Below are 60,948 nucleotides of genomic sequence, written 5' to 3'. Positions count from 1 at the left end.
GGGGAAGGCTGTGATTCCACAGAGTTACTCGGAGATGTATTCAGGGATGAGGGCAGCATCTTCCTGGGGCATATTTCTGAGGAGAATCATTGCGGAGGCCTCAGTTTTGAAGGCAGCCTTGCCTTACAGAAGTTTCTCACATGGTCTAGTGCACATCTGTCCCCAATAAGCAATGATGAATGTGAATCCTAGTTTTGCCCTCTTGTAATATTGAAGAGTTTCAATGGGATCAAAGGGAAAACTGAGCACAGAAGCAAATCACTGCAAATGTCTAATTAGAGAAACTTAAATCAAGCTAGCAAATCAACCAGTGATGCTGGAAGGAAAGGAGACATAAATAAATCAACATATCAGGTTAAGAGCACATATGTAACAAAACCCAGAGAGATAGCAGTGGTGGTACCCAATGCGAGCTCATCAAGAAGGAGAGCAGTTCTCACCTCTCCTGCATTTCAGTAAGACATAAACTTCTCAGATCAACGTTGCAGTGCTTGGAATTCTTTTGTCCTATAAATAATTGTGGAATCTGTGACATAAAAGAAGCCGCAAAAGAAGTTTACTATAAGGATGGCATGAGAATTTACAGCCAGGTGTTTCTAGAATTATGCAGAGTTTCCTGATTTCCTGCCCATCCTTGGCCACCAGGTTCATCCTCCACTACATATCCAACATTGGACTTCCTGCCGGATTTTATTAACATTTATACTATGTTCACATCATACTAGCTCAGCCAACTTGATTGGGCATATATTTTTCCTGCAAAACAAGGGGAATAATTCCCATCTCACAGGGTGGTTGTGAAGAATAAAAAGCAGGCGCATGGAAAAGACCTCACCCAGTGTTTGGCACATAGGAAGATATCGATATGTTTTTAGTGACTGTTATTGCCTTTTTAATATGTTTTGCTCTTCATCCTCCTTTTCCCCCATTACTCTAGAGATGCTTGCTGTTTGATCCATGGAACATTCAACTTCATTATTTTTTGTGTCTACGTTTGATTATCATGGTACTTACTTAAGTCCATGGTACTGAATTTCCTCTCCTTTAATTTTTCTGTGTTTTGTGGAAGATTTGGAGGATGGGGAACAATGATGTCAGCTTCTTCTCTCTCTCTGTCTACTTGACTCTAGATACACCTTCATCATTTCATAAAAATAATCATTTTGTTTATGAGGATAAAACTAGTAAATCAAAAGTGAGTAAAAGATTGTCTTTGGCGTTAAACTACCTTTGTTCATGTGCTGGCGTCACCACTTACACTCTGGATATCCTTTCGCAAGTTATTTAATCTCTCTGGACCTCTGTTTTCTCAGTGGTAAGATGCAGACAATAAGGAGGTGAAGACTAAAGGCATAAAAACGTGAAAAGTGCTTATGACAGAATTGACACCTAGTGAATACTCAGTGAATTCTTAGCTGTGACTGTCACCATTTATATCATTATACTCCTATGGCTCTGAATGGTCTGCCTTGCTGGACCACTCACTTCTCACTATTTTTACTTGGTATCAGTACTTCGTTAAAATAAAAATTTAATTATATAACCCTGAATTGTGTCTCCCCAAATTTGTATGTTGAGCTCTCAACCCCTAATGCCCCAGAATATAACCATATTTGAAGATAAAGACTTTAAAGAGATGAATAAGTTAAAATGAGACCGTTTGAGTGGGGCCTTAATCCCATATTATGGGTGTCCTTAGAAGAAGAGGAAGAGTCACCAGGTATGTGCACACACAGAGGAAGGTCATGTAAGGACACAGTGAGAAGATGGCCATCTTGCAAGCCAAGGGGACAGGCCTCAGAAGAAACCAAAGGTGCCAACACCTTGATCTTGAACATCTAGCCTCCAGAACTGTGAGGAAGGAAAGTTCTGTTGTTTGAGCCACCCAGCATGTGGTATTTTGTTATGGTAGCCCTAGCAAACTGAGACATACTCCTTTCTAAAATTTTACAGTAACATTCAATAATTCCTTAAATTTCATCTTTGGAATTTCTCTGACAAAGTCATTTCCTGAAAGGGAATCTCTATGGGCTGCACAGGAATCCGCATTCTAAGATGTTCCACAGGTGCTGAATTTCAAATTCAAGGATAAGAAACTCAAGTATGCAGAATAAATTCTAAACGTTATTTTTGTCAACCTACCTTCTCCCATTATTACCTTCTATATTCTTTAGCGTCTAGCTTTTGATTATCCTGTAGGTGCACAAATATTACTTACCCTTTTACTATAATTGTGTACTTATTAGTCTCTTGGTCAGAAATTGACTTTTTTCCCTTTCTTCACCTGCTGCTTCAGAGTCTCAAGAATCTTCCTTTAAGAGCAGGTAAAAGTCCGTTTCTACAAGGATCACTTCCCAACCCCGTGAAATCTCTCCAGGAATCATTAACATTTTCTCTTTAATTCTGCCATAGCACATTGTGTATCTTCCTTATGGTTATCTTTTGACATTGCAGTGTAATTATTTATGCATCTGTCTCTTATTAACTGGATTTTGAGACCTTGAAACACTGACCTCACATTTTATTTGTAAATTTATAAATAAATATATAATATACAAATATATGTAAATACATAACACCGTTTACTTATAGCAGCAGCAGAGAAAGTCTGAAATGCTACCTGAATGGCTCAATAAATCTGGTAAAATAAATGGTTACAGAAAAATACTATTTCCCCCTCCTTTTCAAAATTTCGTTATTTCAAAAATCTTAAGTTCACTGTCACTGGTATGATTCGAACTGAAGCAGAACTTCAGTCACCAAAAATTAGTGTTTGTGAACAGCATTCCATTTTGCTTTAATTTAACTAAGCATTTTTTCCTTTAACTTTTAATCAAAAATCAGTCCTAACCAAGAAAAGCCCTGCCCTCTTCTCTTTGCACCAGAAGATCACAAAGCAGTTTACTTTTGAGTCTCCAAACATCTCTTTTCTGAAAATAATAGCAGATCATTGGACAGGTGTATTTAAGGATGTGTGGAGAACAGGTGTATTTAAGGATGTGTGGAGAACAGGTGTATTTCTGCCTAAAGTACAGTTGACTTCTCAGGAGCCTCTAAGATCAGGGTCATGCAGTGAGTAGTCTTTTAAGCAGGTTTACTTGTCAACAGCTGAAGTCTTTTTGCCAAATAATTAAATCTGTGACTTTATTGAAACTGTCTAGCTGCCTAACCTCAAAAGACTTGGGGACAACTTCTCCCACTGCTCTTCAGTAGTGGTGAGGCGGGGCCACTGAGGAGAAAGTCATGTCAGGATCGACACGGACTTGGTGTGACAGTGAAAGGAAATATTTTCTCTCTTTGAACTTGTCCCTGTGAAGTCGTTGTGCCTCCTCTTGGGGATCACCTGTTCAGCCTTGATGGCCTTTCAGGACCTCCTGGATCAAGTCGGAAGCCTGGGGAGATTCCAGATCCTTCAGACAGCTTTCTTTTGTATCTGCATCCTCATAGCATACCCTCATATGCTATTGGAGAACTTCACTGCAGCCGTCCCTGGTCACCGCTGCTGGGTCCACATCCTTGACAATGACACTGTCTCAGCTAATGGCACTGAAATCCTCAGCCAAGAAACCCTTCTGAGAATCTCCATCCCACTGGACTCAAACTTGAGGCCAGAGAAGTGTCGTCGCTTCATCCATCCCCAGTGGCAGTTCCTTGACCTAAATGGGACCTTCCCTAACATGAGTGAGCCAGACACGGAGCCCTGTGTGGACGGCTGGGTGTATGACCGAAGCTCCTTCTCCTCCACCATCGTGACTGAGGTAAGAGGCCCCATGTAAAAAGTGTTTAGACCTAACACAAAAGATGGGCTTGCTTTATACATTTAGTCCCCAAGGGAATACCATAATCAGCCTGTTCTTCATTCCTTCAGCAGATAATGTTACTTGTCTACACTATGGCAGTCAAGAGTATTAGTATTGAGGTTAGTGAATTGAATAAACCAAACATGAACCTGTCACTATATCCTTTACTCTAGTGAGAGAGATCTATAATTTAAAAAGTAATGTTATGCTCAGTCATTGATTCTCAATACTCAAAGAAAACTTATGCCCAGTGTAAGTAAATTAGAACCTCTGGTCAAAGGATCCAGGAATGAGTATTTTGAAGTTTTTCGAGTGGTTTGATCTGTAGCCAGAGATGAAGGTTACTGTAGCAGCTGAATATTGACTGCTAAGTGAATTCAAAGGCAGGGCCATTATGTTAACTGTAGGATGAGGAACAGTTTCTTGGAAAAATGATGTTTGAAATAATATCTGAAGACTGTGTGTAAGTTAATGCAATAAAAGGAATTGGTGGTCTAGGAGGAAAATGAAGAAAGATATATAGACACGAGGATACAGACTATTTAAAGGATCTGAGAGAACAGAGAGTGATGAGCTAGCTGCATTTGAAGTATTGAGAAAAGTTCACTGTTTTTAGAGTGTGGGATCTTAGGGGAGAAGGGTTAGGAAAGGGAGGCAGGACCCACATAGCAGGAGGTTGTGTACATCATACGTAGGAGTATGAAGTCAGTTCCCACTAAAGGATTTAAACCCTTCTAAAAGTGCTGTGCGCCTTCCTTCCCTTCCAGTGGGACCTAGTGTGTGAATCGCAGTCCCTAATATCAGTGGCTCAATCCCTGTTTATGGTTGCCCAGCTGCTGGGAGGTCTGATATTTGGCCATATTTCAGACAGGTGAGTGTCACCTCACTTTCTTCTGGGCTATTTATCAGCTGCTGTTTTCAACCCTTTATTTTAGAACTCCTTCCTGAGCTCTAACTGTGTGCTTTTCATTGTGCTGTGTGCTGACCTTTGTCTCTGACTCCAGAGAGCTACCACCTAATAAGAGTGTTTGACACAGGAACTGGAAATTATACTCTGGGGTGATTAACCTGTCCTTGTGCTGCATGAAGGAAGACAGAGAAGGATATCTAAATGAGACTCAAGGAAATTTCAGGGAGGGATTTTTAGAGTAGATGCCAGTATTTGAGGTTTATGACTAGGAGTTAGTTCAATGCAGGGAAGGGAATAGGTTTTGAGGCAGAAAGTACCTACATATTCGAAAGCACAAATTTGTGAAACGGGATTATTGGCCTTGGCAATGCTCTGAACCACTTAGTCCCTGTTAGATAAATGATTATGGACGCTTCTAGACTGGTCGTCCTTGCATACCCACCATGTAGGCACACATGTGCAATGGATAATCATTATTATCAAAGCTGTGGCTTGCATAGCAATGTGACACTGATGGTATGGTAGCACATTGCACCTGTAGTCTGGATGCTGATCCTTGTGAAATGGCTTTAACAGGTAACATTTGTAACCATGTAAAGTAAATCATAATAAGAACCTAGGATGACATGGCTTAGGGGATGAGAAGTTTGGGGCTTCCTGTGTCCTGGCAGAGCTCTTTCTGAAGGAGGCAGTCAACCATTGCTGTCATCCAACCATGTCTCCCATTTGGGTACTGAGGGACTTTGTATGTCACTGGACACTCCCAGTTCAACTAAAAGTCATGACCTTTGAGTTTTTCATAGTTAAATATTACCTATATAAGTATTTGTACCAGAGTTTTCATTTCCCCCAGTGTTCAGACTCAGGCCTCTATACTATTAATTCAAATAGCATAATGAGTGAATGAATGAATGTATAATGAATTAACGAATGAAGCAATCTAATGAAAAATTATGGATAAATAAGTTTTCTTGGAGCATAGGTACAAGTTAATACCCATCAAGAGTAGGATGAAAAAGTAAACTGTAGTAGATTCATATAAACTTATATTCAGCAATAAGAACAAACAATAGCCACATACAACCAACCACATGGAAAAACATTATATGACATGAGGATTATGTCATAGACGATATGATTATGTCATACATTGTATTTCATATACTGTATGTCACATATTGTATGATTCCAATTTTTACAAAGGTCAAATGCAGGCAAACTAATCTATGGTATTAAAAGTCGTGATATTGGATATCTTTGGTAGGAGCAGCGATTAGGATGAGGCACAAGATGGGCTTCTTGTGTGATAGCGGTGTTTTATTTTTACCCCCGACTGCTTAAATGGGTACATTTACTTTGACAGAATTAACAAACTTGTGTGCATTTGATATGTGCATTTTTTTGCACATAACATAAACTTCAGGGAAATGCTTAATAATAGATATAAGAATGATGGGGATGTGACAGTTGGGTTGGGGGGCCAATTGGGTAGGAGATAATAGTGGCAGCCACAAGACCAACTGTAATAGGATTGATTTCAGTACCGACCGCTCAGATTTGTCAATCTTAAATAGTAAAGTGTATTTTAGAAGATATTAAAGCAGCCTTAGAAGTATGAAGTTCAACTCTCTATGCGATGAAGATGGTTCTGCATTTCTGACTAATAACCGCCTAGTTTCTGTTGGAAAACTTTTGAGACTGTGTAGCTCACTTCTTCAAAAGGCACCACCTGCTTATATGTGACTCTGGTTAATGGACACATTTCATCCGCATACTGAGCTTATCTGTGCATTCTCAAGCTTGGGCTTTCTTCTGTCTTTCTTACCCCAGGACCCAAGAGACACTCCAATGTACATGGAATAAAATCCAAGTCCTCCAAGGACGAGATGTGGCCCCTGCATCCCATCTCACCTCTTATCCTACCACTGTCCCCCATTCCCTCTAGTCTTCAAAGCATCAAGCTGGTTCCACCACACAGCACTTACACGTGCTCTTCCTTCTGTTCCAGATACTCTTCCCCGCACATGGCTCAGCCTATATCTTCTAATTTCTCAAGTTCCGATATCACCTCCTCAAAGAGCTCTTCCCTGACTTTCTATCTAGTGATGCCTCCACCCAAATTATTCTCATTCCATTTCCCAGCCTTTATTTTTTTTTAAGATCTTATTTTTTTCCTTTTTCTCCCCAAAGCCCCCCGGTACATAGTTGTATATTCTTAGTTGTGAGTCCTTCTAGTTGTGGCATGTGGGACGCCACCTCAGTGTGACTCGATGAGCGGTGCCATGTCCGCGCCCAGGATTCCACTGCCGAAACACTGGGCCGCCCTCAGCGGAGCGCGCCAACTTAACCACTCAGCCACGGGGCCGGCCCCCCGCCTTTATTTTTTAAGTGAAATTTGAGAACATGGCAAATTAAAAGTGACACTTCTCCACTGAGTGGTATCAGAGACCAGCTAGGAGGCTACTGCAATAGTCCAGACAAGAGATGACAAGAGTGTAAATTGAAGAGGGATCCATGCAGATGGTAAGATGTACCTGGATTTTGGAAGTGTTTTAGACATAGAGGGAATAAGACTTTCTGGTGGTTTAGCTTTTTTTTTTTTTTTTTACTATTGGGGGACTTCTAGTGAGAGAAATAGATGTCTTCAAGGGGATATAGACTTTCGGCCTGAACAAATGAGTAAATTCTGATGCCACTATGCAAGATGGGAGAGGACAAGGGTAGAAGCAAATTTGGGGAGAAAATCAAGACAGCTGTCTGGACCTTCTGAGATGGAGTTGCCTATTAGACATACATGTGGAGATTCAGGCAGACAGGTGTATACATGGATATAGAGGCCACAGAAGAGGTCAAGACTGGATATTAATTTGGACTGTATTAGCATATAAATATTTTTATAGTTATGAGGGTGGGAGGGTAACTCAGGAAAGAAACACAGCTAGATACCAGTGATGTCAAGCAGATTCAACCCTGCCTGAAGCAATAACTCATCGAGTGATCACAATTTTACATCACCACAGCTGGAACTGTTATTCCCTTACCTGGTTACTCCAGTTTTCCAGGCTTGACTTCTTTCTTTGTCAGATTGCAAATCTACCCAAAGTTGTTGATCATGTGCTATGTATCCATCTGTGCCTTCATTTCTTTTTCACCAGCATTCACTTTTGCCCTAACCTAACATCTCATCGTTAAATTGTATCAAGACTGACGCCTTTTCACACTAGATATTCTCCTTGCTTCCTCTCCTTCCTTCTCCTGCAATCAAAAATGCACTTGAAGCTTTTCTACTTATCTTCATCAAACAGCATTTTCATCACGGTACTGCCATAGTAGTCACAGTAGTTATCTACACAAACTCTCAATCGGTTACGATCATGAAATGTTAGTGCTCTCTGATGTTTCAGTCAGATATGGTAGAGTGACCCTCCTAGGTATCCGTCTTTCAGGCAGTGGCTCAGGGAACCAGCTCCATCCATTGTAGGACTCTAATACCTGTGAGAGAGTGTTAAGACCACAATGGACAATTTATTGTCAGGCCTGAAATTGGCATGCCTCTCTTTGCCATGTCTCATTGTCCCAGTTATAGGGCCCCATGGAAACTACAATCGGTCTTGGAAAATGTCTTCCTCTGTGCCCTGAAAGAAGGAAAGGGATGGTAAGTCTCTAGCAAGACACTGCACCAACTGTAATTTTTTTTACTTTTTATTGAGATTATGATAGTTTACAACCTCGTGAAATTTCAGTTGTACATTATTGTTTGTCAGTCGTGTTGTAGGTACACCACTTCACCCTTTGTGCCCACCACCACCCCACCCCTTTCTGCTGGTAACCACTAATCTGTTCTCCTTGTCTACAGGTTTAACTTCCTCTATGAATGGAGTCATCCAACTGTATTTTTTTATTGAGTTCATAATAGTTTACATCAATGTGAGATTTCAGTTGTACATTATTTCTTGACTGTCACCAAATATGTGCTCCCCTTCACCCCCGGTGCCCACCCCCCACCCCGCTTCCCCTAGTAACCACTGAACTGTTTTCTTTGTCCGTGTATTTGTTTGTATTCCACATATGAGTGAAATGATCTTGTGTTTGTCTTTCTCAGTCTGCGTTATTTCACTTGGCGTAATTCTCTCCAGGTCCTTTCATGTTGCTGCAAATCAGATGAATTTGTCTTTTTATGGCTGAGTAGTGTTCCACTGTATATATATACCACACTTTCTTTATCCAATCATCAGTGTCGATGGGCACTTGGATTGTTTCCATGTCTTGGCTATTGTGAATACTGCTGCGATGAACATAGGGGTGCATATGTTACTTTGGATTGTTGATTTCAAGTTGTTTGGGTAGATACACAGTAGTGGGATAGCTGGGTCATATGGTAGTTCTATTTTTAGTTTTTTGAGGAATCTCCATATTGTTTTTCACAGTGGCTGCACCAGTTTGCATTCCCACCAGCAGTGTATGAGGGTTCCCTTTTTTCCATAACCTCTCCAACATTTGTTATTTTTAGTCTTACTGATTATAACCATTTTAACTAGCATAAGGTGGCACCTTAGTGTAGTTTTGATTTGCATTTCCCTGATGATTAGTGATGTTGAACATCTTTTCATGTGTTTATTGGCCTCTGTATATCTTCTTTGGAAAAAATCTCTGTTGATATCCTCTGCCCAGTTTCTGATCAGGCTGTTTGGTTTTTTTATTGTTCAGTTGTGAGTTCCTTATATATTATGGAGATTAACCCCTTGTCAGATATGTGATTTGCAAATATTTTCTCCCAGTTGGTGGGTTATCTCTTTGTTTTGATCCTAGTTTTCCTTTGCCTTGCAGAAGTTCTTTAGTCTGATGAACTCCCACTTGTTTATTTTTTCTTTTGTTTCCCTTGTCTGAGAAGACATGGTATTCTAAAAGATCTTTTTAAGTTCGATGTCAAAGAGTGTACTACCTATATTATCTTCCAGGAGTTTTACGGTTTCAGGACTTATCTTCAAGTCTTTGATCCATTTTGAGTTTATTTTTGTGTATGGCATGAGATAATGGTCTACTTTCATTCTTTTGCACGTGGATGTCCAGTTTTCCCAACACCATTTATTGAAGAGACTATATTTTCTCCATTGTATGTTCTTGGCAACTTTGTCAAAGATTAGCTGTCCATAGATGTGTGGTATTATTTCTGAGCTTTCAGTTCTGTTCCATTGATCTGTGTGCCTGTTTTTGTAGCAGTAGCATGCCGTTTTGATCACTATGGCTTTGTAGTACATTTTTTGAAGTCAGGGATTGTGATGTCTCCAGTTTTGTTCTTTTTTCTCAGGATTGCCTTAGCAATTCAGGGTCTTTGGTTGTCCCACATGAATTTTAGCATTCTTTGTTCTATTTCCATGATGTATGTCATTGGGATTCTGATTGGGATTGCATTGAATCTGTAGATTGCTTTGGGTAGTATGAACATTTTAACTGTGTTTATTCTTCCAATCCATGTGCATGGAATCTCTTTCCATCTCTTTATGTCATTATCAATATCTTTCAGTAATGTCTTGTGGTTTTCATTGTATAAGTCCCTCACTTCCTTGGTTCAATTTATTCCTCAGTACTTTATTCTTTTAGTTGCGATTGTAAATGGAATTGTATTCTTGAGTTGTCTTTCGGTAAGTTTGTTATTAGAGTATAGAAAAGCAACTGATTTTTGTAAGTTGATTTTCTACCCTGCAACTTTGCTGTAGTTGTTAATTATTTCTGTTAGTTTTCCAATGGATTCTTTGGGATTTTCTCTATATAAGGTCATGTCATCTGCAAACAGCGAGTTTCACTTCTTCACTCCCTATTTGGATTCCTTTTATTCCTTTCTCTTGCCTAATTGCTCTGGCCAAAACCTCCAGTACTATGTGGAATAAGAGTGGTGATAGTGGGCATCTTTGTCTTGTTCCTGTTCTCAGGGGGACGGTGTTCAGTTTTTCCCATTGAGTATGATGTTGGCTGTGGGTTTGTCATATATGGCCTTTACTGTGTTGAGGTAATTTCCTTCTACCCTCATTTTGTTAAGAGTCTTTATCATAAATGGCTGTTGGATCTTGTCAAACGCTTTCTCTGCATCTATTGTGATGATCATGTGGCTTTTATTCCTCAATCTGTTGATGTGGTGTATCACATTGATTTATTTGCAGATATCAAACTGTCCCTGTGTCCCTGGTATGAATCCCACTTGATGATGATGTATGATCCTTTTCATGTATTGCTGAATTCGAGTTGCCAAAATTTTGTTGAGAATTTTTGCATCTATAATCATCAGCAATATTGGTCTGTAGTTTTCCTTTTTTGTATTGTCCTTGTCAGGCTTTGGTATCAGAGTGATGTTGGCCTCGTAGAATGTGTTAGGAAGTGTTCCATCTTCCCTAATTTTTTGGAATAGCTTGAGAAGAATAGGTATTAAATCCTCTCTGAAAGTTTGGTAGAATTCCCCAGGGAAGCAGTCTGGTCCTGGGGTTTTATTCTTTGGGATGTTTTTGATTACTGTTTCAATCTCTTTCCTTGTGATTGATCTGTTCAGATTGTCTGTTTCTTCTTGATTCAGCTTTGGGAGGTTTTAAAAGTCTAAGAATTTATCCATTTCCTCTAGATTATCCATTTTGTTGGCATATAGTTTTTCATAGTATTCTCTTATAATCCATTGTATTTCTGTGCTGTCCATTGTTATTTCTCCTCTTTCATTTCAAATTTTGTTTATCTGAGCTTTCTCTCTTTTTTTTCTTTGTAAGTCTGGCTAGGGGTTTGTCAATTTTATTTACCTTCTCAAAGAGCCAGCTCTTTGTTTCACTGATCCTTTCCACTGCTGTTTTTGTTTCAATGACATTTATTTCTGCTCTGATTCTTATTATTTCTCTCCTTCGGCTGACTTTGGGCTTTGTTTGTTCTTTTTCTAATTCAGTTAGGTGTAATTTGAGATTGCTTATTTGGGATTTTTCTTGTCTGTATTGTGATGAATTTCCCTCTTAATACAGCTTTTGCTGCATCCCATATGAGTTGGTATGGCAAGTTATCATTTTCATTTGTCTGCAGATTTTTTTTGATTTCTCCTTTAATTTCTTCAATGATCCATTGCTTGTTCAATAGCACATTGTTTAGTCTCCACATCTTTGTCCCTTTATCAACTTTTTTTGTAACTAATTTGTAGCTTTATAGCATTGCGATCAGAAAAGATGCTTGTTATTATCTCAATTTTATTAAATTTATTGAGGCTTGCCTTGTTTCCCAACATATAGTCTATCCTTGAGAATGTTCCATGCACACTTGAGAAGGGTGTGTATTATGCTGTTTTTTGATGGAGTGTTCTATATATGTCTATTAAGTCCAACTGCTTTAGCTTTTCATTTAATTCTACTGTTTCCTTACTGATTTTCTGTCTGGATGATCTATCCATTGATGTGAGTGGAGCATTGAGGTCCCCTACTATTATTGTGTTATTATTAATATCTCCATTTAGGTTTGTTAATAGCTGCTTTATGAACTTTGGTGCTCCTGTGTTAGGTGCATAAATATTTATAAGTGTTATTTCTTCTTGATAGAGTGTCCCTTTGATCATTATATATTGCCGCCTTTGTCTCTCTTTACCTTACTTATCTTGAAGTCTACTTTGTCTGATATAAGTATTGCAACACCTGCTTTCTTTTATTTGCCATTAGCTTAGAGTGTCATCTTCCATTCCTTCACTCCGAGCCTGTGTTTGTCATTGGAGCTGAGATGTGTTTCCTGGAAGCAGCACATTGTTGGGTCATGTTCTTTAATCCATGTTGCTACTCTGTCTTTTTATTGGACAATTCTATCCACTTACATTTAGGGTGATTATTGATATGTAAGGGCTTAATGGTGTCATTTTATCACTCATCTTCTAGTTCTCCTGCATTTCCTTTGCTTCTTGTCCTATGTGTTTTGCTCTACCCATTGAATTATGTAGTTTTTTATGATGTGTTTCTTTGTTTTCTCCTTATTTATTCTTTGTGTCTCTGTTGTGCTTTTTTGTTTAGTGGTTACCATGAGGTTTGTATTCAGAATCTAGTGTGTAAGATAGTCCATTTTCTGATGACCTCTTATTTCCTTAGTCTAAACCGATTCAGTCCCTTTCCTCCTCCCCTCCTAAGTTGTTTTTCTCACATTTTATTCCATCTTGTGTTGTGAGTTTGTGGTTAAACTGACAAGATTATCTTGATTTTGGTGTTGTCCTTCCCTGTTATCTTTAATGCTATACTTGTGTATTTGTCATCCTATTCTGATTCTGTCTACCTTTTTCTCTCCTTACTCTGTGCTTTGCAACCCCTTTCTCCCTTTTTTCAGGTATGAGGGGGCTTCTTGAGGATTTCTTGTAAGGGCAGTCTTGTGGCTATGAACTCTCTTAGCTTTTGTTTGTCTGTGAAAGGTTTTATTTCTACATCATATCTGAAGGATATTTTTTGCTGGATAGAGTATTCTTGGCTGAAAATTTTTGTCCTTCAAAGATTTGAGTATGTCATCCCATTCTCTCCTAGCTTATAAGGTTTCTGCAGAGAAATCCACTCAAAGCCTGATAGGGGTTCCTTTGTAGGTGTTTTTCTTCTGCCTTGCTGCCCTTAGTATTCTTTCTTTGTCATTCATTTTTGCTAGTTTTACTACTACATGCCCTGCAGTAGGTCTTTTTACATTGACATATCTAGGAGATCTGGAAGCCTCTTCCACACAGATTTCCCTCTCTTTCCCTAGGTTTGGGAAGTTCCCTGCTATTATTTCTTTGAACATGATTTCTGCTCCAATCTCCTTCTCTTCTCCTGCTTGAATACCTATAATTCTTATGTTGCATTTCCTAATTGAGTCAGATATTTCACGGAGACTTTCTTCATTTCTTTTTAGCCTTAGTTCTCTCTCTTCCTCTGTCTGGAGCATTTCAACATGTATTTCTTCGATTATGCTGATATGCTCCTCTATGGTGTCTGCTCAAGCATTCAGGGAGCCCGCATTTTGTTTTATCTCTTCCATTGTGTCTTTCATCTCTAATATTTCTGATTGATTCTTCTTTAATTTCAATCTCTTTTGTGAAGTAGCTCCTGAACTCATTGAATTTTTTCTCTATGTTCTCTTTTACCTCGTTGAGTTTTATGATGATAGTTATTTTGAATTCATTGTCATTTAGATTACATATTTCTGTGTCCTCAGGACTGAATTCTGAGTACTTGTCATTTTCTGTCTCTTCTGGAAATTTGATATAGTGTTCGATATTGCTGGAGGAAGTGGTTTGGTGCTTATGCATCCTGATATTACTTGGTTGCAGTTACCACCTATTGCCACTGGGTGAGGGTCAAGAGCCACGTATTCTGAGCCCTCTGCCTTCAGCTGAGATCCCAGGCAGTGGAGCAGCAGAGCAGGTGGGGGGAGGAGTGCTTTCTCCTATGTGCACTCCGGGCTTTCTTACTCTGCTCTCGCTATCTGCTCTCCTGGGGTGTTGGCTTGATGAGGTCACCCCCTGCAAAAGTTCTCACCCGGGTAGAGGTCTTCCCTCTAGGCTGCAGAGGACCTCGGGGGTCCTTGATGTTCCCACAAACAAACATCCTCTCCCCCATTCCTTCCCTCTCTGAGTCTCCTGTGGTCACAGATTGCAGTCTTTAGGGGAGTGAGTGAAGTTCTCTCTTACCCTGTTCCAGGTCCTCTGAGGAGGCTCCAGCCTCTCTTCCCTCTGTCGTATGGCTGCATGTCTCTCTGACATCTTTTGCGTTGTGTTAGGATGTCCTCTGTTGAAGTATGGATGTCCCTGTTCATTGTAAGTTGGAGGGGAGAGAATCCCGGGTAAATTCATTGTGCCATGACGTCACCAAACTTGCTCCAACTGTATCTTTAGTGAATCAAAAAAGTTCAGTTAATCATCTTCCTCATTCATGATGTAGTATCCTCCTTATTTTGGGCAAGGCTTCTTTCACGTATGTTCATCAGTTTGTATGTATTTCCATTTGTCTCCATTCTCATCCTTTATCAGAGACCATTCTAATATGTTTATTATTTATCCCTTTATTTGTATATAGTATTATAAAACGTGGAATATCATTGAGAATGCAGGTACAAATCTTCCTCAACTTGTGATGAGGTTACTTCCCAATGAACCCATCTTAAATTGAAAATATCGTAAGTCAAAAGTGCATTTAACACACTTAACCTACCAAACTTCTTAGTTTAACCTAGCCTGCCTTAAATATGCTCAGAACACTTACATTAGCCTACAGTTGGACAAAATCATCTAATGCAAATCCTCTTCTAAAACAAAGTGTGGAATATGTCATGGAATTTATTGAATACTGTACTGAAAATGAAAAACAGAATGGTTGTCCCTTTATGATGACTTTTTTTTACTAGTAGCCTTTAATTTGTAGAGCAATTTTAGGTTTACAGAAATATTGAGTAGAAAGTACAGAGAGTTCTCATATAGCCCCTCACATACACAGTTTCCCATGTGATTAACATCTTCCATTCGTGTGGTACATTTGTTTCAATTGATGGACTCATATTGATACATTATTGAATAAATCTATTGTTTACATTCAGGCACACTCTTTTGTTGTACAGTCTTAGGGCCAAATGGATAATGTCATTTATCCACCATTAGAAGACTATCTCCCTCAAAGTGCCCTGTGCTCCAACTATCCATCCCTCCCTCTGAACCTCTGGCATCAGCAACATGAGGGTTTATTTAGGATCTAGGGACTCTCATTACACTTATTGTATTTTCATTTCTCAGTTGTCTAGTGGTTGCCACTCCATCATGTCCTCAACTGTAGCTCTTTTTAAAAAGACAGTTCATTCTATCATGAGTTCTCTGATGCAAATATAGTAATATAATAAATGTAAAAATACTCTAAAAGTAACGCCTTTTACAAAATTTATAATGACTTAAATATACTACTACTAAGGTAACCAATGTTTCAGAGCAGGGGTCCAACCCAAGATTTGTCCATATGTTAACACTACTGCGAATTTAGTATCAGCACATGTAGTTTTGTCAAGTTAACTCCACATTGGGCCCCTTCCTGCCACTCCCTGATGTATAGAATTCTCTTCCTTTTGCTTATTTTCCATTCTTTCTTCCTTATTCTCTGCCTCACCCCATCCTCTCCTCTGTGAACTTCCTGTCAGATCCTGCAGTGAGTGGAATGGTTGCTGGGTTATCTTCTGTTTGAGCTGGAACATACTTCTCAAGGTCTTCAAACTCAGACACAGCTGAGAGTGGCCCTTATGCAATCTATCTGCAAACTTGATGTGTTGTAATCCTACTCCTCCTTTCAAATACATGTCGTTTTTACCTTGATAATGCAGACCCAAGTAAATCCTCACTGCTCTAAACACAGCACACAAATCCTCTATCCTAAATGCATGTCATTTATAATAAACATTTGTGACAACTGCCCGTATTTTATCTTCTTTTATATGGTTTCATACGGCTTAAGAGGCCTCCTGGTGATAGGCTGGTGAGAGAGCTTTGACAGCAGTCTCATATTGACAAATAAGGAGGGTGACATCTGTGATTTCTGCTATTAACTAATATAATTATTCTTCCAGGTCTCAAGTGCAATGTTTCACTTGTTAAACATTTATTCTAAATTTCAAGATGTGTCAACTTTCGTCAAGTTTTCCAAGAGTTATCATTGTTCCTAAATAACCTACCTCGTTCACTATTTCTTAGGTTTGGACGGAAGATTATTTTCAGATGTTGTTTGCTCCTGTTTGCCATCTCTGGGACCTGTGCAGCCATTGCTCCCACCTTCCCAGTTTACTGCTCATTACGCTTCCTGGGTGGGATCTGTCTCATGAATATTATAACAAATGCTGTCAGTACCAGTAAGTCAATATTTTGAGCTTTTATTGCCTCCTTGCCTTTAATTGGCCTTGAAATGTCCCATTCTCTGAATTTATTATTATTGTCTGTCTTTTCTTCCAGTGTCAGAGTGGACAGGGCCCAAATCAATAGCTTTGATGACAGGGATAATATTAAATTCCTGCAATATTGGACAGATACTCATGGGAGGACTGGGCTTTGTCATTCAAGACTGGCGCACACTGCAACTGACATTGTCTATACCCTTATTCATCCTCTTCTTGTTCTCCAGGTATGGGCAATCTCCGTATTAATTGCCTATAAGGGAGGTGGTGGTGAGAACAGAGAGGAGAATCCTGACACTTGGGATCTATTTGTTCCCTGGCCTGGTCCTGAGATATGGTCTTCATTAGTACCTACTGTGACTTTTGAGGATAAAAAAAGGAATAGAAGGATGAGCTACCTGGGAGGTTGAAAATTATTAATCCTTGTTGCATAGCAGACACAGAATTATCATGAAATCATCTTTCTTGATAAAAAAATAACATACCCACTTATTTATAAAGCAAGTATACTATATTATGTTTTTAACTTTGGAAATAACTTTGTGTGGTGGAAATTACTTGAGGGTTTTTTCTGATTATAAGAAAGATTGGACAAAAGGAAAAAACAAAAAATTTATCTCAATAAATATTTGAAATTAGAAGAGCATATTTTCTCTATCACTAAGAATTGGCATGGGGGTGATTTCCACAAAAATGACAGAATAAAGACCTCCAAAACTCAGTTGCTCCATAACAGCAAAAGAAAAAGGCAAAATTTTTCAGAATATGCTTTTTTGGAACTCTGGAAATGAACTAACAGTTCACAGCAAGTCAAGGAATCATTGGTTCAAAAAAAATGAATAAATTCCAGTAAGAATAGTGACTGTTAAAGTCTTTTAACATGTCCTAGTCCCATTTCTTGCTCCCCAGCTATGCTACAGCATTGAAAAATGATGACTTACATTCTTAGTAAAAGAGAGAGAAGAACAAATCTGGAGTTATTTCAAGGCTTCATTCACAAAGAACTGTCAGTATTTGACCTTCCTGGTGGTTTCCCCAACATCCCGTTTGGAAAGTAGTCTATATTTGACCAACAAGAAAGGCCTCTCCTCACACGGAGTTGGTTAAATATTTACTGGCAAGTGTTTTGAGGTCACAGGTTGGCTGAGTTGATGGATAACAATTATGGGAACAACAGACTAATAAAAAAGTTAAAATGAGAAGCTGAGGAGGAAATATCTATACTGGCTGTGAAAATCTCCAAATTATTCCTTGGAGTGTAGAAGGTGATGTTCAAGTGGAGGGCTGCGTGCATATTCATGAAAGTCTAGAGAATGCCCTAGCTCTCTCCTCTGGATGACCTGGAGGCTCTGTACAAGCAGTAAGGGAAGGCAAAGTTAGATATCAGACTGCCTGGCTGCACATTGAAGGCATGCCCCAGCAGACATTCAGAGCCTCTCAGGAAAGTCTGAGACATTTATTGGTTTCATGAGCTGACCACTAAGCTAACCAAGTACTGACTTCAGTGGCCACATGTGGAAAAGGATACAGATTTTACACAATTCATTCACAAAAATTCACTAAACAAACAAACCACAACAAGCAGCTGCAAGAACAGCAAACACTGGGAAAGGGGGGAAGAATCTGACTTTCAGAGTTGCCACATTATAGTCTTTAAAAAATGCAGTTTTCAACAAAAGTTCTGAGCCATGCAGAGAAACAAGAATGTATGACTCTTACACAGGAAAAAAAAGCAGTCAATTTAAACTGTATCTGAGAAAACCCAGATGTTGGCTTTTTAGACAAAGGCTTAAATCTACTATATTAAATATTCTCAAGACAAAATAAAATATCCACAAAAATTAAAGAACTGAAAAAAAATTATGAGAAAGATATCTCACCAAACAGAATATGAGGGAAGATGGAAATTATAAAGAGGAGCAAAATAGAAATTCTGGAGTTGAACTGTACGATAACTGAAGTAAAAAATTCACTAGAGAGCCTAGTGACCAGCACATTGGAGCTGGCAGAAAATAAGCAATGAATTTAAAAAGAGGTCAGTTGAGATTATCCAGTTCAATGGCCCAAAAAAAAAGAATTAAAGAAAATGAACAGAGCCTCGGACACCTGTGGGACTCCAGGTGTACCAACAGATGCATAATGAAAGTCCCGGAAGGAGAGAGCAGGGAAATGTGTGGAAATATATTTGAATAAATAATGGCTGAGTGATTTCAGTAAGGTGGCAAAATAGGAAGACCCAGCCTTCGACCATCCCAAGAGAAATGCCTATTTAACAACACTATATGGGCCAAAATACCTTTAGGAGAGGTCCAGAATCCAGTGGAGAGTTTGTAGTACTCCAGATGAGCACAAAACTGAGAACAGCTGCAAAAACAGTTAAGACAAGCAATTTGACTTTACTGGCATCAACACCCACCCAAAGCCAACACAGCTCAGCACTGAGAGAGGACACCTCAGCCTGTGATTTCTCACTCAGGGGATAGAGAAATGGGAGTGTGCATTCAACATCCCATGCCTTTCAGGGGACTGCTTAATCTCACATGGAGCACTGACAGAAAGAGCATAGTTCACACACCTAGGGGCAGAGAAGAATGAAGAAAAGTGGTGGTGGATTATTGCTGCTGGAACAGAAGACACAGTCAAAGGAATAAAAATATCTATATTAACTGAACCTAAAGAAGTTGAAATCTATTCATTTCCTTAACAAGAATTCAAAATAATCATCTTAATGAAGTTCATCAAGTAAAGATCTCCTGTTACTCATATATAGACAACTAAATGAAATCAGGAAAATAATACATAAACAAAATGAGAATATCACCAAAGAAATAGAAAACAAAACAAAATAACCAAACAGAAATTCTGGAGCTGAAGAGTACAGCCACTGAAATGAAAAAATTCAAAGACCTTCAATAGCAGATGTGACAAATTTGAAGAAAAAATTGGCAAACTCAAACAGGGGCTACTTGAAATTATCCTGTGAGAGGATCAAAAAGAAAAAAGGATGAAAAAGAGTGAAGAATGGCTAGTGGACTATGGGACATCATCAAATGAACCAATATATGGATTATGGGAGCCTCAGAAGGAGAAGAGAGAGAGAAAAGACCAGAAAGCTTATTTAAAGAAATAATAGCTGAAAATTTCCCAGATCCGGGAAGGAAATGGACATCCAGATCATGAGGCCCAAAGGAACCCAAATAGGAAAAATTCAAAAAAGTCTACACAGAGATCCATAATCAAATTGTGAAAACTCAAACACAAAGAGACAATTTAGAAAACAGCAAGAAGAAAGTGACTCATCACATACAAGCGAGCTCCAATGAGGCTATACACAGATTTCTTAGCAGAAATCTTGGAGGCCAGAGGGAGTGGAACAATATATTCAAAATGCTGAAGCAAAAATAACTGTCAACCAAGAATAACATACCCGGTGAAACTGTCCCTCAGGAAAAAGGCAAATGAAAACTTTCCCAGATAAACAAAAGCTGACTGAGTTCATCATCACTACATCTGCCTTCAAAGAAAGGCTAAAGGTAATTCTATTATTTGAAATAAAACAATCTTCAACAGCAATCCAGAAGCACTGGAAAGTATAAAACTCACTAGAAAAGATAAACACAATAAAAAATACAGAATTGTAACACAATAATCGTGGTGTACAAATTACTTTTAATTTTCATATAAAAGTAAAAAGACAAAATATTTCTTTGTCTTAAAGTTTAAAAGCCCTCAAAACATTTTTTAAATTATTTTATTGAGGTCATATTGACTTATAACATTGTGCAAATTTCAAGTGTACATTATTATATAACGTTTCTATATTTCTGTAGAAATTGCATCATGTTCACCACCAATAGTCTAGTCACCATACATATGTGCCCTTTTACCCCTTTCACCCTCCCCCAACTCCCTTCTCTTCTGGGAGCCACTAATCTGTTCTCTTTACCTATATATTTGTTTATCTTCTACATATGAGGGAAATCATACAGTAATTGTCTTTGTCTGATTGTACTTATTTTGCTCAGTATAATATCCTCAAGATCCATCTATGTTGTTGCAAATGGCATGATTTTGTCTTTTGAGTAGTATTCCATTGTATATATATATACCACATCTTGTTTATCCATTCATCTTTTGATGGGCACTTGGGTTGCTTCCATGACTTGGTATTGTGAATAATGCTGTGACTGACCATAGCGGTGCATATATCTTTTTGAATTATTTATTTCATGTTCTTTGGATAAATATCGAGTAGTGGAATAGCTGGATAATATGGTACTTCTATATTTAATTTTTTGAGAAATCTCCATATTGGAAATGGACAAGTAAAACTACCTCTATTTGCAGACAACATGACCCAAAATATAGAAAACCTTAAGAGCAGACACACAGACACACACATACAGACAAACACACATTCCACACTATTAGAACTATGAACAGGTAAGAAAGGTTGTAGGATACAAGATTAATTTAAAAAAGTGATTGATCAGTTGTACTACTCTACACTAGTAATGAATAATCCAAAAATAAAATTACAAAAAACAATCCGTTTGCAATAGCATCAAAAATAATGAAAACACTTAAGAATAAACTTAACAAAAGAAGAGCAAGACTTGAACAATGAAAACTATAAGCCATTGTTGAAAGAAATTAAAGACTGAAACAAACAGATTGAAAGACAACATTTTTGACATGGAAAAATTGGTGTACATATTAAATGCAATTGCTATCAAAATCCTTTTTGCCTTCCTATGAATAAATGGACAAGTTGAGCCTATAATTCATAGTGGCATTCATCAATTCCAAAATTGCCAAAACAATCTTGAAGAATAAGAAAAAAATGAGAGGACTACATTTCCTGATGTTACAGCTTACTACAAGCTACAGTATTCAAGACAGTTAACTATGAGGAAAGGAGCTAGATAGATGATAGATAGATAGATAGATAGATAGATGGATAGATAGATAGATATTGAGATCCCATAAATTAACCCACACTACCCATAAATATACTCTGTACAATATAGTAGATTAATTTTTTACCAAGGTGTCAAGACCTTTCAATGGATAAAGAATAGTCTGTTTAGGCATGATATCAGCATCATGGCAGTGAGTTGTTCCCTTGGTTTCTCCCCTTTAAATTACAACTAAATGGACATTCATTAACCAGCAGAGGATTCCCTGCACCACACAAAAGGACATCTGAGAGATCCAAGCAGCTATACTCCTGAAGGTGAGAGGTCTGGATCCCCAGAGGCAGTGGAACAAGGGGAGTGTACCCATCCGCTTCCCTGTGTGATCCTCATACAGCAGTCAGGTGTGACTATAAGAGAAGGCAGAGACAGCTTGGCTTGCACGAACACTTTCAGAGTTGCAGCCTGGTCCACGGGACCATCTACTGTACCATGGCAGCCTCACAGGTGGGAATGCTCTACACCAAGTGGTGTCAGCTCAGGCCTCACAAAGGTGCTTACCCTCAGAGCACAGTGCACACATGAAGGCACTCCACCCACTCAAAAGGCGGCCCCACCAACAGAGCATAGCAGCACACAAGACCACTCAGTGGTGTCTCAGCCACCATGTGGGTATCCCTTTCCCCTAGAGCACTACAGTCAAGAAGGTGCTTCACCTGCTAATAAGGCACCACCACCCATGGAGCACAGCAGCCCACAGAACCCACTGAGTAGCAGCTAAGCCTCTCAAAGTCACCACTCCCAACGAGTGCACATCAGCTCAGCCAGTCTGCTGGTGAACACAGACGTCCCGCCTATGGTGTCTGACCCACATGCCCAGCAGAGAGACCATGCCCACATGAGCACAACCTGAAAAGTGACTGTGGCCAGCCTGGGCAAACACAGGGTAGCCCTACCTGCACAACTTCCAGCAGATGTGGCAGGATCAGAAAACACAGCTCCTACTCGCCCCCCACCCCCCCGCCCCAGCAGTGGCAGGTAGAATCTGTGACCTGATACTACACATGCACTTCCAAAGGATCAATTCATCAAAAATCATGAAGAACTACAGCAAAACTTCAGAGCAGAAGGAAAATGACAAATCTCCAGAAACCAATTTTGAAATCATGGAAATATACAATCTAGATGATAGAAAATTCAAAATAGTTGTCATAAAGAAACTCAATGAGTTATAAGAAAACTCAGAAAGACAGTTCAATGAGCTCGGGAATAAAATTAATGAGCAAAAGGAATACTTAACCAAAGAGATTAAAACCTTAAAAGAAAGAAAAAGAAAATCTCAAAATGAAAAACACAATTAATGAGATAAAAAATAATCCAGAAACCATAAAAAAATAGAGCTTACATATGGAGGACAGAATTAGCGAATTAGAGGACAGAAATATAGAAATGCTTCAGGTAGAGGAGGAGAGAGAATTAAGATTTTTTTTAAATGAAGAAATTCTTTGAGAAATATCTGACTTGATTAGGAAAAGCAACGTAACAATTAGAGGCATTCCAGAGGGAGAAGAGGACCAGAAAGGAGCAGCAAGCTTGTTCAAAGAAATAATAGCTGAGAACTTCCCGAACCTGGTGAAGGAACTGGACATACAAGGTCATAAAGCCAATACAACTCAGAATTGCACCAATGCAAAAAGACCTTTTCCAAGGCATATAATATTAAAACAGTCAATGACATAGAAAAAATATTAAGGGCAGCAAGGAAGAAGAAAATAACCTGCAGACAAACGCCATCAGACTTTCTGTGGATTTCTCAGCAGCAACCTTACAGGCTAGGAGAGAATGGAATGATATACTCAAAATACTGAAAGACAAAAACATACAGCCAAGAATATACTATTCAGCAAAACTATCCTTCAGATTCAATGGGAAAAGCAAAGCTTTCCCAGATAAACAAAAGCTGAGGGAGTTTATTGCCACTAGACCTCCCTTACAAGAAATTATGAAGGAAGCCCTCCTACCTGAAACAAAAATGAAAAGGTTTACAAAGCCTTCAGAAGGAGATAAACAGACAAAGAAAATTAGAAAATTGCAGTTCTATATCAGAAAAGATTAGCAACTACTTAAGTATAATATAAAAGATAAAGGATAGGAAAATCAAAACAACTATAAACACTTCAATTTAGTCAAAAACTCACAACTCAGAAAAGAAGAATTTGTGACAATGGTAGCTCAGACAGGGAGGAGGAAAGGGATGGAACCAGCTTAGGCTAAAGAAGATAAGAGACTCTCAGAAAATGGACTGTCTCATCTATGAGATATTTTATACAAACTCACAGTGACCACTAAACAAAGACTCAGAATAGAGCCACAAATCATAAAGAGAAAACTGAGAAAACCATCACAGAAAACTGCCAAATTGAAATGGCAGTCAGAAATACAAAGGAAGAGAAACAATGGAAATATAGAACAACCTAAAAACAATAGATAAAATGGCAGCATTAAGCCCGCATATATCAATAATCAGTCAAAAAGTAAATGGACTGAATTTTCCAATCAAAAGACACAGAGTGGCTGGATGGACTAAAAGAAAATGCCTAACAATATGCTGCCTCTGGGAAACACATCTCAGCTATAAATACAAAGATAAGCTCAGAGAGAAGGGATAGAAGACAGTACTACAAGCAAATGGCAAGCAAAGAAACCAGATGTTGCCATACTTATATCAGACAAAGCTGACTTCAAGATAAAAAGAACAATGAGAGATAAAAGGGGCAGGATATAATAATAAAAGGGATATTCCACCAAGAGGAAATAACACGTGAATATACGTACACCTAACACAGGAGCAGCAAAGTGTGTAAAGCAACTATAACAGACCTAAAAGGAGAAATTAACAGCAACACAATAATAGTGGGGACCTCAACACCCCACTTACATCAATGCACAAATCATCCAGACAGAAAGCCAACAAGGAAACAGTGGCCTTAAATGAAACAAGAGACTAGATTGATTTAATAGATATATAGAGAATATTCCATCCAAAAGCAGCAGAATACACATTCTTCTCAAGTGCGCATGGAACATTCTCAAAGATAGACACATGTTGGGAAACAAGGCAAACTTCAATAAACTTAGGAAGATTGAAATCATATCAAGCATTTTTTCCTACCACAATACTATAAAACTAGAAATCAACTGCAAGAAAAAAGCTAGGAAAGCCACTCCAATATTTGGAGACTAAGCAACATGCTACTGAACAGCCATTGGATCAATGAAGAAATCAAAGGAGAAGTCAAAAAAATACCTGTAGACAAATGAAAATGAAAATACAATACATCAACTCTTATGGGATGCAGTAAAAGTGGTGCCAAGAGAGAAATTTATGGCAATACAGGCCCACCTCAACAAACAAGAAAAATCTCAAATAAGTAATATTAAACTACACATAACAGAAGTAGAAAAAGAAGAACAAACAAAGCCCAAAGTCGGCAGAAGGAGCGAAATAATAAAAATTAGAGCAGAAATAAATAAAATAGACAGTTAAAAAACAATAGACAGGATTAACAAAACTAAGAGCTAGCTCTATGAGAGGATAAACAAAATTGACAAATCCTTAGCCAGACTTACTAAGAAAAAAGAGAGAAGACTCAAATAAATAAAATTCAAAATGAAAGAGGAGAAATTACAAGGGAAGCCACAGAAATACAAAGGATTACAAGACTATACTATGAAAAATGATATGCCAACAAATTGGATAACCAAGAAAAAAATGGATAAATTCCTGTAGTCATACAACTTCCCAAAACTGAATCAAGAAGAAAGAGAATATCTGAATAGACTGATCACAAGTCAAGAAATTGAAACAGTAATCAAAAACCTCCCAAAAGACAAAAGTCCAGGACCAGATGGCTTCTCCGGAGAATTCCACCAAACATTCAAAGAAGATTTAATACCTATCATTCTCAAATTATTGCTAAAATTGAAGAAGTCGGAATACTTCCTAACTCATATTATGAGGCCAACATTACCCTGATACCAAAACCAGACAATGACAACACACAGAAGGAAAATTACAAGCCAATATCACTGATGAACACAGATGCAAAAATCCTCAACAAAATATTGGCAAAACAAATACAGCAATACATTAAAAGGATCATACACCATGAGCAAGTGGGATTTACACCAGGGACACAGGGATGGTTTAACATCTGCAGATCATTCAACGTGATACACCACAGTAACAAAATGAGCAATAAAAACTACATGATCATCTCAATAGATATGGAGAGAGCATTTAGCAAGATCCACGTCCATTTATGATTTTTTAAAAACTCTGAATAAAATGGGTATATAAGGAAAGAATCTTAACATAGTAAAAGCCATGTGTGACATACTCACAGACAACAACAAACTTAGCAGTGAAAAACTGAAAGCCATCCCTCTGAGAACAGAACAAGACAAGGATGCCCACTCTTGCCACTCCTATTCAACATATTGCTGGAACTTTGGGCCAGAGCAATTAGGCAAGAAATAGAAATAAAAGGTATCCAAACAGGAAAGGAAGAAGTGAAACTCTTGCTGTTTGCAGACAACATATATATAGAAATTCTAAGGTATACACAAGAAAACTATTAGAAGTAATCAACAACTACAGCAAAGTTGCAGGGTACAAAATCAACTTAGAAAAATCAGTTGCATTTCTATACACTAATAACGAACCCAGCGGAAAGAAAAGGCAAGAGTATAATCTTTGACATCTGTCTTAGCATCTTTTCAAATATGATGTGTGCCCAGGCAAGGGAAACAAAAGGAAAAATAAACAAATGAGACTACATCAGATTAAAAACCTTCTGCAAGGCAAAGGAAATCATGAACAAAAAGAAAAGACAACGCACCAAGTGGGAGAAAATATTTACAAATCATATATCCAACAAGGGGTTAATTTCCAAAATATACAAAGAACTCATACAGCTCAAGAACAAAAAAACAAACAAGCCAATCATAACATAGGCAGAGGATATGAACAGACATTTCTCCAAAGAAGATATACAGATGGCCAACAGGCACATGAAAAGATATTCAACATCACTGATTATTAAGGAAATGCAAATCAGAACTACAATGAGATATCACCTCACACCTGTCAGAATGGTTAAAGTTACCAAGACAAAAAAATAACAAGTGTTGGAGAGGATGTGGAGAGAAGGAAATGCTCATACACTGCTGGTGGGAATGCAAACTGGTGCAGCCACTGTGGAAAACAGTATGGAGATTTCTGAAGAAATTCAAAAAATAAATACCATATGATCCAGCTACCCCACTACTGGGTATCTATCCAAAGAACATGTAATCAACAATTCAAAGAGATCTATGCACCCCTATGTTCACTGCAGCATTATTCACAGTAGCGAAGATGTGGAAGCAACCCAAGTGCCCATCAAGTGATGAATGGATAAAAATGTTCTATATATATACATATATATAGAACAATGGAATACTACCCAGCTGTAGAAAAGACAAAATGGTCCCATTTGCCACAACATGGGTGAACCTTGAGGGTATAAAGTTAAGTGACATAAGCCAGACAGAGAAAGACAAACGCCATATGATTTCATTCATATGTGGAAGATCAACAAACACATAGATAAAGAGAATAGATTAGTGATTACCAGACTGGAAAGGGGTGGAGAGTGGGCAAGAGGGGTAAAGGGGCACATATATTTGGTGACAGACAAGAATTAGACTATCGGTAGTGAGCATGATGCAGTCTCTACAGAAACTGACGCATAATAATGTACAACTGAAATTACACAACGTTATGAACCAACATGACCTCAGTAAAATAACTGAAAAAAAGAACAGCCTGCTTAACAAGTGGTGCCATGACAAATGTATAACCATATGCAAAAGAATTATTTTGGACCCCTACCTCACATCACATAAACATTAACTCAAAATACATCAAAGATCTAAATGTAATAGATACAATTATTAGAAGAAAACATGGAGGTGAACCTTTGTGAACTCAGACTAAGCAACTGTTTCTTAGATACGGCACGAAATACACAATCAACCAAAGAAAAAATAGATAAATTATTCTTTATCAAAATTTCTTTTTAAACATGAATGTCAAAGGATACTATCAAGAAAGGGAGAAAACCATGCCCACACACTGCCTGTGGATGTCTCCCAATATCGTCCTGTGATTATTTGTTTTCCCTAATGAGAAACTGAGTTTCCATTCAAGAGTAAATCCCAAGCATTGTTCTATATTAAATGGAAGGGAAAGGAATCTCAAGTTAAATGTCATGTGGAAGATAAGCAATTGAATAATTGTCTTCTCTCATCAGGAGTGTGCTGGAGTCGGCGCAGTGGCTGATTATTACCAATCAGCTAGATGAGGCCTTAAAGGAGCTTAGAAGAGCTGCACATATAAACGGGAAAAAGGATACTGGAGAGACCCTGACCATTGAGGTGATCTGGAAAGGGAGCTGGTTATTGGGGTGAAATGAAGATACGACCTGGCAATCACACTAGTCTGGGTTCCTGTGGTGACTACTGGGCCAGAACTAGAATGCTGTGAATGGGTCTTAAAGTTTGTCCTGGTTCCCTGTGGATTCACCACTGCAGAGGGAGGGGCATTGCAAAAAAAACATATCTCATCTTTGTCATGGATTTGCACATAGCTATTGCAATTCACTGGCAGAAGTGCACTTAATTGTTAAAGAAACAAGCAGTTGCTCTTACCCTATTCATGTAAGGGAAAGCAATCAAGCACAATTCATGTATCACTATTTCACTAACTCATGGTCCCATTTAGGGGAAATAAGAAAGTCAATAAAAGGAAGGGTAATTCACCATGCGGAAGATAGCTTTAGGGCATAAGATTTTAACTTTCATGCGTTTATTCAATAATTCAATAAATATTAAGCACCAAATATAAGCCAAATCTGTTCTACACAATGTGGCTATGGCAGTGAAATAGATAAAAGTCTTTTTCTTTTGTTATTTACAATCTCCTCATTAGAAAGTACCAAGATTGTGCTTGAGTAGGAAAACTTCTGAGAAGCCTTTATTTTTTTTTGGAAGTTTCTCTCCTCTTGCCCTGGATGCCAGATCCTGACATGGCTCATTCAAGCTCTTTCTTACTCATTTACAAATACTTATGTATTCACACCAGCATGGTGCTAGATATCAATAAGGGAATAAGTTAGAGACTCTGTGCTCAAAGAACTTACATTTTACTATGAGACACAAAAGTTAAGAAATCATAATATAGAATAGGTGTTATGACAAGGTTGTATGCAGAGTGCTTTTGAGACAAGCTAGAGAAAGTATCTACTCTAGCTTTAGTGGGCCAGGAAAGGATTAGGAGTTAGCTGGTAAAGAGGAGGAGGGTCTGGCACTGTGGCCTACTGGTTAAGTTCAGCGTGCTCCATGTTGGCAGCCCAGATTCACGGGTTTAGATCCCAGGCGTGGGCCTACATCATTGGTCAGCCTGGCTGTGGCAGCAACCCACACATAAAATAGAGGAAGACTGGCACAGGTGTTAGCTTAGGGCTAATCTTCCTCAGCCAAAATAAAAGGAGGGAGAAAGGCATTTTTCAAGCATCACATGAACTGGTTCGTAGAGGTACAATTGACAGAAGCCCATATCAGCCCTGAAAGTGAAAAAATGCCCTTTGGAAGAAAATGTTAGTAAAGAAAAACCCAAAGTTTCTACCCTCTGGTTCCAAATGATTCCCTCCCTCTGAGATGCAAAATAAATTGACACCTGCCCGATGTCCCCAAAAGTCTTACTGCATTATAGCATGTGCTCAACGTCAGAATCTTAAAATTTAAATGTGGCCCAAGTATGAAGGAAACTCTTTATTTATGGTTTTTTAACTATAGCACCTTTTTATATATAGATCTGTGAAACTAAAGAGACAAGACACCTGTCCCCAACACATCCAACATACAATGATGATACAAGCATGGGATAGCTATTGTTGACATTCTTATTCAGAAATGAAGAAAATGTGAGACCTGAAGGAGTCGAGGGCTATCTGAAATCCAGCTAGGCAAATGTTAGAAGTTCCTTAATTGCGTTTCTAGGCATGGAAATAGTTCCATTTCACAAAAATAGAAATCAATTGGCTCTCAGCTCCAGACATAAGCCCTTCTCTACCTTGGGCTTCTGGCGAGATGGCTGAGAGACAAGGCGCTTAAGTATCCTAGAAGTACATCCTTAATATCTTTAAAGAGTTCTTTTTGTTTCTGAATAATACACTGACACTTTGATCTTTCTGTGACCTTGAGAAAAGTTGTATAATCACATGCTGGACTTCATCTCTAGACCAGGCTTTATTTCTAGGCCATGTTTTCCTGACAGTGCTCCAAAGCCATTTCTTAACATTGGCATCATTTGGGATTTGGAGAGGCTGAAAATCTTCAAAACCATCAAGTCCTAGCTCATTTTTGTTTAAAAGTTTTTGCTCAATTTTATTCCTCCTCTTGAATTTTATTATTAGCATCAAGAAGAAATCAGGAGGCATCTTCAATACTTTGACTGGAAATCCCCTTAGCTAGAACATCAAGTTCATTAAGTACAGGCCTGCTTTCCACATAACTACAGATGATGATGTTCGTAAATTTATGCCACTACATAGCAAGAATTCCCTGCCCTCCAGTTTTCAATAACATGTTTATCACTTCCTATTGGGCTCTCAAAACAGCCTGCTCAAGGTACAGATTTTTATTAACAATCTGGCAAAGCAATATAGGCTTTCTCTATCACAGTTCTCAAAAACCCTCCCAGCCTCCACCCACTGCCCAGTTCCAAATCCATTCTCAAATTTTTAGCTCTTTGTTATAGTAGCACTCCCTTCCCAGTACCAGCATTAGAATTAGTTATCTCTTGCTGTGGAACAAGTTACCTCAAAATTTGCTGACTTAAAACAGGAATCTGAATAGGGATTAGCTGGATTTTCTGCTTGAAGGTCTCTCACAGTTTGCGATCAAGGTGTTTGCTGGGGCGGTGGTATCATTTGAAGACTCCACTGGGAAGGATTTACTTTCAAGCTGACTTACATGATTGTTGTAAAGGACACAGGTCCTCTTAGACTGTTGGACTAAGGATCTCATTTCCAGGCATACGTGTCTCCAACAAGACAGGTGTTTCTTGAAAGTGTACAGACCAAGAAGACAATACAGGGGATTCAGCAAGATGGAAGTCACGGTTTTTTCTAACCTACTCATGGAAGTGCTAATGCATAATTTTTGCTGTACTCTATTTGTTAGAAGCAAGTCACTATATCCAACCCACACTCAAGAGGAGGGGTTATATGGGAGTATGAATACCAGAGATGGGGATCAGAGAAGACCATCTTTCAAAGCTGCCAACCACGGCTTTCCTATGAAAAAAATTCTCCTTTATTCAACTCTATATTCTGTTCACCTTGATCTGGGACCCTTAGAATTTATTCCCATATCTACTCTCCTGCTAGGATGTATTGGCTTCCTATTTGAGTATTTTGTGCATACAGGCCCCTTTCCTACTTTAACAGACCCAACACTTTCCAAGCTAAATAATATTTTTTTCTTAACTCTAGTTATTAGTCTGGTAGGAAACAAATGGTGACAGATCATTGAGGGTGGGCATCTATTTATCTGCAAAGCACAAAGCTCTGCATCATTTTAAAGCAATGCAGGAGCACTAGCTTCTAACAGAGAGGAATGGTCTGCTTTTCAGACCAAGAAATACAAGTGACTGTAGGGATTCAAAAGGATTAAATGCCTCAACTCAGATATACCTATCCCAATGTTAGAGTCCTACTTCCTCTCAACTGGGGCCATGAGCTTGACAAAGGAAACCACCCAAGTTTCAGATTTTTCAGTTCACCTAAAGATACTCTTAAAAAAATCCTGGAGCTTGATCTTCAGTGTTTTCTACCCTCCACCTGTGGGAGATGAGGGTCTCTTTATATGCATCATCTGAGTTTTACATTTCACTGTTTGTTGATAGTCATTCACCATCAGTCTTTAATTGTCTTTCTTAAATGCATCTATGGCCCTTCACAGTAGCCATCCAATTCCAAAGTCCTGGTAATTATTATTTTTCTTGAAACCCTCAAAATCCTGAATCATACACATACCAGTGTATTGCCTTCCACCAGTATCCCATCCCTGTTCACCACCAGTGAAATTTTTAATGATTGTACCACAACTGCATGCCCCAACTACCACTAGTTACAGCATATTCTATGCTAGGATGATCTAGTTCTGAATTCTCATTGTGGCATTGACTTCTTTGATCACTCCCGGCCAGTAGCAGTGGATCTAAGGCCCAGTTCCTCAGGAACTGGGAAATCTGAGATTTGGGTACAGGAGGTTTATTGGGGAGTTCTTTCAGGAACAGTATCTGTGAGGAGTGAGAGCACAGGAATGGACAAAAAGAGAAGTCAAAATGCAATACAGTTGCAACAGAGTCCCCAGCTAACCCTGCAGGGAACTCTGGGGCCAGGATAGCGCATCAGATTTTCTCTGCCCAAGGTAATGAGGCCTAGCGTCATATGTCTGAAGTTATCAGCCATTGGATGAGGACAGGGGAGTGGCCCATGTGAGGAGGATCTCTTCATCTAAGGGCAGTTCCCAGAGAAGGCCACAACTGAGAGACATCAGCTGTCAAAATTCCAAGAACTTGGAGAAGTGAGTGTCTTAGACTCGAATGGGAAATCTGAGTAGAACACAACAGCATCCACTAAATTCAGGATTAGCAAACTTTAGCCTATGGGCCAAATACAAACTAATACCTGTTTTTGAAAGTAAAATTTTATTGGAATATAGCCAAACCCATTTGTTCCCATATTGTCTATGGCTGCTTTTATGCTATGATATCATAATCCAACAAATGTGATGGAAACTATTGCCTGCACAACCTAAAATATTTACTTTCTGGAGCTGTACAGGGAAAGTCCACCATCTCCTGCACCAAATAACCATAGGTCTGGTATAAGAAATAATATTGTTTTGAAAAATAATAAGTGCCTACCCCTCTGCTGGATACATTTCACATTTGAATGTGTGACTTTAGGTAAATCTTAGATAACCTCTGTGAGATAAGTGCAAATTTCATTTTTTAAATGATAAGGAAACTGAGGCCCTGAGATATTAAGTAACCTATCAAGTGGCAGGGCAAGAATTCCAAACCAGGTTTGTCCAACCCTAAAACCAATTCCTTTCCAACCACTGTACCCTACCTTTCATAGTATCTGGCCCAGACATAGACTATACTCTGATGGCATATCCTCTGCTATTTTCTCTGCCTTTAACTCCATGCACTCCAGTCATGAAGGGAGACAGCTTGCCTGGCATGCCTGAAAAAGATTGCTCTGAACAAAACCATAAAGTGGACCCAGTTTTCAAGAAAGCCATGGCCTTGGAAAAGCAGACAATTCCACTTCTAACAAGAGGAGGACAATTCTTTCATGTCCTCTGGATGGGAAAGAAACCTCTCCTTAAAACAAGTACCTTTTCGGGGCTGGCCCCGTGATCGAGTGATTAAGTTCGCACGCTCCGCTGCAGGCGGCCCAGTGTTTCATTGGTTCGAATCCTGGGTGCGGACATGGCACTGCTCATCAAGCCATGCTGAGGCAGCGCCCCGCATGCCACAACTAGAAGGACTCACAGTGAAGACTATACAGCTATGTACGGGGGGGCTTTGGGGAGAAAAAGGAAAAAAATAAAATCTTTAAAAAAAAAAAAAACAAGTACCTTTTCATTGGTTCCAATTTAGACTAAATCATTTTGTCAATGCCTTTTCCCTCTCCCCAGCTCTGTATTTAAACTGACCTCTATCCTGTATAATTCCCTGAATTCCATTTCTCCCTATGCATTTTGTAACTCTCCACACAAGATAGATTGTTTAATGCCCATGTTTCCCACTAGTTGGAAGTGTCCTTGAGGATAGGGAACAACACGTCCATCTCATCCTCTAACATTTACCACCATACCTGGTGCTTACTTGCATCTCATAAAGACTTATTGTTATTTTTGTTGTTGAAGTTTGTGAAATCCACCATGAAGCAGGAGTTGGATGAAGGCCAGACCAACGTGTCGCTTTTTGATTTGTTGCGTCCACCCAAACTGCGTGTAAGAATCTTCTACCTATCCTTTGTGAGGTAAGTTCCATTTGGTGATGATTAACTTTTTTGTCTTTTTCATTGAGGTATAATTGATATATATTTGTTTTAGGTGAACAACATAATTATTTGATATTTTTATATATTTCAAAATAATCACCACAATTAGTCTATTTAACATCCATCACTATACATAGTTACAGAATTTTTATTCTTGTGATGAGAACATTTAAGATCTACTCTCTTAACAACTTTCAAATATGCCATACAGTGTTATTAACTATAGTCACCATGCTGTACACTACATTCCCACAACTTATTTATTTTATAACTGGAAGTCTGTACCTTTTGACTCCCTTCACCCAAGCTGAACACATGAAAGAAGAAAGAATTAAAAAGAACAAGAACAGCCTAGGGGAACTCTGGGACAACATCAAGCACAATAACATTCATATTATGGGTGTCCCAGAAGGAGAAGAGAGAGACAAAGGGACAGAGAATCTATTTGAAGAACTAATAGCTGAAAACTTTCATAACCTAAGGAAGGAAACAGACATCCAAGTACAGGAAGCACAGAGAATATCAAACAAGATAAACCCAAAGAAGCCCACACCAAGACACATTATAATTAAAATGTCCAAAATTAAAGATCAAGAGAGAATCCTAAAAGCAGCAAGAGAAAGGCAGCAAGTGACATACAAAGGAAACCCCATAAGGCTATCAGCTGACTTCTTAACAGAAAACTCACAGGCTAGAAGGGAGTGGTGCAACATATTTAAAGCGCTGAAAGGAAAAAACCTATAGCCAAGAATACTTTACCTGGCAAGGTTATCATTCAAAATGGGAAGAGAGATAAAGAGTTTCCCAGACAAGCGAAAATTAAAGGAACTTATCACCAAGAAACCAGTTTTACAAGAAATGCTAAAGGGACTAATTTAAGTTGGAAAGGTAAGACCACAAATAAGAATAAGTGGATCAACTACCTATGAAGGTAATATGAAGGTCAAAAGACAAAAGTACTAAAATTACCTATTTCAATGATAAAAGGGTAATGGAAACATATACACAAAATAAGAGGCTAGATGTAATATCAAAAACATAAAATGTGGGAGGAGAGGAGTAAAAGACTACAGTTTTTAAAAAGAGGTCAAACTAAAGACACCGTCAACTCAATATAGATTGCTATATACATAGATTATTATATACGAACCTCATGGTAATCACAAACCAGAAACCTATAATAAATACACAAATAAGTAAGAGAAAGGAATCCAAGCATAATACTAAAGAAAGCCTTCAAGCCACAAGGGAAGAGACCAAGAGAAGAAAGGAACAGAGAAGAACTACTAAAACACCCAGAAAAAAAGTAACAAAATGGCAATAAATACATATTTATCAATGGCTACTTTAATTGTCAATGGACTAAATGCTCCAATCAAAAGGCACAGGGTGGCCTACTGGATAAAAAAAAAGGCCCATATATATGCTCCATACAAGAGATACACATCAGACCTAAAGACACTCACAAAGTGAAAGTGAAGGAATGGAAAAAGATACTCTGTGAAAATGGCAAAGAAAGCTGGAATAGCAATACATATATCAGACAAAGTAGACTTTAAAACAAAAACAGCAACAAGAGGCAAAGAACAGCACTACATGATGATAAAGGGAATAATCCAACAAGAGAATATAACACTTGTAAATATCTATTCACCCAACATAGGGCCACCTAAATCTATAAAGCAATGATTAACAGACAGAAAAGGAGAAATAGACATTAACACAACATAGTAGGGGACTTTAACACTCCACTTACACCAATGGATAGATCACCCAAACAGAAGATCAATAAGGAACTATTGGCCTTAAATGACACATTAGACCAGATGGACTTAGTAGATATACATAGAACATTCCATCCAAAATGGCAAAATACACATTCTTTTCAAATGCACAGGGAACATTCTCCAGGATTGATGACATATTAGGCCACAAAACAAGCGTCAATAAATTTAAGAAGACTGAAACAATACCAAGGATCTTTTCTGACCACAAAGGTATGAAACTAGAAATCAACTGTAGGAAGATCAGAAAAGCCACAAATATGTGGAGATTAAAGAAAATTCTACTGAACAACGATTGGGTCAATAAAGAAATCAAAGGAGAAATCAAAAAATACCCAAAGAGAAATGAAAATGAAAATATGACGTACCAAAATCTGTGGGATACAGCAAAAACAGTTGTAAGAGAGAAGTTTATAGCAATTCAGCCCTACATAAACAAACAAGAAAAATCCCAAATAAACAATCTAACAGTGCACCTTAAGGAATTAGAAAAATAAGAATTAAAAAAGTCCAAAATCAGTAGAAGGAAGGAAATAGTAAAAATCAGAGCAGAAATAAATTAAATAGAGACTAAAATAACAACAGAAAAAGTCAATGAAACCAAGAGCAGGTTCTTTGAAAAGATAAACAAAATTGGCAAACCTTTAGCTAGACTCACCAAGAAAAAAAAGAGAGAAGGCTCAAATAAATAAAATCAGAAATGAAAGAGGAGAAATTACAACAGACCCCTCAGAAATACAAAAGATTATAAGAGAATACTACAAAAAGCTATACACCAACAAATTGGATAATCCAGAAGAAATGGATAAATTCTTAGAATCTTACAAACTTCCAAAACTGAGTCAAGAGGAAAGAGATAATTTGATTAGACAAATCACCAGTAAGGAGCTCAAAAGAGTAACCAAAAACCTCCCAAAAAATAAAAGTCCAGGACAAGATGTCTTCCCTGGTGAATTCTACCAAACATTCAAAGAAGGCTTAATACCTATCCTTCTCAAATTCTTCCAAAAAATTGAAGAGAAATGGAAGCTTCCTAACTTATTATACAAAGCCATCATTACCCTGATACCAAAACCAGACAAGGACAATACAGAAAAAGAAAATTACAAGCCAATATCACTGATGAACGTGGATGCAAACATGCTCAACAAAATACTAGCAAATCGAATACAACAATACATTAAAAAGATCATACATCATGATCAAGTGGGTTTCATTCCAGGGATGGAGGGATGGTTCAAAATCCACAAATCTATCAACGTGATACACCACATTAACAAAATGAAGACTAAAAATCACATGATCATCTCAATAGATGCAGAGAAAGCATTTGACAAGAGACAGCATCCAATTATGATAAAAACCCTAAATAAAATGGGTATAGAAGGAAAGTACCTCAACATAATAAAGGCTATATATGACAAACTCACAGCTAATATCATTCTCAATGGAGAAAAACTGAAAGAGATCCCTCTAAGAACAGGAACCAGATAAGGATGCCCACTTTCACCACTCTAATTTAACATAGTATTGGAAATCCTAGCCAAAACAATCAGGCAAGAAAAAGAAATAAAAAGGATCCAAATTGGAAAGGAAGAAGTGAAACTGTCACTATTTGCATATGACATGATTTTATATATAGAAAACTATAAAGAATCCACTAAAAAAACTTTTAGAAATAATAAATGAATACAGTCAAGTCACAGGATACAAAATCAACATACAAAAATCAGCTGCGTTTCTATTCACTAACAACGAAGTAACAGGAAGAGAAATTAATAATACAATCCAATTTACAATTGCAACAAAGAGAATAAAACACCTAGGAATAAACTTAACCAAAGAGGTGAAAGATCTTATACTGAAAACTATAAAACATTGTTGAAAGAAATTGAAGACGACACTCCAGAAGAAATGGAAAGATATTGTGTGCTCTTGGATTGGAATTATTAACATAGTTAAAACATCCATACTTCCTAAAGCAATCTACAGATTCAATGCAATCCCTATCAAAGTTCCAACAACATTTTCTACAGAAATAGAACTAAGAATCCAAAAATTTATATGGAACAACAAAAGACCCCAAATATCCAAACGAATCCTGAGTAAAAAGAAGAAAGCTGGAGGTATCACACTCCCTGATTTCAAAATATACTACAAAGCTATCATAACCAAAACAGCATGGTTGTGGCACAAAAACAGACAGATTTTTCTTGTTTGTTGAGGCGAGCCTGTATTGCTATAAATTTCCCTTTGTACTATTTTTGCTGCATCCCATAAGAGTTGGTATGTTTTGTTTTCATTTTCATTTGTCTCCAGGTATTTTTTTATTTCTACTTTGATTTCTTCATTGATCCAATGGTTGTTCAGTATCATGTTGTTTAGTCTCCACATATTGTGACTCTCCCAGCCTTTTTCTTGTAATTTATTGCAATTTTTACAGCACATGGATGGAAAAGATGCTTGATATGATTTCAATCTTCTTAAATTCATTGAGGTTTGCCTTGTTTCCCAACATATGATCTATCTTTGTGAATGTTCCATGTGAACTCCAGAATAATCTGTATTTTGCTGTTTTGGGATGGAATGTTATATATATATATATATATATATATATATATGTCAATCTAGTCTAGTATTTAATTTAAGGCTACAGTTTCCTTGTTGACTTTCTGTCTGAATGATCTATCCATTGATGCAAGTAGGGTGTTGAGGTCCCCTACTATTATTGTGTTGCTGCCAATTTCTCCTTTAGATCTGTTAATAGTTGCTTTATATACTTTGGTGCTCCTGTGTAAGGTATACTATGTACTATAGAACACTATATATTCATAAGTGCTATGTCCTCTTGATAGAGTGTCCCTTTTATCATTATATCCTGCCCCTCTTTGTCTCTCTTTGTCTTTTTTATCTTGAAGTCTGCTTTGTCTGACACAAGTATGGCAACATCTGCATTCTTTTGCTTGCCATTTGCTTGGAATGTCGTCTTCCATTCCTTCATTCTGAGCCTATGTTTGTCATTCAAACTGAGACGTGTTTCCTGAAGGCAGCATATTGTTGGGTCTTGTTTTTTAATCGATCCAACCATTTTGTGTCTCATGACTGGAGAAAATCCATTTACATTTAGAGTTATTATTGATATATGAGGGCTTAATATTGCTATTTTATCTCATTTTCCAGTTGTTCTATATTTCCATTATTTCTTTTCCCTTGTATTTCTGACTGCCATTCCTGTTTGGTGATTTTCTATTATGATTTTCTCAGTTTTCCCTTTATTTATGATTTGTGGCTCTACTTTGATTATTTGCTTAGTGATTACCATTAAGTTTGTATAAAAAATCTCATAGATTTGGGTTTGGCCCCGTGGCCGAGTGGTTAAGTTTTCGTGCTCCACTGCAGGTGGCCCTGTGTTCCATTGGTTTGAATCCTGGGTGCGGACATGGCACTGCTCATCAAACCATCCTGAGGCAGCATCCCACATGCCACAACTAGAAGGACCCACAGTGAAGATTATACAACTATGTACCGGGGGGCTTTGGGGAGAAAAAGGAAAAAATAAAATCTTAAAAAAAAAAATCTCATAGATGAGATAGTGCATTTTCTGATAGCCTCTTATCTCCATTAGCCTAAGCAGGTTTTATCCCTTTCTGCTTCCCCTTATAAGTTATTTTGTCACAAATTCTCTTTTGTGTTGTGAATTTGTGATTAAACTGAAGTGTTTATAGTTATTTTTGATGCTTTCCTTACCTTTATCTTTTATGTTTTAATTGTTTACTAACCTATTCTGATATAGAGCTGAAATTTTCTGATTCTAACTGAGTATTTATCTCATTGCTCAAGGTTTTCTAAACCTTTTCACTTTAGTTTCAGATGGGAGGGCTCTTTTCAATGTTTCTTGTAAGGCAGGCCTAGTGGTGATGAACTCCTCAGCTTTTGTTTATCTGGGGAAGATTTTATTTCTCCATCATATCTGAAGGATAACTTTACTGGATAGAGTATTCTTGGCTGAAGGATTTTGTCTTTCAATATTTTGAATATATCCTTCCATTCTCTCCCAGCCTGTAAGGTTTCTGCTGAGAAATCCACTGAAAGCCTGATAGGTGTTCCTTTGTAGGCTATTTTCTTTTGTCTTGCTGCCTTTAATATTTTTTCTTTTTCATTGACTTTTGTCAGTTTTAATTTTATATTCCTTGGAGAAGGTCTTTTTGCACTGATATAATTAAGAGTTCTATTGATTTAATAACCTTGTGAGTCTAGTTTCTTCCCCAGTGGGAAGTTCTCCACAATTATCTCTTTGAAGAAGGTCTCTGCTCCATTCTCCCTCCCCTCTCCCTCTGGAATACCTACAATCCTTATGTTGCTTTTCCTAATTGAGTCAGATATTTCTCAAAGAGTGTCTTCATTTTTTTAAATCTTAGTTCTCTCTCCTCCTCTACCTGAAGCATTTCTATATTTCTGTCCTCTAAATCACTAATCCTGTCCTCTATAGCGTCAGCTTTATTTCTTATGGTTTCTAGATTATCTTTTATTAAGAATTGTGTTCTACATATCCAGAATTTCTGTTTTGTTTTTTTTTTAGAGCTTCAATCTCTTTAGTGAAGAATTCCTTTGCTCATTAATTTTACTCCTGAGCTCATTGAACTATCTTTGAGTTTTTCTGTAACTCACTGAGTTTCTTCAACTATTTTGAGTTCTCTGTCATTTAGATTGTAAATTTCTATGACTTCGGGATTGGTTTCTGGAGAATTGTTGTTTTTCTTCTGCTCTGAAGTGTTTCTGTAGTTCTTATGGTTTCTGATGAGTTGACCCTTTGACAGTGCATTTTATGGTAGTATCAAGTAGCAGATTCACCTGCCACCACTGAGGGACAGGCAGGAGCTGTGCTTTCTGAGCCCAACTCATCTGCTGGAAGTTGTGCTGGTAGGGCTGCTCAGTGTTTGTTCAGGCTGGCCTCAGCTGCTTGGTGAGTCATGCACACACATGCAGACAGAGCCTTTGTGCTCTGCCAGTAGGTCTCTGCAGATGGGACCACTGTGCTTGGCAGGCAGCCAGCTGAGGTGCTGCATTAGTCAGGAGGGGAGAGGCACTTTCTTTCACACAAGAGCCAGCCTTGCACTCATGGTGGCTCAACTGAGCCACTGTGTTTGATGGCTGGGATCTCTCATAGCGACTGAGCTGCCATCACTCCATGGGGAATGTTCCCAAGGGTGGGGCTGCCATAGCATGATGGGTGCTCCCCCAGGCCAGGCCACCACTCCAAAGGCATTCGAATGCAGGTTGGGCTGCCCCAGTCTCCTCTTACAGTCATGCTGGCCACTGTGTGAGGCCCCACGACCTGGACCACTGCCACCAGGAAGGGGGAGGGGTCTGCTCACTCAGTTCCACCACTTCCTGGGGATCCAGTCTACCCACCTTCAGCTGTACGGCTGCATGGATCTCTCAGACCTCCCACTGTGCTGTGTAGGGAATCCTCTATTTGTTAATGAATGTCCATTTAGTTGTAACTTAGAGGGGAGAGACAAAAGGAAAAGCTCACTCCACCATGAGGCTGACATCACTTTCCCGTTTTGTTTTGCAGTAATTTATTCCTTTTAATTGTTGGTCTTTTTCCCTCATATGAATATACCGTAAGTTATTTATCCATTCTGCTGTTTATGGATTTGGGTTTTTTCCCACTTGTTGGCTATTATGAATTCCTGGGAGTAAGGCATGTGTATATTTGGCTATAGTCAGCCACAAACAATATTCCAAAGTGCATATATAGTCATCCCTCTGGATCCTTGGGGGAATGGTTCTAGGCCCACCACCTCCCTACCATGGATACCAAAATTCTCTGATGCTCAAGCGCCTTATATGAAATGCATAGCATTTGCATATAACCTATGCACATCCTCTGTATACTTTAAATTATCTCTAGATTGCTTATAATAGTTAATGCAATGTAAATGCTATATAAATAGCTGTTGTATTGTTCAGGGAAAAGTGACAAGAAAAAAGTCTACACGTGTTTCATACAAATGCAGCCATCATGGGTCTTTCAATCCATGTTTGGTTGAATCCCCAGATGCCAAACCCATGGATACAAAGTGCTCATTGTACAAATACACACTCCAACAAGGAAATGTATGAGTTTTGGTTATTCCATATCCTCGCAAATCCTAATTATTCTGAATTATTTGAATGTAGCTCTTCCAATGGCAGTATATGGCATCATATCAAGATTTAAACTTGCATTTTCATGATTACTAATGATGTAGAACATCATTTCTTGCCTGAATTTTGTCCATTTTTATTAAATTGTCAATTTTTTCTCAATTATTTCTTTTTTTAGATATAAATTCTAAATTTCTTCCCAGTCTATGGATTACCTTTCCATTCCCTAATGGTGTGCTTTGATGGACTAGATTTTTTATTTTCCATGAATTTCTACTTATTAACCTTTTCTTTTATGGTCAGTGGTGCTGGTATCTTGTTTAAGAAATTTTTGCTACCCTAAGTTTATAGAGATATTCTCCTATGTTTTCTTTTCAAAACTTTTATCACCTTTCCTGTTTATGCCTATGATCCATCTCAAATTAATTTTTGTGTAGGATTTGAGATGTGGAAGGGGTCAAGGTTCATTTTTTCCAGACCCATTGTCAGTTTTTTGGTCACAACTTATTGAAAAGACTGTCCTTTCCACATTGAATTTCAGCGACACTTTTGTTGTAAATCAGGTGACTGTATATATGCAGTTTCTCAACTCTCTATTCTGTTGAATTGTTACTATTTCTGCCTTAAATGTTTGTAATAATTCAAGAGTGAATCTATTTGGGCCTAAGTGTTTTTCTTGAAAATTGTTAATTGTAGATTCAACTTCTCTAATGAGATAGGACTACTGAGAACTTCTACTTCTACGTGTGTTAACTTTGTCAACTTATTTTTTCAAGAAAATTGCCCATTTTACCTTTGTTGTCAAATTTTTTGCATAAAATTATTCACAATTTTCTCTTTGTATCTTTTAGAAAACTGTGAAATATGGAATACTATCCTTTTTTATTCCTGATATTGATAACAAGTGTTTGAACTTTTTTTGATCCACCTTGCTAGGAGTTTCTGAAGTTTAATAATTTTTCCAAAGAATAACTTAATGTGCACTATTGTATGCTTTCTATTTCGTTGATTTCTGCTCTTATTTTTATTATTTCTTTGCTTCTACTTACTTGGGTTTGTTTGCGTGTGTGTGTGTGTGTTGTGTTGTGTTTATCCTCCAGGTAAGGAAGCTTAGTTCATTTCTTTCCAAGCTCCCATCTTTTCTAATAAATGCATGCAAAAGCATAAAGTTACCTGTTAGCATTACTCATATGTTTTGAGATGCTGTATCTTTCATTCTAAATCAATTCAAAATAATTTCTGATTTGCAGTTTGGCACCTTTTTGACCCATCATTATTTATAAATGGTCTACTTACTTTCCAATTACCTGTGGACACTCTAGATATTTTTGTTATTGATTTCTACTTTCATTCCTCTCTGTTTGGTTCTAGCTTAAGTTCCCCATATGATTTTATTCATTTGGCATTTATTGAGAATTGATTAGTGACCCACAATATGGTTGATTTTGCTAAATATTTAATATGATATTTTTAAAAAGTTTTCTACTGTTGCTGGTTGTAGTGTTCTATATACTGAAATTAGATCAAGTTGGATAATGACGTTATACAAGACTTCTACATCCTTGTTGAACTTTTGTTTCCATCTTTTATCAGTAACTTAGAGACATGTTTTTAAATTTTCAACTATGATTGTAGATTAATCTTTCACATTAATTTTGTAAACAATTGCTTCACAAATTTTGCAACTATATTAATTGATGAATGTGGACTTAATATGCCTTCATGTTGAACTGAGGATTTTTAATTTCACACCACAAATTTAAAAACTGAAATAATTTGTCATCAGATAATAAAAAGTAAATTCTTATAACTCAACATTTTCATTTGTCTCTAACATACTTTTATTCATTGGAACTATTACCTGTACTGGAAGTTATTACTCTGAAAAACTGTCCTTTCCTTTCTGCAGACCAGTAGAGATTCCACCACTTCAGCTGGGGAGAAAAAAAGAGTGGATAACGCAGCTATAGTCATCTGGTCCTTGATAAAGTTTCTCATCATAGACTAGGAGACTGTCAACCAGGCTGCCTTCTGGAACTAAAGGCTGGAGTACCTGCTAGTGGAAATACTATAGTCAACAGCAGAAACTAGATGAGTTTTGTCCATGTATGCAGGGAGAATAATCATTAGTCATGGCACCATTATGATAACACGTTGCTTATCATCATCACCATCATCATCTTTGCCATCATCATCATCATCAGATTCTTAGTAAAATATAAAGCATGCAAAGTCACTGTGCTATGTTTAAAAGATACAAGAGGCATCAAGATCTACTCTCTGCACTCAAGAAACTTAAAAGAGAAAGATGGGCATTGGTTTTTGTTTGCTGTTTCCTTACCTCTCCATAAATTATCTTCCTTTTAATTCAAAAATTTCAGTGAGAGGCTGGCCCCATGGCTGAGTGGTTAAGTTCGAGCACTCCACTGCGGTGGCCCCAGGTTTCACCGATTCGAATCCTGGGCACGGACATGGCACCATTCATCGAGCCATGCTGAGGCAGCATTCCACATGCCACAACTAGAAGGACCCACAACTAAGAATACACAACTATGTACTGGGGGGCTTTGGGGAGAAAAAATGGAAAAATAAAATCTTAAAAAAAATTGAATGATATAAACTGATTTATTGCCTCAGGTGAAAACTGGCTGGCAAAGCAGATTATGAAATCAAGAATACTCATTACTGAGTGACGTCACTAAGATAGCAGAACAGGAGTTTCTGCATCATCACCTGCAAAGCCCTCCAACTAACCCACATGCTACCCTAGCACTGTGCATCTACAACTCCCCCTTGTAGCCAACACCTCGTGTGCACCACCACAGACAGCACACATGAGCCTCTGCCAGTCATGCATCAGCACATACAGATGGCAAGTGTGACTCAGATGAATTGAGAGAGAGCAGATAACCTTAAACACTTCAGGGAAAATAAACACTTCAGGCAAAATAAACTGTCAGTATCTGGCCTGGCTTTGTAGGGGCAAGAGAAGGCATATGATCCTAATATTAACCATAGAATGGCAGAATGGGAAAAAATAAGATTCAACTATGTGCTGCCTATGGGAGACTCATTTCAACTGAAAGAACACAAACAGGCTGCAAGCAAAAAGATGGAAAAAGGTGCTACATGCAAATGGTAAACAAAGAAGAGCACAGGTGGCTATATTTACATTAGACAAATAGACTTGAAGTCATAAAACATCTAAAGAGACAAAAAAGATAATTCCATAATGATAAAGGGGTCTATTCATCAAGAGGATAACAATTGTAAATATATATGCACCCAACATTGAAATACTTAAACGTATGAAGCAAATAGTAACAGAATTTGAGGAAAGAATTAGGCAGCATCACAATAAGAGTAGAAGTCTTTCAACAATGGATAGATCATCCAGACAGAAAATCAATAAGAAAATAGTGGAATTGAATATCACTATGTATCAAATGGACCCATAAAATATGTACAAAACATTTCATCAAACTACAGCGGAATACACATTGTTCTCAAGCACACACTGAATATTCTCCAGGAATAGATCACATTAGGCCACAAAAGAAATCTCAAAAAATTATAAAAAATTGAAATCATATCAATTATCTTTTCCAACCATAATGATATGAAACTAGAGATCAATACAAGAAAAACATAGGAAAATTCACAAATATGTGGAAATTAAACAACACAATCCTGAAATAACGTGCCAAAGAAGAAATCAAAAAGTATCTTGCAACAAATGAAAGTGGAAACACAACACACCAAAAGTTATGGGATGCAGCAAAGGTAGCTTTAAGAGGGACGTTTATAGCAATAAATTCCTATGTTAAGAAAAAAGAAGGTTTTCAAATAAACCACCTAAATTTACATCTCAAGGAAGTAGAAAAAGATGGACAAACTAAGCCCAAAGTTAACAGAAGATAGGCTATAACAAAGAGCAGAGCAGAAATAAATGAAATAGAAACCAGAAAAACAATTTTTAAAAAAGATCAATGGATAAGTAGCTTGTAAATATTTTTTCCCAATTAGTGGGCTGTTTTTTTGTTTCAATCCTGTTTTCCCCTGCCTTGAAGAAGCTCTTCAGTCTGATGAAGTCCCATTTGTTTATTCTTTCTATTGTTTCCCTCATCTGAGGAGTTATGGTGTCCAAAAAGATTCTTTTGAAACTGATGGAAACTGATGTCAAAGAGTGTACTGCATATATTCTCTTCTAGAAGACTTATTGTTTCAGGACTAATCTTTAGGTCTTTGATCCATTTTGAGTTTATTTTTGTGAATGGTGAAAAAGAATGGTCAATTTTCATTCTTTTACATGTGGCTGTCCAGTTTTCCCAGCACCATTTGTTGAAAAGACTTTCTTTTCTCCATTGTAGGCCCACAGCTCCTTTGTCGAAGATTAGCTGTCCACAGATGTGTGGTTTTATTTCTGGGCTTTCAATTCTGTTCCATTGATCTGTGCACCTGTTTTTGTATCAGTACCATGCTGTTTTGATTACTGTAGCTTTGTAGTATGTTTTGAAATCAGGGATTGTGATGCCTCCAGCTTTGTTCTTCTTACTCAGGATTGCTTTAGCAATTCGGGGTCTTTTGTTGCCCCATATGAATTTTAGGATTCTTTGTTCAATTTCTGTAAAGAACGTCATTGGGATTCTGATTGGGATAGCGTTGAATCTGTAGATTGCTTTAGGTAGTATGGACATTTTAACTATGTTTATTCTTCCAATCCATGTGCATGGAATGTCTTTCCATCTCTTTATGTTGTCATCAATTTCTTTCAAGAAAGTCTTGTAGTTTTAATTGTATAAATCTTTCACTTTCTTGGTTAAATTTATCCCAAGGTATTTTATTATTTTTGTTGCGATTGTGAATGGGCTTGAGTTCTTGAGTTCTTTTTCTGTTAGATCATTGTTAGTGTATAGAAATGCTACTGATTTGTGTATGTTGATTTTATACCCTGCAACTTTGCCCAGCAACTGATGATTGGATAAAGAAAATATGGTATATATACACAATGGAATACTACTCAGCCATAAAAAAGGACAAAATCGTCCCATTCGCAACAACATGGATGGACCTTGAGGGTATTTTGTTAAGCGAAATAAGCCAGACAGAGAAAGACGAGCTCTGTATGACTCCACTCATAGGTGGAAGTTAACATATAGACAAGGAGAGCTGATCGGTGGTTACCAGGGGAAAGGGGGGGTTGGGGGAGGGCACAAAGGGTGAAGTGGTGTACCCACAACATGACTAACAGTAATGTACAACTGAAATTTCACAAGGTTGTAAACTGTCATAATCTTAATTTAAAAAGATCAATGGAACTAAGAGCTGGTTTTTGAAAAGATTAACAAAACTTTAGCTACAAGAAAAAAGAAGACTCAAAATCAGAAATGAAAGAGGGGGCATTATAACTGACACCACAGAAATATAGAGTCATAAGGGACTATTATGAACAATTATACACCAAGAAATTGGATAACCTAGAAGAAAAAGATAAATTTCTAGAAACTTACAACCTACCAAGACTGAATCATGAAGAAATAGAAAATTTGAGCTGACCCATTGGTAAAATGATTGAATCAGTAATTTAAAATATGCCATCAAAAATTTCCCAGGATCAGATGGTTTCACTGGTGAATTCTATGAAACAATTAAAGACAAATTAACACGATTTCTCAAACTATTCCAAAAGACTGAAAGGTAGCGAACACTTCCAAACTAGTTTCATTATACCAGAATTACCCTAGTTCCAAAGCCAGACAAAGACACTACAAGAAAAGAAAACTACAAGTCAATATCCCTGATGAACATATGCAAAAATTCTCAATAAAATATGACCATACCAGATTCAACATCACATTAAAAGAATCATATATTACAATCAAATGGGATTTAAACTTAGAGTTCAAGGATGGTACAACATACGTAAATCACATAATGTGAAACACCACATTAACAGAATTAATAATTAAAATCATATGACCACCTCAGTAGATGCAGGAAATGCATTTGACAAAACTCAGTACCCTTTGTGATGAGAACTCGCAACAAATTAGGTATAGAGGTAACTTACCTCGACACAATAAAGGCCATATACGATAAGCCCACAGCTGACATCATACTCAGTGGTGAAAGCTGCAAGATTTTCTCTAAAGATCAGGAGCAAGGTAAAGATGTCCACTCTCGCCACTTCTATTCCACACAATACTGGAAATCCTAGCCAGAGCTAGGTGCTCAACATTACTAATCATCAGGGAAATGCAAATCAAAACCACAATGAGATATCACTTCACACCTGTTTGAATGGGTATGATCAAAGAGACAAAAAAACAATAAGTGTTGGAGAGGATTTGTACACTGTTGGTAGAAATGTAAATTGGTACAGCCATCCTGGAAAACAGTATGGAGTTTCATCAAAAAATGAAACTACTTGGGGCCGGCCCTGAGGCGAAGTAGTTAAGTTCACACACACAGCTTCAGCAACCCAGGGTTTCGCTGGTGCAGATCCTGGGTGTGGACATGGCACTGGTCATCAGGCCAGCTGAGGCAGTGTCCCACATAGCACAACCAGAAGCACTCACAACTAGAATATACAACTATGTACTGGGGGGCTTTGGGGAGAAGAAGAAGAAAAATAAAAAGATTGGCAGCAGATGTTATCTCAGGTGCCAATCTTTAAAAAAATGCAACTACCTTATGATCCAGCAATCCCATTTCTGGTTACATATCCAAAGGAATTGAAACTAGTATCTTGAAGAGATAGCTGCACTCCCCTGTTGATTGCAGCATTATTCAACATAGCCAAGACATGGAAACAATCTAAGTGTCCACTGACAGATGAATGGATAAAGAAAATTGATATATATACACAATGAGATATTATTCAACCTTTAGAAGGAAAGAAATCCTGCCATTTGCAACAACATGGGGGAACCTAAAGGATATTATGCTAAGTGTAATATGCCAGACACAGAAAGACAAATACTACTTGATCTCACTTATATGTGGAATCTAAAAGAGTAGAACTCATAAAAGCAGAGAGTAGAATGGTGGTTGCCAGAAGCTGCAGGAAGTGGGAAATGGGGAAATGTAGGTCAAATGTTAAAAAGTTTCAGTTTGCAAGATGAATTAAGTTGTAGAGATCTAATGTACAGCATGGCAACTGTAGTTAATAATACTATATTGTATACTTGTAATTTGTGAAGGATACAGATCTTAAGTGTCCTTACCACATACAAAAATATGATAACTATGTGGAATGATGGATATGTTAATTAGCTTGATTGTGATCATCATTTCACAATGTATATGTTTTTCAAAACATCACATTGTACATCTTACATATATACAATTTTTGTCGGTTATACTTCAATAAAGCTGGAGGAAACAAATACCCATTATTTAGCTTACTTAAATTTAAAAATTTTGAAATATAATATGGATTATTTAATGTTACAAAAATAATAAAGTTATAACTAATAATAATAGTAATAAAAACAATAAACATATCTATATCCACTTCCAAGATTAAGAAATCCAATCTAAGACAATTGAGGTCTGTAATCTTCCTTAGGCACATATCCATCACTTTTTTCAAATGGTACTGGCATACCATTTTTTATCACTACCAAGCCTTTCATTATACCTTTCTACATTGGTATTTATCCCTAAGTAATACATAGTATCCTTTCATATTTATAAAATGTATACATAAATTGTATCATATTCTATGTATTTTTCTAAAACATGCTTTTAAAAAAATTTTGTCTATGATTCTTATCACAATAATTCTTGTTGAATAATCAGAATGCAGAGGGCCATACAAAAAATCGTAATCTTCGCCTCATATCTCCTCACCTTTCTTTTTAAACCTGCTCTGTGGCTCTTTCCCCATCCCTAGATGAAACCTCCGACAGGCCACATAATGTATACTCTTCTCATTAAAGAAAAACCTCCCATCCTTTCACTCACAAGAATAGCCTCATTTTAGTAATTAGTGTATTTCAGCCAAGTACAGGAATTAGACCTCAGATCTTCATTCAGAGTTATACCTTCTCTATCTGCCTAGTTCAGACCTGTCTCAGAAGGCTTAGGGGTTGAGACGGCAACAGGCAAAGCTATTGTTGACTCTTTCTCCATTTAGTCATGTTGTGCGTCCTCTTCAATGCTCTAATTTATGGGCCACTTTTCTGAATTCCACATACTCAGAGTTGGGGGAGGAGCTGAGTTAATGGGAAGGAAAAGTCTGAGCATTGGTAAATGTTGGAAGCTGGACACAGTAGACGATCAAAGCAGACTCCTTTCCTTGGAGCACTTGTATGTAGGTTCCCTCGAGGCTGCCACTGGAACCATTTGTCATGGCACTCCATTTCCTGTGATGTAAGAAATGCATTTTTCCCTGGCTCCTGGGTACATTTTCTCTCCAGGCCCTGCAAATTTGGTCATGTATTGCCCTATTCTTGGTAACTTTGCCCATCCCAAACCCTTTTCCCTTCCCTCTTCTCACACAGAAATTAAAATGACCCAGACCCACTCTCTCTTCCAGAGCCTAACTAATCTATGAGCAAATGCATCCTTGCCTATGTTACTGGAGGTATTCTTAGATGCCGGTCTCTTTATCTCTCTTCTGATGCTTCAGGCTAATAGTCAATTGCTTCTAGATCTTCGATTACTCAGAAAAGTCAGGCCACTCTACTCTTGAATCCAGGAAGCACATGTCAAGCTCTTCCCTATAGTATCCTTGAAGTCTCACTCAGATGAAGTCAAGAAGAAGGTGTCCACACTGGGGAGCAAAGAAGAGAAACTGGCACAATGCTGAACCTCTGCACAGAAACTATTCCCTGATTTCCAACATCTACCCTATCTATGTTCAACCCTTCATACCCTCCAGTTGAGTGATGAGGTCAAATTTAATATTTCTTCCTTGCATGGAGGGTTTTATAACATTCACTAGAATATGCGTGTATTTGCTATCTCTTTTCTTGAGATCCCAGTAAAAACTATAACAATAAAGAGCCCATTTTAACATCATGTTCCACAATAATTTTATGTTAATTTAAGATCATTGCCTTAAAAATAAATGTTCTATGAACAAGATGGACCTTTTTCTGTAACACTGACCACAGGCCACCTGGGCCAATATTGTCATCAATTGTAGGACTTTTCTTAGAAATCTGAAGGAGCGTGTCTTAAGTTCTATATCTTATGAAATATGTTTTTACTCCATTTATTCACTGCAGATTTGCAGCCACTATACCCTTTCTCGGCCTGATGCTCAATCTGCAGCACTTTGGGAGCAACATTTTCCTGTTCCAGATTATCTTTGGAGCTGTCACCTTCATAGTCAGATGTGCTGTTCTTTTGACAATGAATCATGTGGGTCGTCGAATAAGCCAGATGGTGTCCTCCTTCCTGGTAGGAATTCCCATTCTGGTCAACATCTTTTTGTCCCAAGGTGAGAGAGACAGGAGTTTGGAGAAAGTAAGTGGTTGCCCCCCCATTCCTCAGGGATTACATTTGTCTTACCTGCCTAATGCCAAAATAATGGCATTTTCCACTGAAAATCAAAGGATTTCTTGAAGTCTGTGTGAGGGTTCAGAACTGAGTCTGACAAAAAGTTGTTAGCAAGACTTAGGCTCTTACAGAACAAATGTCAGCAGGTAGTAGTTCAGACCCATGTTTGTCTTCATCACATCTAGGATGAATCTGGACATCAGTTCCAATTATTCCTCAGGTTTCCTTAGAAAAACAACTAACCACTTGCCCTTTGGCCAATCACACTTTTAATAACAACCATGGAAGGGCTGGGCCTTGCAATTATATCCCACAGTGGGGGCTTTACTTCCTCTGTCTAGGGCTCTTACTGATTTTTAAGGCCTCTGTGATATGCCTACTTCCTCATCCCCATGTATTGACTTTTGAGGCTGGTATTAATTCACCATAAATGCAACACTTTATTATGAGAGACTTCTTGACTTCAGTGAATAAAAAACACTTGTCTTCAGGCAGAGAAGCATACAGTAGAAACAAGGGAAGAGGCTAATCTTAATATATCTCTTAGCCTACCCCTAAACAAGTAATAGATTAAGAAGCTAATCCAGCCTCTCTTAAAATCTATTTAGTAAATTAACAGAATGACCATAGGCAATGATTATGAGAACTTGAGTAGTCACCATGCTTCACCTACCTCCCAGAGCAAGAAGGTAATTTTCAGGATCCCAGTCGTCCTCCTGATGACAGCCTGCTGCCTTATAGGCAGCCCTCTCCATTGTTATAAAGTCCTATTTATGATGTTTTATTGAATAAAAAGCACCTTTTTGAATTTTCAGTATCAGTGGTTCCCACTATTACATGATTTACTTCCAAATAGAAGTTTTAATACTGTTTTTTTAATCCTGAATTGTTCTAGAGCTTGTTTCTCTTCCCACTGTCTGCTACCAAATAAGTCCAGTCCTTTTATTACTGTATGGTGGAACACCTGTCCCTGGTCAAAAATTGTTCCTACCCCTTTAATTCTAAACTACTCAAGGCATAGGTCATAAACTCCTAGTTATTATCCACATCTAGTCCTACGTCCTGCAGAAAGTGCACACAAAACATTAGACAGAATTGAGGCTGGCCCCATGGCCAAGCGGTTAAATTTGCACGCTCCACTTCAGCGGCCCAAGGTTTCACTGGTTCGGATCCTGGGCGCAGACATGGCACCGCTCATCAGGCCATGCTGAGGCGGCATGCCACATAACACAACCTGAGGCACTCCCAACTAGAATATGTATGTAAAACCTTCCAGTAGGATCTTTTTATGGTTATTTGGGGGTTGACAGATTCTTCAGCCAAGATTTCCTGACTCTCCCTGGTCTTCCTCTCCAGAAATGCAGACCCTGCGTGTGGCTCTAGCAACTTTGGGAATTGGTGCTACTACTGCCATTTTTACAACTCATACCGTCCACCACAACGAACTTGTTCCCACAGTGCTCAGGTACATGGGCTAACAGATCGTCCATCTGATTTCAAAACAGGACTTTCTGAAATAATTGACATGTATTGGGGGGGGTAAAACTGAGACTTCTTAGGTGTCAGAAGAGTGAATGGTGACAGGAATCAAGGCAGCAACTGGGAGCCAACGATTATGAAAGATGAATTTATGTCCGGTACTGTGCCGAGTCCTTTAATGCATCGCTTCATTTAATCTTAAGAACCACTCCACAGGATTGGTACTACGGGTACCCATATTTTAGTAACAATGAAACTGAGGTTTAAAGCAGTTACCAACGTGATACTGTCAATCAGAAAACAACAGAGGTAGAACTTAGGCCTTGCCATCAAAGCCCACGTGTTTAACAACTCTGCTGGACTGTCCCCCAGAATGAAGTGAAAATGATAAATAAGAACTTACATGTATAGGTTTTTTCAAACTCTTCTTCCTGTTGTTATTTGCACCCTAGGTCAATAGCTATAGGACTTAATGCAATGTTCAGTAGGCTTGGGGCAACTCTGGCTCCTCTCCTGATGATCCTGACAGTGTATTCCCCCGACCTGCCCTGGATCATCTATGGAGTCTCCTCCATCCTTGCTGGTCTTGTTGTCCTCCTCCTTCCTGAAACCAGGAATCAGCCTCTTCCTAACACCATCCAGGATGTGGAAAATAAGTGAGTAAACCCTCTAGTTGTCACCAGATGGGGAAGGGGTTGTGTGCTATAGCTCCGTGATAAAGAAGGCAAAGGACCATTTGGAGCCCTCTGTCCTTCATGCAGGCTCAGATCTGGGCTATTTCCACTTGTGTCCATGTCCTTTGGTTCTGTAGCAGCTTCACCCCTACTCACAATGGTGTCAGACTCTTCTTGAGGCTCCCTAGGTCCCACAGACCACCTAGCACCAGTAGGTTTAGTGGTGAAAACATCAAAATTAGTTCTATTGTGAATGGTACATACTCTCTGCCTCTCATGGGAGACAGGCACCTGATGTTTTTTCATAAATCTGCTAAGACTCAAATGTCTCATTCTCATGAGCCTGGTTTCATCACCCATCAGCCCACTGAGTGCCTGATAAATTTTGGGGAAGGGAATAGGATTGCCTCACAGATACAACCTGATTATTGCTTGGGTCGAGGAAGAATTTAGGGACTGGAGCATAGAACAAGATCCTTCTTGCAAAGATGACAGTGTATCTAAAGGAAGTGGATCTTCCTGTGATACCTGTGAGATTAAGTTAAATTTTCTGTCACAGGTAATGGAAGTTTTGAGGAGAGAGAAAAACAAAGCAAATAGGAAAACAGAGTTTGAAATGAGGAAAAATAAGAAAGTACCTTTAAAAATTTCAGTTCTCCCTTTGATTTTCCTAAGATGTCATCGGTCAAAGGTGTAAAGGGACAATGTTGAGAGTAGCAGGATCCAAAATGCCTTCCCAGGGTGCCCAGGTCTCAGGGCCTTTTCCAGCATAATGGCGTCAATATCTTGGGGGTCTTGGGTAACAAAGCTGGTGGGTAGAGGATCAGCTTGTCCTCAGACATGCAGCCTATACTCACTTATTCTATACCTTCTTTGTTTGTTTCTGATTTTCTTATTTTTTGTATTTCTTTTTCACAGCAGAAGAGATTCAAGAAAAACAAAGCAGGAAGATATTTCCATGAAAGTAACCCAATTTTAAGGAGTTTCCAAGAGCTAAGCAAAATAAGGGGGGAAAAAAATCAAGATTGCTCCTTTATGCTTGAAAAACTAGCCAAAAATATAATAAACTATTAGAATTAACAGCACTAAATAACAATTTCCTAAAATAATTTATGAGTTCAAGTAATTCTGTGAACAATCGCTTGGTTTTGGGAATAAGCTGCAAAATTAGTTTGAGATTCATCTAGAAATTAATAATAGCATCATGGAGTGACAGTGGAACTGGCTGGTATGTAAAGAAGCATATGGAGGAGTTTATGCAAAACCACAACCATCAAACAGTAACAGCAGACGCCACCACAAATCAGAATAATTCCATAGACACATCCAAGTATGAATAAATACTTGCTATATGACATTCTGGTAACCAAATCACTTATGAATTGAAAACTTATGTAATAAATAGCATTACTTAGCTTTTTAGAAATAAATTCACAAAATTTTATTGCTTTTCCTTTGCATTTTTTCTAGCTTCATATTTTAAACAATTAACATGAATCATTTAAAAATATTTTAAATACTCAAGTATTAAAGGTCAATTGACATGGTAAATGATTTCAAAATGTATATGTATAGTATACACGTAGACATTATTTAATAAATATCATTATAAATAAGACTATACTTCAATGCAAAAATGAGCAAAGAGCAAGAACACATAATTTTCGAAAGGAAAATCCACATGAATAGTAATTATATGAAAAGATGCTCAAATTTAATAGTGATCAAAGAAAAACACACTAAAATGAAATTCCAACTTTCATTTGCCAAAGCTGTGAAGACTTTTCAATGTGCTATTCATTCTTGCAGTGGGTGAAGTGCAGTGAAATGGACACTCATTCAGAGCTCGAGGAAGTATAAAGGAAAGCACGCTATAAAGCTAAAGAAGTGTGGCTTTCTTATCACAAGCTTCAATACAATCTTTATTCATTCAGCAAACGCTTGTTGAGCTAGTACAACCTACTATGCTAGAGCCTATCTTCTGCCAATAAAGAAAGGTTTCTTTTCATTCTGGATTCCCTTTTATTTCTTTGTCTTATTGCCCTGGTGAGAAACGCCAGCACAATATAGAACAGAAGTCGTGAGAGTAGAAATCCTTGCCTTTTTCCTGATGTTTCCAGGAAAACTTTCAATATTTCAGTATTAACTATGATATTTGTAAATTTTCTATAGATTACCTTTAACAGTTTGAAGAATTCCCTTTTATTCCTCCAATACTGCAAATTTCTTATCAAGAACAGATGCTATAATTTGCCAGATATATGGAGATAATCTTTTTTTTTTCCTTTTTAGCTTCCTAATATGGAAAATTATAGGAATTCATTTTCAAATGTTAAAGCATCTTTGTGATTCTGGGATAACCTCTGCTTGGTCATGATGTATTATTCTTATATAATGTTAGATATGGTTTTCTAAAATTATGTTGAGATATTTTGCATCTATATTCATGAGGCTTATTGGTCTCCAGTTATTTTTCTTGCAATAGTTTCATCTCATTTTTGTATTGGAATAATTCTGGCCTCACAGAATAATTCTGGCTTTTTCCTCTGAAAGAGTTTGTGTAGAATTGAAGTTATTTCTCTTTTAAATTTTTTTGTAGAATTCACCCGTGAATCTATCTGGCCCCATAGGGTTTGTTTGTTCATTGTTTTGTTTGGTCTTGGTTTTTTAAAGAGGGTAGAGGGAGTTTTTTAACTGCAAATTTCATTTTTTTGATGTACAAGGCTCTTCAAGTTATCTATTTCTTCCTCCGTAATTTTTCTCCTCATTAAGGGTCATATGTTCTTGCTTATTTGCTTGCCTGGTAATTTTTTATTTCATGCCTGATATTATGATTTTACTCACTTAGATGCTTGATTTTTTTTTTTATTCCTACAGATATTCTTGAACAATTCTGGGATTTGCCTCAGTCACTAGGAAATAGTTTGATTCTCCTGGGTCTTGTTTTTAGCACTCCTAAGCAAAGCATAAAAGCATTTAGCCTATAGTTAAACACCCCTCACCATCACTGAGCCAAAATTCTTGTGGATACTCTATTCAGGGATCCCTGAATGATAAAGTTTTCTGTCCTACCTAGAAGGAATAGGCACTATTCCTATCCTGATGTGAAATCCAGGGACTTTTAGCTCTGACCATTTGGGTGGGTCTTTCCCCAGCCATGAGTATTTTTCTCACATGCATGTGCCAATCACTATTCAGCTGAATACTCGAGGTGGTCCCTCTGATGAATCCTTGTGGTGGACCCTGTGCAGGTCTCTGGAGCTGTCTCTTTGTTAGGTCTCTCCTTTCTGTAGCTGGATGCTCAAACTCCAGCTTTGTAAATCTCCGAAAGCATGAGCAAAAGTTTTCCTGACAGTGAATTTCCTAACTTTAGCATCTTTTTTGATCTGGATAGGCTGAGAATTCCCACAGTTTTCAAGACCTGACTCCTTTGTGTTTAATAATTCTTCCATCTATTTATCTCTCTCCTCTCACACTTTATCATGAGCAGCAAAAAGAAACCAGCAAGTACCTTAAACACTCTGCTTGTAAATCTCTCGGTCTGTATATCCAAGTTTGTCACTTAGAAATACTGCTTTCTACATACTGTGGGACACAATTCCACTAAGCTTTCTTGACACTGTGCTTGAAGGATCTTCTTTCCTTCAGTTTCCAATGATACGTTCCTCATTGCCTTGTGAGTCCTCAGCAGCAGCAACTTTAATGTCTGTATTTCTACCAACAGTTGGTTTATGACAATTTAGATGTTCTCTAGGATTAAATAGGTTTTTCCTACCATGCTCTTTACTTCCTTATGAGTCCTACCAGAAGTATCATTAACATTCTTATTTCAACTAACACTCTTTCAAGGCAATCTAGACTTTTTCTATCATGCTCCTCAAAATTCTTCCAGCCTCTGCCCACTGCACAACCAAGACAAGAATTTTTTTTTCTTTCTTTTTTTGGTGAAGAAGATTGACCCTGAGCTAACATCTGTTGCCAATCTTCCTCTTTTCACTTGATGAAGATTGTCGCTGAGCTAACATCTGTGCCAATCTTCCTCTATTTTGTATGTGGGATGCCACCATGGCATAGGTTAATGAGCAGTGTGTAGGTCCACACCCATGATCCGAACCTGCAAACCCCAGGCCACCAAAGCAGAGTGCATGAACTTAACCACTACACCACTGGCGGCCCCAAGAATATTTTTAAACAAGTTAATAAAACACTAATTCAACACAATATGAAGTGCAATATGCTGAGATGTCTTACACTGATTGTTGGTAAAAGTGTGTGTGGAGCACAAAAAGGATTAACTGGATAAATTTAGAAAGGTGGTGAAAATGTAAGATGTTTAAAGCTTATGACTGGTGATTTTATTGTTCATCAGCATGAACTTTGCAGAAAATACTTGATTCTATTGCATACTGTTGAATTAGACTTTCTCTACCTTGTGCTAATTTTACAGAGGCTGATCTATGGATTAGTATGGTACAATTTTATTATAATTTTGTGTGCGTGTGAGGAAGCTTGGCCCTGAGCTAACATCTCTTGCCAATCTTCTTCTTTTCACTTGAGGAAAGTTGTCACTGAGCCAACATCTGTGCCAGCCCTCCTGTATTTTATGTGGAATGCCGCCAAAACATGACTTGACGACAGGCGCTAGGTCTACGCCCGGGATCTGAACCCATGAACCCCAGGCATTCAAAGCGGAGCACATGAACTTAACCACTGGACCACTGGGCTGGCCCTATTACAATGTTTTGAGCTCAGGGCCAACAATGAAATTTTTCTGAATAAAGAGAAAAACATCCTCTATTATTAAACACCACACGGCTTTGGAAATTAGACTGTGCTGCAGACTTGATAATGCTTCTTAATTAGTTCAACCTGAAATTACAAGGTGAAACATCATTTAGAGGTAACTTTTACACTGTAATAAAAGTAAAGTCACTCTAATGACAACTAATATTGATAAAATCACAAGTAATGTCACTACTTTAGATGCTCCCTGTGCTGTCAAACGTAAAAGCAGGAAGCAAGAACCATATTTCCCCACAAATTTGCAGCAGATGTATTTTCCAAACTCAAATTATAACTCAGCAGCATTTGTCACACCTTATTGCAAGTGCTAAGGAAATTTCTGTATTTAAATATCCATGTAACTGTGCAATTGAGGATCTTACACCTAATCTAATACCAAGAGAACACTTGAATAGAATTCTATAAATGCCTTCCAAGAAATACATATGCTCAATTAAAATCACATGCTCATGGATTAGCATCAGTATTTGGCAGTACCTGCCTGTGTGAAAGGACAGTTTCAAGATGAAATACACAAAAATCTCATTACAGATTATCGTTAGTAAATAACATTTGCAATTGATTTTGATGATAGGTAAGACTAACTTTGAACCCTAATTAAGTGAAATGTTATGTCAAAAAAAAGAAGAATTCCATTCTTCTCATTGGTAGACCTATATTACAAACACTTGTACTCAATTACTATTATTATATTTTGAACTTTGTCCATCTAAAAATTTAGAAATTTGTTTTATCTTTTGTTATACAAGCACCTATATAATATCTTTAATTTTGCCTCTTGGCCTGTAAATCCTAAGCTCTTTACTATGTAAAAGTCCAGTGCTACACCTTACAGGAAACGTTTGCCAATCCGTGGTCTACAGCACTGACTCCTCAAGTTTGAGCCTTGAACCTCCTTCCTCAGAATAACTTACTGAACAGAATCATTATAACTTGTTCCACAAGTGATTATTATGAAGCTGAAAACATGAACCTCTGATTTGCAGGAGAAAGTCCAAATTCCTTTATTTATTTATTTATTTATTTATTGAAAATCCTCTCTTCTCCAGTTATGCATGCCTTTAGGTTCTAGCTACGTTAAATATGTGGTAATTCCACAATCACTCCATGTTCTTCTATTCCTGCAGCCATAATTGTGTACTTGTTATTCACTCTACCTGAAATTATCTTCTTCCCCTTCTTACTCCCACCATCTCTTCTTAATGAATGAGGATCTACTCGTTCCCCATATCTGACTGAAACCTCACCCCTCAATTAAGACTTCCCTGCCTTATGCCATTTACTCAGTAGCATTAAACACTCATTAATTCTTCCACAGCACATTGGGCATCCTCCATATGCGACACTTATGATATTAACTCTTTTCTTTGAATGGACTAGGAGACATTAAGGACACTCAACATGTTCTGTATATCACTGGGTTCCTAGCACTAGCACAGATGAGGTCTCAAAAATGTTAAATAAATGAAAAATAAAACAGAAGGTATACATTGTTTTATCAGAAGAAGCATTTATTCTCCAGTGCCTTCTCTCTTTTCCCCAAATCCATTCCCCAATTTCCAGAAACTTAAAATCCTTCTGAACCCCTGATTAGATCTCCATTGCAATAGATCTTCAGCTACCAAAATTGTTTTACATTGAAAATTCCATTGATTTAATTTAACTCAGGATTGTTTAACCAGCTCTCTTAACCAAACGCAATACTAACTAAGCAATGGACTTGTTCTTCATTCTTCCTAGAAGAAAATCACACTGCAGTTCCAACTTGAGTCAAAATTCCATTTTAGGGAGAAATCACTACAGGTCATTAAACAAATGTATTTTAGTTTATATAGTTGGTACATTTAACTGCAAGTCCACTCTTGTCCTCTGGTGCCCCAATGAGGTCAGAGACATTTCCAGAGGAAGTGTTTAAGAGGTGTATTTGTCAATAGTTGGAAGTAACATTTTAAATAATTGCCTCTGTGACTTTATTGAAAAATGTGTCTGCCTGACCCAAGAAAAACCTAGAGAAACTGCTAACACTACTTTGCTAAAATGTTAGGGAAGGGAACAATGAGGAGTAATTGCTGTTAGGGTCAACAGTGACATAATGTGACTTAGTGGGGAGGAGCTATTTTCTTTTTATCTCCATAAAGTCATTCTGTCTCAAGCTGGGGTCACTTGTTCGAAATCAATGGCATTTGAAGAGGTCCTGAAGCTGGAAGGCTAGGGAAACCTCCAAACCTTTAGATGATTTCCTCATTACTTTAAATACGATAATAGACTCTCATTCTGTTGGAGAACTTCACTGAAGCCATCCCTGGTCATTCCTGCCAGATGCACATCCTCGACCATGACACTCTTTGCTAATGGTACTGAGACCCTGATCTTAAATGCTCCTGTGTGAATCTCCATCACATAGAACACAAAAGTAAGGCCAGAGAAGTCTCAACATTTCCTCCACCTCCAGTGGCAGCTCCTTCATCTGAATAGGATCTTCACAAACATGAACAAGTGAGATCAGTTAAATAAGAAACTCTAGCTGTGGGCTCAGAGACGTGGATTTGGGGAATTTACCCAGGTAATTGATATGTGCCAAAGTTAAGAATCATTGTGCTAAATAACAGATAGAAACATAGCAGGGGTCCTAAAATAATGTACTGGGATTGGGACGGCTTCCTGGAAAAAATTATGTTTAAGCTGACACTTGAAAGATGTTTATCGGTTATTAAAGTTTGAGAGTTGGTTGACTAATAATTAATGGGAATGTTATTCAGATAAGAGACACAGGTTTTTTGAAGGTTCACAGGTGGGAGAGAGCCTGGAGCATTTGAAAAGAATAGAGAAGTTCAGTATGTTTAGAGTG

The 60,948-nt window shown here is 37.9% G+C and overlaps 1 protein-coding gene across 2 annotated transcripts; it reads left to right on the top strand.

The window, feature by feature from the left end:
* The first annotated feature begins 2,618 nt into the window (after positions 1-2,618).
* Positions 2,619-54,741, top strand: SLC22A24 (solute carrier family 22 member 24). Of its 2 annotated transcripts, none has more exons than XM_014827098.3 (10): positions 2,619-3,758; positions 4,568-4,671; positions 16,397-16,551; positions 16,652-16,820; positions 27,866-27,989; positions 33,561-33,676; positions 50,871-51,085; positions 52,501-52,609; positions 53,076-53,279; positions 54,219-54,741. In XM_014827098.3, exons 1-10 carry the CDS (start codon positions 3,357-3,359, stop codon positions 54,274-54,276), a joined length of 1,656 nt encoding a protein of 551 aa, XP_014682584.2. In that variant the 5' UTR covers positions 2,619-3,356; the 3' UTR covers positions 54,277-54,741. The 2 variants fall into 2 exon arrangements, with proteins under 2 accessions (XP_014682584.2, XP_014682583.2); XM_014827097.3 differs by having other exon boundaries at positions 54,216-54,741.
* Positions 54,742-60,948: the final 6,207 nt, after the last annotated feature.

The sequence above is a fragment of the Equus asinus genome, chromosome 17, assembly GCF_041296235.1.
Source record: "Equus asinus isolate D_3611 breed Donkey chromosome 17, EquAss-T2T_v2, whole genome shotgun sequence".
Taxonomy (NCBI): domain Eukaryota; kingdom Metazoa; phylum Chordata; class Mammalia; order Perissodactyla; family Equidae; genus Equus; species Equus asinus.
Note: the sequence above shows the minus strand (reverse complement) of the source record. Positions and strands in the feature narration are given on the sequence as shown.

Excerpts from the sequence above, each read along its gene's own strand:
- SLC22A24 (XM_014827097.3), top strand. The coding sequence starts at position 3,357 with ATGGCCTTTCAGGACCTCCTGGATCAAGTCGGAAGCCTGGGGAGATTC. Across the intron at positions 27,990-33,560 it reads GAGAGACCCTGACCATTGAG|TTTGTGAAATCCACCATGAA; the intron begins GTGATCTGGAAA and ends TTGTTGTTGAAG. Across the intron at positions 53,280-54,215 it reads ATCCAGGATGTGGAAAATAA|CAGAAGAGATTCAAGAAAAA; the intron begins GTGAGTAAACCC and ends TCTTTTTCACAG.